We start from the raw sequence: 57,043 nt of genomic DNA on the forward strand, positions 1-57,043 counted from the left end.
TCTACCAGGCCATAAAGAAGATCGGCGTTTCGGGAGAAGTGCTTAAAAGATCTCGGGAGAGGTCGATCCGCCGTTTGAAGGAAGTTCAACATTGGAGGAAGTCCAAGAGTGCGGAGGAGGAATTGCTTTGATTATCAACAAGTTCGAGTCGTGTGCAAGAACGGCGTATCACATAAAGAGGGAGTCTTTAGTGTTTTATTAAGTCCTATTAATGTACACATAAATCTGAACTAGTTTTGCAAGTCCTCGTGGATGTAGGGTACGTTTGTATCCGAACCACATTAAATTGTTGTGTTCTTTATTCTGCTTTTCGTAGATTTATTACTGTGACAACACAACAATTCTGTTACGTCACCTAATGTCGTAACATGTAGTCTGTCTCAACAGATGAGTGGACTTTGATAGGCATTCAAATTCAACAATTGGTATCAGAGCGGGTCACTAGATATACTTAGTGTCTGATTTTGGGTTTTGATTTGTTTGCTTTGCTTATTGGATGACGTGTGTTCACAAGGAAGGTTGAGACGGAAGTCTGTCACGGCATTCACCCAATTCCGCTGCGTTGTAACGTGCCCCGTGATGGGACACTCTGATAGAAGACCAGACGGGTGAAGAAAAGTGGCATCTGTGTTGCAGGGGGAGTAAATCTCATCTGCAGGGGGAGTTCTTGTTAAACATGGATTCTAACCAATCTATGCCAAAGGGGGAGATTGTTGGCACGAGATTTCTATTTGTGAAGATTGAAGAAATCCGCCATACGTGGAAATTAAAGATTGGCAAAGATTTGTTTTCCATGTTTATTTTGGAATTAATTAGAGTCCTATTTTTGTAATATTGTTATTAGGACTTAGATTTATTTCCATGTATTATATTCTAGTTAGGTATCTTTTGTACTTATCTAGAATAGAAGTAGAAATCGACTAGGATTCTATTACCTAGTTAATCGATTTCTTAGGGCCCAAGTTAGGTTTAGGGTGGTGGATTTCGTGCCTATATAAGCCCCTCAACCTCATATGAGTCCCATGGAGCTTTAATAAGAAAAATCCCAGCATAAAGGCTTTGAAGGGTGCAGCCCGTGCTGCAGCCCTGTCTGCACGGCAGGTGTGGCAACATAACAGGTTTCTTCTACCAGGCCATAAAGAAGATCGGCGTTTCGGGAGAAGTGCTTAAAAGATCTCGGGAGAGGTCGATCCGCCGTTTGAAGGAAGTTCAACATTGGAGGAAGTCCAAGAGTGCGGAGGAGGAATTGCTTTGATTATCAACAAGTTCGAGTCGTGTGCAAGAACGGCGTATCACATAAAGAGGGAGTCTTTAGTGTTTTATTAAGTCCTATTAATGTACACATAAATCTGAACTAGTTTTGCAAGTCCTCGTGGATGTAGGGTACGTTTGTATCCGAACCACATTAAATTGTTGTGTTCTTTATTCTGCTTTTCGTAGATTTATTACTGTGACAACACAACAATTCTGTTACGTCGCCTAATGTCGTAACATGTAGTCTGTCTCAACAGATGAGTGGACTTTGATAGGCATTCAAATTCAACAAGCACTTTTAGAAAAAAAAAATCAATTTTCTTCTTCTTTCGACATATAAAACAAATTCAGATTTCGTTCAAAAGAGATTCGGGTAAATCGAAAATCAAAACAATTGTTATTTTTTTCAAAAAATATTTGGAATTTTTGAAATTATTTCCAAAAATTGGAATCGTATCAGAATTCAGAATTCATAATCAATATGTATTCCACTTCCGTTAAAAAAATTGAAATCCGAACTTAAAAAAATTCAGAACATTTCAGATCAGAATCAACAGAACTCGCAATCTTCTTTCCAATTTCCACCAATTAAACCAAATTTAAACGTAACCTCTAAAACTCAATAGTATCTTCGTAACGACTCTCGGATCATTGCAGATCAATGCTCGTTTATTAAGTAATACATTTTGAAATCAAAACTTCTAACATGATTTCTTCAAATCAACAAATTCAAGTAGTCTCTTTTTTAATTTTTATTTATTTATTTTATGAAATCTATAAGTATCTAAATTTTGTATAAATAAATAACTTTGTCCGAATGTGACATACACTACTTATCCCACTCAATACTCCATTCTAAGTGGACCTAAGTATTTTCATTATATTATTTGATTATTAATAAAAAAGTTATATTATTTTGAGAACTATATATATCCATAAGATCTTGTGTTAGCAAATCATGGTAGTCCCATTGATAAGCAATGTTAGGTATGGTAACAGTTGTTAATTTAAGATGTCGATGTTGACATACATATTACATACCCTTTCGATTATCGAAATTGCAAATTTGCGATTTTCGTATAATTTTCAATAAATAATTGTTACACACGAATTAATTAGCCTATTCGACTTTTTAATGTAACCAAATTTTGTTAAATATTTGCAATTAGGTTTTAAGCCCGTGATAAAAAAAACCATACCTCGAAATTCAATCAAACGTATGAAAGATAATATTTACTCCAAATTCAACCCTCAATCCTTTACAAATCAAAGGAAACTATTCGAGATTGGATATTAAGGCCTCGTTTGCTTACCTATATTAGATTAGATCGGATTAATTTCCTACTGGTTAATTAATTTATTTGTTAATAATATGTTTGGTTCTTTAGATTACATGTATTAAATTTGTTAAATTTTGTTATTTTATGTAAATTGTCTATAAACTCTTCTATTTAACAAAATTACATTATTATTTTAAGGGGTAAATTACAAACACCCCCTGAGGTATGGTCAAATTACAAAAACCCCCATCTTGTTTGGATAATTACATCTACCCCCCTCAACTATGATTTTTTCTTACACCTCCACCCTTATTGTGCCAAATTCAATATAATCATCTAGATTCCGTGAAATGTGCTCTAGTTTGTATTCGTTTTGTGTAAAAATACAGTTTTCGATGCACTACAAACTGATATACACAAGCTAAAAAACACATATTATGATCATCTTACTTCATAATGTAGAGTTTGAATGGTATAAAACGCGTACAAAAGTGATAATATTTCATATAATCTCGAAGATTTCACTAAATTTGAAGAGCTGAGGGGGTGGTTGTAATTATCCAAATAAGAGGGGTGTTTTTGTAATTTGACCATACCTCAGGGGGTGTTTGTAATTTACCCTTATTTTAAGGGTAAATTTGTAGTTTTCCGTTTTAGTCACCCCATACGAAATTAATCGCAGGGGGAGGGGTGTTACTAATTTCATGACATAGTAGCACTTAATTGTGGGCTTCAATTTTAGTAGCGGGCTTGAGTAATGTTGAATCCTACCAACCAAATATCTTACTTATAATTCCTTCTATTTAGTTAATCTAACCTAATAGTAGCAAGCAAACGAGGCCTAAAAGTATTGGAGCTCGATACGTTAAAATAACGATTCGAACGTAATGTATTTTTTATTCGGTCCGACACTAAGTATCCTTTTCTTTTAGTTGGAAAAATATTGAAATTACACATGGAGTGCTAAACTCTTTAAACCCCCTAATTAGGTTTTTAAAGCTCCAAATCATTAAGGATGAGGTTATTTTTTGAAAAAAGAGTGTGACAATAAATGAACCGATTATAGGGCATAATTAATTATTTGCCAACTGGATGTATGCATTCTTCATATGCTATATGGTTCAAATACTTGCAATAATTCCATGGTCCATATTGTCTATTTTTGACAATTGATGTTGAAGTATTAGGTTATTAGACTAATACAAAAGATTTGATTTGATTAAAGTTGGATTTTATTTAACAAACAAATGCTTTTTTTCAAAATTGATGTAGGATCGATTCACTTAGTTGCACGTACGACTAAACTTATTTAAGACATCTTATAAGTTTGTACATCTGATAAGATGTTATAGGAGCTGATAAACTCATAGATCTTATTGTAAATATTATGTTTTAAGGTAATATGGAGCTTATAAGTTAACTAACAGTAATATTATACTTTGATGTCTCATTTGGTTGCCAAGATAAGATTAGTCTGGATAAAATTAAATAATCTAATGAAACTCGATTATATTATTGGACATTCGATGATCCAATAAAAAAACATGCCTAGAAGGCAAGATAAACCATGATAATATAATATTTGCAGGTCGACCCGACAAGTTATTAGGGATACCAAACATCGAAAAAAGTCGTATTATTTAGTTAATCATGGCTAATCTCCCTAACCATTTTGGTAAATGAACAAATAAAATCTTATTTAAAAAAATGTGGAATGAAGGTGTTTTTTCAAAAATAGCTTAAAAGTACTACAACAACTCATTTATTAAAAAAAAATTAACATCTTTTGACAAAAAAATACCAAACATCTTTTATTAGCTTATAAGCTCTTTAACATCTTTCAGAATTCTCATTCTGATATTATAGATATGGCACGTAAAATGCAACATATAGAAAATTCAACAAACTTAATATTAAATTGTAGAATCTTTGTTGGGCTGATTGTGCTCAATAAACTTGAGAGTTACTATTTAAATTGTAGATCCGATTGGATTTGTTGGGCAAATAACCATTTAAATTATAAACTATGGTTTATGACATAAAATTGATATTTGTTACAAGCGTGCTGCATTATTTGTTATAAGTCTAATAGCCAATATTGATTTATTTTACGATGCAATATATATAGATATAAATTGAATAATTATGAATTAGTTGGTTACAGGCTAACGGCTAACGTATGGTTTTGACGCTGTCATAGTGAAGATTATTAATTTGCTGTCACCTGCCCAACATATCACACTCGCCAATTCATACCAACTTTCACGCGCACATTTCATTTTCGTCTTATTATCGATTTCGTAGATCCTACACTTAGTAAAATATATATCAGATGATTTTGTATTATTGACCTACGCATAATAACACGTACATTTATGTATATCTGCGCTTAGTGGATATATAGTTATTTGTACAGACCTATGGTCGAAATTACCCAGTGCTTTTCGCCGGGTGTAACTTCTCATAGAACCCTGTAGTAGTTTAGGGTTTGTCTATGAATGCAAATTAATCGAACTCTAATAAGTTGTATAAATAGATGAATGATGATAGGAAACGGTCTATGAGATGCTATACCTGGTGTAAACGTAGATTTATATAAATAAATAGGGCAAATTACGGCCATCCTTGAGGTATGACCAAATTATGAAAAAACTCCTCTTGTTTGGGTGATTACAACCACCACCTCCTTTTAAATATTTTTAGATAAAATTTATGTTATTCGGTTATTTAATGAACCAACTCGTATATTCAGTTCTTGTAAACAATATGAAATGTTGGCGCACCGAAATTTCGATTCAGTTTTACCAATTTAATATCCCTAAATTTACCTCTTAAAGGGCTTTTTGATAAGATAATACATAGTTGATTGGATAATTGTAATTATCCAAACATGAAAAGAATTTTAATAATTTGACCATAACTCAGGAGTGGCCCTAATTTATACAAATAATTATTCACTAATCACGTGTACATATATGTAAGTGTTATTATGCGAAGATTTTGGACCACAAAATTTATCAAAATAAAAGAATAATCTATATATAATATAAAAAGAGGATCTATGCCCTCAATGATTGACATGTGGCAAATGATGATGTCATTTGTCAAAATTGCTTAGTTGGAGTTCAATTGATTATGTGGATTCTTCAATTGATTAGGTGGCATTTTTATTTATGGATGTTTTTAAGTTTTTTCCTATTTTACATTTACACAATCATTTAATAATTACCACATGTATATATATTATTTCCAAAGTTAATACTTTATAAATTCGAAATAAAAAAATCTTATTTATATTTTCAGTATTTCAAAATATATTTATTCAAATAAATTCATGAAACTCAATTGTTTTACGAATATTCAAATCATTTTCATAAAAAAAATATTTTTTTAAATACTAAAATATTAAAATAAAGGAGTATGTTGTTGTTGTTGTTGTTTTTTTTTTTTTTAATTTTCAATATTTTAGAATATTCGAATATCCATTCTATTAAAAATAATAATAAAAAAAATGTTTTAGTTTTTAATTGAAGTATTTAATAAATATACACTATTTTTTTTATATAATTTTTATTATACCATATTTCAAATTAAAAATAATTATATTATTTAATAAATATGCAATGCACGGTGGATTAATTCTAAATGCAGTAGTTGGTTGTATATTTGGAAAACACTATTTAATATATAATATGGCCCGAACTATAAAATGGATTATGCATTATATTTATTAATTATTATTTCAAATAAAATATCAAATCACCAATATAAAGGAATCTTTAATATTCCAAGATTCCATCATATCATCTTTGATTGATTTAATTTATACTTTAATTCAAAATTGAATGGTAAAAAATAAAAATCGTATCTTCATATTTAATGTTTTTATATTGCAAGATTTTTTTCCACAAGTTATTATTTTTTTGGGTTGTTTCCTTTATTTGTTTGATTTGATTTCATTTACTAATATATAAATCTTTTGAATTTTTAAGTTTTCCATAGAATTAAGTTCATTTTCAATACTATATAAACCCCTCAATGTTCATTTCATTTTTTTCAACCACCATTCGATTACAAAGTGCACAATGTTCGTATTATACAGTTTCATATTACATTTTTTTTTATCATTTCTTATAAATTATTATAAGTATATATGCATAGTTTTATATTCATAATTAATTTTATATATACATATTAGTACTATTTGTATTTCTTTCTATTGGGTTTTAATTTTAATATACTTTTTTTTATTGTTTTCATGCAGTTTATTAAATAAAGTCGTGCGTACTTTATGAAGATCAAAAAAATTGTTTGCGCTCAGTCCAAACAATGTGTTCTTTGCAACGCGTATTTTGATCCTAATTTCGATCCATGTATGTCCGTCTCATGTAGGGAATCAATCAAAGTCGTTCCACGCTCTGGATCATGCATAATCTTTAACAAATTGGAATTCAATGTATTATGTTCTTCTTGATGTTCTGGTTTCATTGATATTCGTTGTTACACTTAATAAAAAAAATTAGTGTATACAATGTATCAACAAATTTTTGTTTTTAAATTCTTTGTTTAATTAATATTGTTTATTTTTTATTATCCTGTCTTTATGTTATTGTTAACATTCTTTTTTTTTTCTTTTTTTTTTTCGCATCATTATTTGTATTCTTTAATATCCGTTGTTTCGGTAAAATTCTTTTATTTTTCCTTACTTCTTTATTTTTACACTTCAAAATTATTCTTAATATTTCTGTATTTCAGACACGTTTGGTGTCCGACCTCAAAAACATATGTCGGATACTTTATGGGCCATTTTGCAGTTTTTAAAAAGTTAGAAACATGATTGAATAATAAATTTTTAAATATTATTGTTGCATCCTTATTACTTATAAATATACCCCTATATATTTTTTTAATATTTACACGTTCCCCCAAAATTTTTATATCCTCATATTAATATTATTTTAATATTGTATACTATAATTAGCCCACTTAATTCATTTTGAGCATTATATTAACTTATTTTGTCATGTATTTTACAAATAGCTTTGGGGGGAGGGGGAATCAGGGGCTCTACCCCTAAAACCCCGTAAAGTTTAGTCCAGTCTAATATTAAATCTTGGTTCCGCCACTGCCTGTGTCCGCTTTCACATGTCGCCGTTTACATGTCTGTGAAACATGAAACATAATATAAAGGTGTGATGCGTGCAAAATACCCCTAAAATTATTTATGGTGTAAAGTGTCAAAATACTAATTTTAATGGGGCAAATTGTAATTAAGCGGTAAAATAGTCGATTTTTTTCCACTTGAAATTAACAAAATATATAGTATAATAAGAGCAACTCCAACGGGGTTATTAAATGGGTTATCAAACCCCTTAACCTCCATTTGACTCCTCAATTTTAAAAACTCTCTCTTCCAATGGAGTTATTAAAATAGAGTTATATTTTGATAACTCATGGTTCGAAAAGTAAAAATACATCCCTAATAAATAGTTATCAAATATTCTCCTAAAAAATAGGAGCATGTGAAAAAAGAAAAACATCAACATAATTGAGTTTTCTTTTCTTTTTACGTAAAAATCTCAACATAATAAAATTAAATTCTCAACATAATTGAATTTTCTTTTCTTTATTCTGCGTATAAATCTCAACAGAATACAATTAAATTCTCTACGTCTCTACTGGAAAAAAATCTCAACATACTAAAATTAAATTCTCTACGTATTCAACAATTTTTTTTTTCTTTCCCTAGAGCTTCAACAAAGTTCCACGAAAAAAAATCTCTATTTCTATATAATATTTTTCTATTGAAAAGGTAAAAAAAAACTTGATTAATATTGATTTTGAAGATAGTTTACCAAAAAAATCGGTTTGTATGGTTATTTAAAATGAATTAAAAAATAAATAATGCGTATAAATAATCATAAATTTGTTTGATAATTGTTTTTTAATATTTATGTATATATAAAACTAATTATGAATATAAAACTATGCATATATACTTATAATAATTTATAAGAAATGATAAAAAAAAAATGTAATATGAAACTGTATAATACGAACATTGTGCACTTTGTAATCGAATGGTGGTAGAAAAAAATGAAATGAACATTGAGGGGTTTATATAGTATTGAAAATGAACTTAATTCTATGGAAAAATTAAAAATTCAAAAGATTTATATATTAGTAAATGAAATCAAATCAAACAAATAAAGGAAACAACCCAAAAGAAATAATAATAACTTGTGGAAAAAAATATTGCAATATAAAAACATTAAATATGAAGATACGATTTTTATTTTTACCATTCAATTTTGAATTAAAGTATAAATTAAATCAATCAAAGAAGATATGATGTAATCTTCGAATATTAAAGATTCCTTTATATTGGTGATTTGATATTTTATTTGAAATAATAATTAATAAATATAATTCATAATCCGTTTGATAGTTCGGACCATATTATATATTAAATAGTGTTTTCCAAATATACAACCAACTACTGCATTTAGAATTAATCCACCGTGCATTGCATATTTATTAAATAATATAATTATTTTTAATTTGAAATATGGTATAATAAAAATTATATAAAAAATTGTGTATATTTATTAAATACTTCAATTAAAAACTAAAACATTTTTTTATTATTACTTTTAATGGAATGGATATTCGAATATTCTAAAATATTGAAAATTAAAAAAAAAAAAACAACAACAACATATTCCTTTATTTTAATATTTTAGTATTTAAAAAAATATTTTTTTATGTAAACTATTTGAATATTCGTAAAACAATTGAGTTTCATGAATTTATTTGAATAAATATATTTTGAAATATTGAAAATATAAATAAGATTTTTTTATTTCGAATTTATAAAATATTAACTTTGGAAATAATATATATACATGTGGTAATTATTAAATGATTGTGTAAATGTAAAATAAGGAAAAACTTTAAAACATCCATAAATAAAAATGCCACCTAATCAATTGAAAATATTTTAATTTTCAATATTTTAGAATATTCGAATATCCATTCTATTAAAAATAATAATAAAAAAAATGTTTTAGTTTTTAATTGAAGTATTTAATAAATATACACTATTTTTTTTATATAATTTTTATTATACCATATTTCAAATTAAAAATAATTATATTATTTAATAAATATGCAATGCACGGTGGATTAATTCTAAATGCAGTAGTTGGTTGTATATTTGGAAAACACTATTTAATATATAATATGGCCCGAACTATAAAATGGATTATGCATTATATTTATTAATTATTATTTCAAATAAAATATCAAATCACCAATATAAAGGAATCTTTAATATTCCAAGATTCCATCATATCATCTTTGATTGATTTAATTTATACTTTAATTCAAAATTGAATGGTAAAAAATAAAAATCGTATCTTCATATTTAATGTTTTTATATTGCAAGATTTTTTTCCACAAGTTATTATTTTTTTGGGTTGTTTCCTTTATTTGTTTGATTTGATTTCATTTACTAATATATAAATCTTTTGAATTTTTAAGTTTTCCATAGAATTAAGTTCATTTTCAATACTATATAAACCCCTCAATGTTCATTTCATTTTTTTCAACCACCATTCGATTACAAAGTGCACAATGTTCGTATTATACAGTTTCATATTACATTTTTTTTTATCATTTCTTATAAATTATTATAAGTATATATGCATAGTTTTATATTCATAATTAATTTTATATATACATATTAGTACTATTTGTATTTCTTTCTATTGGGTTTTAATTTTAATATACTTTTTTTTATTGTTTTCATGCAGTTTATTAAATAAAGTCGTGCGTACTTTATGAAGATCAAAAAAATTGTTTGCGCTCAGTCCAAACAATGTGTTCTTTGCAACGCGTATTTTGATCCTAATTTCGATCCATGTATGTCCGTCTCATGTAGGGAATCAATCAAAGTCGTTCCACGCTCTGGATCATGCATAATCTTTAACAAATTGGAATTCAATGTATTATGTTCTTCTTGATGTTCTGGTTTCATTGATATTCGTTGTTACACTTAATAAAAAAAATTAGTGTATACAATGTATCAACAAATTTTTGTTTTTAAATTCTTTGTTTAATTAATATTGTTTATTTTTTATTATCCTGTCTTTATGTTATTGTTAACATTCTTTTTTTTTTCTTTTTTTTTTCGCATCATTATTTGTATTCTTTAATATCCGTTGTTTCGGTAAAATTCTTTTATTTTTCCTTACTTCTTTATTTTTTTTTATGTTTGGCAACTTCCATTAATTTTTCCTATCCTAATTTTCTTATATTTTCATTTTTATTCAAAGTTCTTTTTTTTTTGTCCCAATGTGATTCTTACCAATTTTTCTTTTGCTTTCATTTTTTCTTATATTTTTATTTTTCTTATAGTTTCATTTTTATTAACTATATTATTATTATTATATATTGTTATTTTATTTTTTCGTTGTTCATTGTTTCATTGGTTTTCTTTTTCCTTTTCTTATTTCCTTTTGCAGAATCTTACCAATTTGTGCAAATTATGTAACAATAATGGTTACGTACTGAAGAATATGGAGTATGATGTAATCAACAATATTTTTTTTGTATGAGTACTGTAACAGTCAAAAAGTTGAATATAAATTATTATGTCTTATATCAAGTTGTTATGACCAAAATATTAATTTTCGTTAGGTGCAATTTGTATTCATATTTGTGTTTTATAAACAAATTGTAAATATAAATTGCATATTTTTATAATAATATTCAAAATCTTTTAAAAATTTAAAGTCATATTGTTTTATAAATAATATTAATATATTTCATTAATGCATTATTATGTACTATATTCATCCGATTAGTAATAGGTCAATTAATCAAATGAAATATAATAAAACATATTTGAATACATTATATGAATAATATTAATTTGTACATGTCATGAAATTTATATTGGTCTTTAGTATATTGCAAATTAATTATCCGAATATAATTTTGAAAAACTTAATTTGAAATAAAATCAATTATCCGAAATTATATAGTAATTTGGATCGATCATTTTCATATATATTTTGAACCGTATCAATATGTAATGATTTTAAGACCAATACTAGCTAACTGATATTTTGATTTTTAGTTTGTTTCATTTGGATTAGAAGATTAGATTTTCCGTTTTTAACTTACCGTTTTTCGTTTCAATTACTCATTGTTATGTATGTGCTCATAACTTGCCATTTTTTGTTGTAATCAAATCACCGGAGATCATTTTCTAAAAGGAAAGTCAATGAAATTATTTAGTTGCTAATTAAACACATGTTTAACTAAATGTAATATATAACACATAATTTGATTTCTCCTAAATATAAGCAGTATATAACCGACTCATAACATAATATCCGATTTCTATGGTAATTTATTTTCTTTACTTTTTAATATGCTGACTAATCAATTATTGAGTTTATGAAATCAAATCAAACTAACCCTAAATTAATCAATTATTTTACTCCATTAATACATTTAATATTTATTTCATTAACAACATGTTATTTACTTTTTTTATTTAAAAAAAATAAGTATAAATACCCCTTTAAAACCTATTCCAACTCATTCATACTCTAACCACAGTTATTAGAATCACATCAAAAATTGGTTTGGCTCATATGCTATTTTTTTTTCCGTAGTTATATCGATTATATACTATTGTGTATGATATATAACTAATTAGTTTGTCCAATGCATTGTATTTATTGTAAATTGTTGGTGTTAGCGATTTTCAATATATTTGATACTAAATTATAATTTAATATATGTTTGTTATTTATTTTTTATTTTTTTAGATACATGGCTAATGTCATGTGTGTAATATGTGGCAACATCAATAAAAGAGAAGCAATATTATTTACGTTGAAGAAGAATTGGACGTGGTTAAGGTTGATGTTGATAACTCTAAGTTGGGATTTAAAAAAAAAATCTTAAATCTAATGATATATGTCAAATAGTAAAAACACATTATTTATTTATTGTTTGTATTATAGTCATTTCAAATATTATGCTTTTTTTATTTAACTTTTATTTATATCATATAAATAAAGAATTTGTCCATGCGGATGACTATTTTTTGTAAAAAAAAAAAAATAGAATTGGAGTGTATAGGTCGAAGTCCCTATAGTGTGGTTATTTGTTCAAGGAAAAATAGCTCGGGTTTGAAGATGGTGGTCAATGAAGGCTGGACAGATTTTTGCGAATTATATATAATATGTTCTGACAATACATATTCTTTTTGTTTTCACCCCTACAAAGTAGTATTATTCAAGTAATACAGGTAAAAGTAAAAAAGATGTAATTCATGTATTTGGTGTTTTATATAAAATATTTAGTTAATTGTTTTCGTATAGTTACATAAATTTTATACGTTTTGTCAATCTTCATTTGATTCATGTATTTCGCTTATTCGGTGTTATACATCAAAGATAGTGATTGTGATTTTGTGTCAATTTAGTTACATAAATTTTATACGTTTTTGTCAATCCACTATTGTTCGTTATTTTTAACTTTGAAATTAATTTCTAGAAATGTATCCACTATTTCTTCATGATTCATTTTGTATATGATTTCTAAAAAAGATATCTTTTAATTCATCAAATTTTCTTTCTTTAAATTATTAAGGAGTTTGTAATAATTTTAAGGTTCTTTTTCCCTTTTTGGTTTTGCACGATCATGTACACATGTACACATTGATAATTTCTTCTTAATATGATTTTAAATATATGTACGAAATTTTTAGATAAATACGTAAAAGTAACTTTTTTTTATTATTACTTTAATACACGAATCAATATTTTCAATATTTTTTTTCTTAATTTACTTAGGATATTTTAATTTGATTGTTTTTTTTAATAATTATTTCAATGTTTCAATATAATTGTTTGTCGGTCCCGACTCGGGGACAACGTGCTAAATTAATAATTTGCTAAATTTATAAGATAATACACATTCGAAAATTTTAAGAAGCCCATATAATATATAAATTAATAATGCACAAAAATAATTCTTAAATTACATGGTACAATGCATATTTTATAGATCTATGAAGCCTTAATAGAATATAAATTAATTCTCGCTTTGAATCTTGCAGAAGTTCACATTACCATCAATCTCATCCCTCATTTTTCTTAACATGGTTAGAACTTTCGGTATAGTTTTCTCATAACTCAACATAAATCGTTCTATACCATTAGTGTTTTAAGAGCTTCCATTCGTGAAACAGGCTCTATAGTGCATTGAACGAATGGTACAATGAATAATATACACGTAAAAAATAAAAATAAAAAGTATTTATTGAAAATAATAATAAAAGTAATTTCATAAATTAATAAGTTATTAATTAATGTATAAATTAATAATTATTAATTTATCGATAAGTTAATATTTCGCTAAATTAATGAAATTTTGATGGTCCCAACTGTATTAATTTATAGAGGTTTAACTGTATTACTATTAGAATTAGTATCATTATTACTATCAGTATTGGTATATGTATGCGTACGAGTACCAGTATCAGTATCAGTATCAGTATCGGTATCAGTATCAGTATCAGTATCAATATTAGTAATAGTGTTAGTACGAGTATTAGTATCACGGTTAGTATTAGTAGTACTATTAATATTAGTATTAGTATTAGTATTAATATTAGTATTAGTATTAGTATTAGTATTAGTATTAGTATTAGTATTAGTATTAGTATTAGTATTAGTATTAGTATTAGTATTAGTATTAGTATTAGTATTAGTATTAGTATTTGTATTAGTATTAGTATTAGTATTAGTATTAGTATTAGTATTAGTATTAGTATTAGTATTAGTATTAGTATTAGTATTATTATTAGCATTAGCATTAACATTAGCATTAGCATTAGTTTTAGTATTAGTATTAGTATTAGTATTAGAATTAGTATTAGTATTAGTATTAGTAATAGTATTAGTAATAGTATTAGTAATAGTATTAGTATTAATATTAGTATTAGTATTAGTATTAGTTTTAGTATTAGTATTAGTATCAATATCAGTAATAGTATTAGTATTAGTATTAGTATTAGTATTAGTATTAGTATTAGTATCAATATCAATATCGATAGTGATATCGGTGTCGGTATCAATATCAGTATCGATATCGGTTTTGGTATCGATATCAGTATTGGTATCAGTATCGGTATTGGTATCGGTATCGATATCGGTATAAGTATCAATATCAATATGAATATCAATATTAATATCAAGATCAGTATCGGTATCAGTATCAATTTCATTATTTGTAGCAATATCAGTATGTGTATCAATATCATCAATATTAGTATTGGTATTAGTATTACCATTTCCATTACTATTCCTGCTACATTTTTTTTCCGATCGCTTTAAATTTAAATCTTCAATAATTTTAATTAATTGGCTTTTCAAATTAATTCATTTTGATATTCGAATTGATTCCCGTGCATCGCACGGGTAAAGTATTAGGATTCATATTGGTATTAATATCAGTAGTCGTATTAGTGTGTCAGTATCAGTGTCAATATCAATAGCAATATCAATATTAGTATCGGTATCAGCATGAGCATTAACATTAGCATTAGTATTAATTATTAGTATTAGTATTAGTATTAGTATTAGTATTAGTATTAGTATTAGTATTAGTATTAGTATTAGTATTAGTAGTATCAGTATCAGTATCGGTATCAACATTAGTGTATATTAGTATTAGTAGTAGTAGTAGTTTTAGTATTAGTATCAATATATTTGTTTGTGTCCGTATTAATATTTGTATCAGTATCAGTATCGGTATCAACATTAGTGTATATTAGTATTAGTATTAGTAGTGGTTTCAGTATTAGTATCAGTATCAATATTAGTATTAGTATTAGTAGTGGTATCAGTATGACTATCAGTATCAGTATTAGTATTAGTATTAGTAGTGCTATCACTATGACTATCAGTATCGATATCATTATATGTATCAACATTAGCATTGACATTAGTAGTTGTGTATTTGTATAATGGTATTAGTATTAGTATTAGTATTAGTAATTTTGTATTAGTGTATTAGTATTAGTATTAGTAATTTTGTATTAGTGTATTAGTATTATTATTAGGATTATCATTAGCATTAGAAGTATTAGTTTTAGTATTAGTAATAGTATTTGCATTAATATTAGTATTGATATTAGTATTAGTATTAGTATTAGTATTAGTATTAGTATTAGTATTAGTATTAGTATTAGTATTAGTATTAGTATTAGTATTAGTATTAGTATTAGTTATTGGTATTAGTATTGGTATTAGTATTAGTTATTGGTATTAGTATTAGTATTAGTATTAGTATTAGTATTAGTATTAGTATTAGTATTAGTATTAGTATTAATATTAGTATTAGTATTAGTATTAGTATTAGTATTATATTAGTATTAGTATTAGAATTAACATTAGTATTAGTATTAGTATTAGTATTCGTATTCGTATTAGTATTAGTATTAGTAGTAGTATTAGTATTAGAATTAACATTAATATTAGTATTAGTATTAATATCCGTATTCGTATTAGTATTAGTAGTAGTATTAGTAGAAGTATTAGTAGTAGTATTAGTATTAGTATTAGAATTAGATTGAATATGAGTAGTATTAGTATTAGTATTAGTATTAGTATTAGTATTAGTATTAGTATTGGTATTAGTATTGGTATTAGTATTAGTATGGGTATTAGTATTAGTGTTAATATTTGTATTTATATTTATTTAGGTTTTGGTATTAATATTTGTATTAGTATCGGTACTTTTTATTTCATTGATTTTTTGGATTAATTCATCTTGATTTTGAATTGATCCCCGTGCATCGCACGGGTGAACTACTAGTAATAATAATAATAAAAAAGGGAATTATGGCTGCATTAACTTCATCTCCACCACCACCCCCTCCTATAAATAAATGGCCCCCTCTCTAATTGATTTCACAGCTCACTTCAAAGACACAACAAATTCTTCATTCGTGTACTCTCAAACAGAAAAAAAGAAACACCTGTATTTTTCGTATTGGCATTTCGTCGAACACATAATGGGGAGCAGATTCATGCTTGCTTTCTTCACACTGTCTTCATTGTTCTTCATCCTCCACGCACGGGCCCACAAATCGGAGCCCGGCCCGCTAAATTTGATCTCCCGGAGTCTGGTCCAAAGCATAGCGGATCCACCATCGGAAAAGGAGGCGCCTTTATCAGCAGGAACAGCCGGCGGCGGCGGCGAGGAGAGAGAAGCTGATCAGGCGGAAGCTCCGGCGGAGTTGGAGAGCAGAAAAATGGGGGGCCACCACTCGCCGGACAAATCAGTGGCGGGCGGCGGAGTTATTATTGGTGGGCTCGTCACCGCCATTTTCGCGGCTGTTTATTGCTACATTAGGGTAACAAGAAAGAGGTCACCGGAAAGTTTGACATGAAATAGTTTCTTGATTTTGCAGTGTGTGTGAATATAGATTAGGATCTTATACTACTTTATTTTATTGGAGTTAGATTCTTTATTTTTTCTACTTTTGAGATAGTTGTTATAAAAATTTATACAAAATTGGATTTTAATTTTTATTTTTATTTTTATTTTTATTTAATTTTTGGGTTAAATGATTCGATTTCACGTATTTCGATTTTCTATGCGATATGGCGTTGCCACTCGTTGTGACAACTTTTGTTACAACATAACACGATTATACAAGAAAAAGTTGTCGTTTTCGGTCGAAATTTACGCTAATCGCTAGAGCTAAAGTTTAAGGGAAGTTTTGAGTAACATTTTTCAAAATTTGAGATCTAATTGTAATTACACATAATTTGGGGGTAGTGCAATTAATCAAATGGCAACGGTTATTTCATCATTTACTCCAATTTATATTTGATCTAACTACCATTTATGAAAGGCTGCACCTATTTGCAATCTTAAAATTTCTAAGCGCAATACCTTACTTTATGCAATATCAAAATATGAATAAATTTACTAAGAGCAAGACTGGAAATTACAAATATAACCCCAATATTAATTTTAATATTATTAATTCAAAAAATGCCTAATTGCTATTGCAAGACCAAAAAAATAAAAATGAAAAATGACCATTCTTCTTCACCAACAAAACCCAACATCTTCTTCTTCACAAAAAAACTCTTTCATATTCTCCAAAAACCCTCATCAAACAAAACCCTCAAATTTTACTGAAACTTGAAAAGAACGACATTATGGACACACGAAACATTAATATGGATGATTCTAAGGTCGAAGAACACAATGAGATAAGAAATGTTGTACTTTATTTAGCTTTGTGATCGTTTTCTCATTTTTCGAAAATAATTTCGCGTACACAAAAATTTGACGTTTACAGGTCGATATTTAGCAATAAAAACGACATTACAACGTCGATTTTCTCAGTTTCTGAAAAATCGACGCCAACATGTCGTTTTAATTGCTAAAAATCGACACACTGATGTCGAATTTTGAACAAATATCGACATACAAATGTCGAAAAAAATGCAAATAATCGACAACAACTTATTGTCGAAATTTAGTGAAAATTTTGACACCACTGTGTCGAAATTTTACAAAAAAATCGACAAGTACAAGTCGATATTTTTAAAACCACAATTCCTTCAACAATGGTGGTGGAATCTAACCCTAAAATCATCCCATATGTTCTAAATGGACTTGTGGCGACTGTCGACTGCAACGGCGACGGCGGTGGTGGTCGACTTCATCGGCGATGGCACGACGGCGATCTACAAATGGTTCTCTGCTTCCATCCTTCCCGTTCTTCAATTGTGTTGGGTTTCTTTTTTTTTTTTTTTTTTTTTTTAATTTGGTCTTGCAAAAGTAATTAGTGTAATTATGTTTTATTTTGTTTATATTTTACTAAGGTCATTATAGTCTTTTTACACTTAATTTGGTATAAATTTTTATTTGGTCTTGCCCTAAATAAATTTTGGATTGCATATAGTCGCTGCCTTTATAAAATGCACCTCAACATTGTTTGCCAAGTTTTATAGTTCATTATTTCTTTCTCATTCCGTAATACTATACCAAAAATTCGGTACTTTAAAAATTTGTATCTTTTATCGAAATGAACCTAATTTATAGTTAATTAATTTTATTTTTCATTTGGGTACCAATAAAACCGAAAATATATTTTAATATTTTAAAAAATTAAAACAAATATATTGAAACTAATTAATTCTTGAATTTGACATTCAAATTTAAATAATCGACCTTAAACATAAAAAGGAGTGATTTTCAATAGAGGCTAAATAAGAGGAAAAAATATGAATCGAAAAGTATTTTATAATTTGTTATAACCTTAAATAATTTAAAATAAAATAAAAAAATAAAAAAATTCAGTATTTGGTACTGTACGACATTCCATGCATCAATACCGCATAACGTACCGAATACCGAAATTTAAAAAAAAAATCACGGAACACCTAACCAAATTTTCGATTCAATGCGGTCGGTTTACCGCCGAGTGAACACTCTTAGATCTTAGTGTTCAAAATAAATTACTATGGACTGAAACACAAGTAAACTATACTAAAGGTATTTAGTTGCAAAAACCCAAAATCCAAACCCTGAAAACTTATTTTCTCGATTAAAATAGGGCAATCTGTTATATGTCCCTCAATATTATAATTTATGTGTATGAATTCAAATCAAAATCTCCATATTTTAATAAATTAATAATATTTATTGTGTCAAAAATACCCTTAGTCAAATCAAATCAAATCCCCTCAAAACCTCTTTATCAAAACAAATTCTCAAACATCTTTCTTGCAAATATTAACATAAAAATTAAATAAATTTGTCAAAAAAAATATACTATTTATTGTACAAACTCATACTCTAAAAACGGAACCGCCGCCGCGCCACCGTCTATCGTGAACTGCAAATAGCAAACTGACGCATCTGATTCCGTGAACTGAAAATTAGAATTTGTATTATTGAGTTGCAAACAACAAAATAACAATGATTCCGCCAAATGCAAACAACAAACTGAAAAGAAAAAAAAATCCACAATTTGCAATATTGTATTGCAAACAAAAGACTACATATGATTTCGCCAAATACAAACAATAAATTGAGAAAAAAATCAAAACGAGAAAACAATATGTAACATGAAATTGCATAATACAAAATGAAAAAAACTAAAGAAAAAAAAAACGAGGTACTCACCCCAAATCCCTTGTAGCCAGCCCTAACTCCGTCACAAACTCTAGAACTGCGCCGCCGTAATGAACCCAATCAATTGAGTGCAACCAGTTATAGCCCTCGGCGAGGATGGTAGGGACCAAGGCGGAGATATTGTGGGGACGAAGCGAAAGGTGGATTATGAACGCCGGTGAAGAGGTGCATCAAAATCTGATGGATCGATTACTGTAGAACCACTAACTAAGACCGGGGCGAGAATCTCCAAAATTACCTTCCATCGTAACAATTGGAGAATTATAAATTAAATACAAACCGCAAATAAGGTCTCTAAAATAGCAAACGATTTTTTCAAACAAAGAACAAGAAACATGTCCCACAACAAAAAAATAAACGAAAAATATTTGGTTAGAGTTTGTTGAAGGATTTAGCTATGGCAGGATTCAAAATGAAAGAGAAAAAAATGGAATTGAGTAAGAAAAGAGAGAAAGAAATTGATCATAATTTTTTTTCGAATAGATGTTTATTGGAAAAAAAAACTGAAAGGAAGAGAGAGACACAATAGTTAAAAGAAGGAGAGAGAAATGAGATTCATTATAGATATAGAGGAGAGAGATATGAGATTTACTTTTTTTTTTAATTAAAAGTGTTTTTGTCTATGTACTAATTATTTTATTTTATTTATATTATTTTATTTTATAAAGGACTTAGACTTATATTCCTATAACAATTAGGATTTCCACTTATAAAAGGACTTAGAGTTATATTCGTATAACAATTAGCATTCCCACCTATATAAGTCCAGAATAAGGAGTATCTAATCGATTTGCGCTAAAATAAAATTAAAGAATTAGAAAAGGAATAATTTATCCTCTGAGTACCGACTCAAAACCCCCAAACCTAAACCTAATTTTTCTGATACAATTTTCATCCGTCGCCTCAAAGCACTCTTTCGCACATCCGCCGCTTAATTCCTCCGCCGTTCCTTCACACCCGCCGCTTCATTCTTATTAAATTTCAGTTTTTCTTCTTCCTTTTTCTCCTTTCACAAATGGCAACAAGTACGTATTTTTTTTAAAATTAAATTACTGTATTCAATTTAATTCAATTAATTAGGGTTTACAAAGCTGTAATTTTTGATTTAAATTTCTTCTCGCAGGATTGCAGTACGAGAACAATAGCGAGATTGGGGTTTTCTCCAAGCTTACGAATGCGTATTGCCTTGTTGCAATTGGTGGTTCTGAAAACTTTTACAGGTATTTAATTTTTCAGTGGCAGTTGTGTAATTAACGTGTATTTGTTTTGGTTTAATCTTAGTTTTTATTAAGAATTAATTTTTTGGTGGCAGCACGTTTGAGGCTGAGTTGGCCGATGTAATTCCGGTCGTTAAAACTTCCATTGCCGGCACTAGAATCATCGGACGCCTCTGCGCTGGTGAGAGTTCTGTTTTTATTTATTATTTATTTTTTATTATATATACAGTCTGTGATTTGCTACTGGCTTGAATATTCAATCATCTGAGAGAATGAATACTTTTTGGCAGGAAATAAAAATGGGTTGCTGTTGCCTCACAATACTACTGATCAAGGTGACCCCACTATTCATATAACTTGTTATATGCATGTATTGTATATGTCATATGTCTCAGTTTTGTGCTTCGTAAATGCTTATGAAATTCCGCCAACGTTTATTTATCAAGTGCAATTAATTTATTGTATGTAAGAAGTTTTTATTTCTCACTTTGAATTCCAACTTCTAGTGGAAGTATAGTTTGCTAATGGAGAAGACTTATTGGAACTTTTGCGATTACATACATAGCTAACGTTGCTTTAAAACATTGCACTGGATATAAGAGTGTAAGAGCCGAGAAGATTACCATGTTACCTTAAATTGATAGTTGATAAAATCGCTCTGATCAATCTTGTAGATAAATCAAAATAGTATTGTCAGTTTATTTCCAACATGTCCCGAAACTATGAGATCTTAAAAAAAAAAAAAAAAAAAAAAAAAATCGGTGATTATAAGCCACAGTGCTCGTTGCTATTGAGTTGCTTGTCTAACAAGAATAATACTTAGCATGGTGGTTCAAGTTTGCGAACTTGTCGGCATATATGATGTTGATACGACTCTTTGGAATTTCAATGCGTTTTTATGATGGCCACTTCACTTTGTTTACTACACTCTTGTCTTGTAAAATCTTTATATGTTGCACTCTAACTCGTTAACCCGAAACCCGAAAACCTGAAAAACTGAAACAGGAAACCCGAAACCCTTACTATGGCAGTTAATAGGCACTGATACATCTGATTATCCTCTGGCGGAGGCTGAGACCATTTATATATGAATACTGTATTTGTTTGTACGATATTTTGTTGATTTTCTGGTTTCGTAGACCTAATGTTGATATCTGTATTTTGCTATTTTAGAGCTTCAACACTTGAGGAACAGTCTACCAGATTCAGTGGTTGTTCAGCGCATTGATGAAAGATTATCTGCCCTAGGGAACTGCATTGCTTGCAATGACCATGTCGCTCTTACACATCCCGATCTTGACAGGGTAAATATCCAGATACATTTCAACTATCTATCGTAATTTACAGTTGACACTTTTGCTTTGGTAAAGTTGTTAATGTCGAGTGTTTGGTAAATAGTTGGGAAAATGTTGTATTTTATGTCTGGACAACTTTATTCAGTTTCATGTTTGTGCAGATGTCTGAATTTCTCAGAAAACGTACGATTAAAATTCATTCTTGAAATACATTTGGTTATTTGTGTGGGTTACTAATGCTCGGTATTTTGTTCAGGAAACTGAGGAAATGATTGCTGATGTTCTAGGCGTTGAAGTTTTCCGACAAACTGTTGCCGGCAATATACTTGTGGGGAGTTACTGTGCACTTTCAAATAGAGGTGGCTTGGTAAGATTTTATTGTAAACTTTCGAACAATTTATTATTTTTCTCTCGACAAAGTTTATAAATATAATAGAAAACTTGTCATTGAATAATTTAATTAAAGTTTGTTTTGTGGGGCAGGTCCATCCTCATACATCAATCGAGGATCTAGATGAACTCTCGACACTTCTTCAAGTCCCTTTGGTGGCTGGCACAGTGAACCGTGGTAGTGAAGTGATAGCTGCTGGTCTGACGGTCAATGATTGGACAGCATTCTGTGGTTCAGACACGACTGCGACTGAGTTGTCTGTCCTCGAGAGTGTTTTCAAGTTGAGAGAAGCTCAACCGAGTGCTATTGTTGATGAGATGAGAAAATCATTGATCGACACCTATGTTTGAATTACCCTTTTGAACTTTGGATAAACCTTTCTCCTTTTCAATGTGTAGATGAAGCTACTACGATTCCTTCCGGGCTTGAGCTTTATTTTGTGGAAAGACTTTTTTTTTTGTCCTTGTTAAATTTTGTTACTCCATTATGTAAGCTTCGTAACTGTTGGATTAAAAGTATCATCTTGTTTTCTGTTCGTTTCAGTCACTTTGCGGCGGTGTTTATTCGTTAATGAATTGCTCTACTTGGGTGACATGTATTATTCGCACAATATCTTGTTATCCGTGAAAAATCTGTTCTTGATCTGTTTATCCTTGAAAGTCTAATTAGTTCGAAGTATTAAGTTCAAATAACAATCACAATTTGTTTTTTTAATATTTATTTTTAAAACACATTAAAATATTTATTCGAATCACAAAGTAATAGCAACGTGGGTAGTTTTTGCACTTAAGATTTGATAATAAGAGAGGTTAGCCCTTTTACGATCATGTCGATTCATTCAAGGCAACGCGATAATCGCATTTCCTTTTTCTTTTTTTAATTTTCTTTTCCGACTGAACTAATACTCATATTTCAAAGTTTAAAAATATTACAAAAGCCTGTCAGCAAAGGTTAATAGTTCTTAAACGAATTCTTAGAAAAGCTAAGAGAGGAGCAGAGCAAACTCTCGCCCCCTTGGATTCCGACTCCACGTCAACTATTTAGGGTCTCCAAGTTGCCTGATTCATAAAAAAATATGATATAAATATCACGAACGACAAACTACAACAAGCATTTATCGTTAATAAAACAAACATAATTTATATTAATCAAATGGTTTCCAAGCCAATTACGTACACCTTTAATCCAAAAATAAACACTAACAGAACAACACAAAAACATGGTTCAACTACGTGCAGAGCATATCTAAAGGAGGAAATGAAACATACCATCTAACGCTGAATATTAAGCATGGCTTTTGCTTCAGTTTGCTCCTCCAACAAATTATCGCTCGCATACTTGCTCAACATTTCCTGCTTCTTCTTCTCCAATACCATCTTTTTAATCAACTCCTCATCAGGCAGTGGCACATGTGCAATAAATTCGTTTTCCATTTCCTCCTCTTTCTCTCTCTCGATTCTCCGTTCTTCCTCCACCACATCCTCTTCTCCCTCGAACAAAATCTTAGACACAGCACCTGCTTCTGCCACGTCACAGCTCATTACAGCCCTCTTGGCTTCCTTCTTTATCTTCTCCATCTCCATCCAATCTGCCAGCGCTGCAGCCCTCATTTCCTTCTCCGCTTTTCCTTCTAGTCCCTGTAATACACCATCCTCATCGTCCCTATAGCCATAATAACTTGAATCGATTCTTTTGTATATGTCATACCTACAAACAATAGACATAAACTACATCAGAACAAACCAGTACATAAAAGTAAACAAATTACCAAGGGATTCATTAGACCCTTCTAACCAACTAATCACCAATTGAAAAAGACAATATCTTTGACTAACAGTGAATGAAACTATCTCAAACTAAACATGAACTAATCACCAATTGAACAAGACAATATCTTGGACAAATAATGACAGAAACTATCTCAAACTAAACAAGAACTACAAAGCATACTTGAGTCATAAAACCTAAATACTAAATCTACCAACATTCAGACAAAGTATTCGAAATTAATAACTTCTATCGATTCTTCTGTATTATATCATACCTACAAACAATTGGCAAAAACTACACAAGGATAAGGCATTCATTAGCCCCTCTAACCAACTCATCAAGAAATCCACTTAAGAAACCAATAATTTCTGTTGATAATGGGTTTTTAGCGAAAACAAATTCTGTTCAGATTCCTGGTAATCAGTATCCAGAAGAATAATACCATGAATTTGAATTCTTCGCAAACTTCTATATGACATTTTTTATCGAAGTTGTTTTTAGGATTGAAGCTGAAGGTTTTTCGTAAATTGCTTTCCGATTTAATCCGTTGATGAAAGGATCATACCTTTCGAGTAACTATTCTCTTGAAGAATTATCTTTACACCACATTCTTTCCTACTAAATCATGTCTAAGATATACAATTCAAACAGTAACTAAATCACCAAATATCTTCGACTAACAACGACCTGAAGATATCTCAAACTAAACAATAACTACATTGCATACTTTAGTCATAACAAAACCTCAAATAATAAATCTACACCAACATTCAGTCAGACCAGTCAGATAAATTAAGAACGTAACCCCATACAAAAGCAAGCATCACTACAATACCTCCCAAATCGCATTCCATAATAAAATGTATAAGAAATAATAAACATAGCATTGCATCAACTACAATAAGACTAGTAAAAAAAAATACCTGGTGCGCCTCTTACGCAATTCCGGAGGTTTCTCGAACAACTCCCTAACACCGGGCAGCTTCTTCGCCGCCCCGAAGTACCTATACCCGGGGCCCCTTCCGCCGGGGTTGGGAACATCGATAATGTTACCATCCAAATCAGTCATCTTGGCTGAATGCCTTGTATAATTCGGCCCTCCTAGCTCGACGATTCGCCGCTCCCAATGGACCTTCTCTCGAATCAGCTTGTTGATCTCGTCGTTCAAGTCCCTCAGGCGGTGTTCTCCGAGGCCTTCGTTCTGGATTTCGGCGACTTTCCGGCCAATTTCGCGGAGTATTTGCTGCCGCCACCTGTCCGCCTCCGCCAAGTCGCGGCACTCGGAGGCGAGGTAGGGGCGCCGCTCCTTGGGCTTCTTCTTCTCCTCCTCTTTCATGGTGATGAAACGATTCAGCATCGACTGCGCTTTCTCCTCGTTACGAGCCATGGCGGAACAATTGCAGTGAGAATTAGGGTTTCTGTCAACTGAGGGTTTGTAGATTCCGAAGAAGAGAGGTGATGAAGGAACTAGGGCGCGGGGAAGGGGAATAAATTAGGGCTGATAAATGGAAGGAAATTAAAATTAAAATTAAAAATAAATAAATAATTCGAAGGAAAAACAATATTTAAGTGAAAAAAATACAATTACAATAGAACCTCGATAAATTAATAATCTCGATTAAATAATAGTTTATCTCGGTCCTGATTCGGTTAAAATATGTTAAATTATTAATTCGATAATTTAATAATTTGCTAACTTAATGGATATTCTCTAATTTCGACTGTATTAATTTATAAAGGTTCAACTGTATATAAGTAATAAATTTCTCACACAAACTATACATATAGTACCCCTATTATAAGAATACAATAGTAGAATTATTTTATAAATTGTTTTTGGGAGGAAAAAAATTGGAAACTTTGGAACTAATTAAATATGATTGGAAATTGCAATATCCGAGAATTATATATGCAATTCCGATTCCAATCCAAACAATTTTGAAAACAGTATGAATAAAGATTTCGGAAATCGAAATAAAGCATGTTCCAAATTTGGAAATTTTTCGAAACCAAAATCGGTAGAAACTGGAAATTATGTTCAGATTTTCACCTATGTTAGGTACATAATATCCAATTTACAGCAATGTCTTAATCAAGAAGTAATAATTAGAATGTTAGTTATGAATAAAAAGACGAAAAAATTGAGTATCGGTCGTTTTCGGAAAGTAGAATAAGGGTCTATGAGGATGCTACATTGGGTGATCTTGCACTACAGATCTATACAAATAATTATCTATTAAACACACGTACACGTGTGTATTATTACGTGTTGATTAATGTTGTAGGTGTAGGATCCCGATGCATTTTATCGGGTGTAGTATTTACGAAACCGTAAAATAACTAATTGGGAGTAGGAATAAGGGGGGGTAAAAAGAGAATATTTAAGTGGGGGACGAAAAAGAAAATAAAAAATATAGAACGGGTAAACTATATATATTTACTTGATTAAAACAAAATAAAGAACAATTAGAAAACATAATTCATTTTCCGGCGCCTTTCAGGAAACCATGGTAACCCTCTCTCTCTCTCTCTCTCTCTCTCTCTCACCCCTTCGTCTTCATTCCAATTGAAGTTCTTCAGTTCGCCATTCTCGAATTTGCTGTTCATACGAGCTGAATTACATTTGAATAACTGCTTTAATTGAATTTTAATTTGATTTCAGGCCCTCGAGGAAGAAGAATACTTCGCTTCTGTAAAGCAGTTGGAAGAATCAGTGAATTCAAACCCTACCGATCCGTCTCTTCGTTTTAATCTGGTATTTAACCGATTTATTGCTTTCTTCTCTTACTTCGTGTTTTTTTTTTTCTTCCTGCTGTTTGCGTGCGTGTTTCAGCTCTCAATTGTGTTAATTAACTGTGTGGAAATCGCAATTTCAATTTCAGGGCGTGTTGTTATGGGAAATGGGAGAGAAAGAGGCGGAGATGAGAGAGAAAGCGGTGGAGCATTTGATGGTAGCGGCGAAGCTCAACCCTCAGAATGGTGCTGCATTCAGATATTTGGGTCATTATTATGCCCTCGTTTCGCCTGAGCCGCAGCGTGCTCTCAAGTGCTACCAGAGAGCTGTTTCCCTCAACCCCGAAGATTCCGATGCTGGGGTATTGATTCTTTGATGATATATATAGATATGTTCGTTGAAATTTTTGAATATATGTGTTTAGCATTGATTAATTTTGTTGGATAATTTACTGATTTTGTTAGGGTAGAATTCTGATTTTTTTTTTCGGAGCTTGTTTAGATTTTTTGTTAGTAAAATAAAATAAACTGGAAATGCAGTACAAATTATTGTCAGAACTCAGAAGTTATGTACTATCAAGTTTAAATTACTGATTTATGTGGAAATAGTTCACTTCTCCCAAAATTAGGTGCAATGTATAAGTTTAGTGGCTTTTCAATAACTTGCTCAACCTGATAATTTTAATTTAATAGTGGCAATGTAGAATTTGAGAAAGAAAGTAATGTTTGTTTGTATTTGAGAAGAGATAATTTATACTCTAGCAGTCAAATCATGTTTAAAGGTTTTGGGAGAAAGATATTTTGTAAGAAGAATTTGAAAAATAAAGTGGTATTTGTTTGTATGCCAGTGCAACAATCAAATCATGTCTGTAGGGAAACTTTGAAAATAAATCCCAAAGGTTTATGAAGTCCAACTTGAAAATCGTAACAAACATTGATTTAATTTGGGAAAAGAGTAAAAACATTGCTGGCTCTGTTACTGTAACTAGAGAAGTGATTATTTGAAACATGAAGATTTGAAGTATTCAATCAAATCCGTGAATTGCAGGAAGCAATTTGTGATTTACTGGATGAGGAAGGGAAAGAGAGCTTGGTGCTTGCTGTCTGTCGTGGAGCTTCTGAGATGTCTGCGAGGGCTTTCTGGGCTTTTCGTCGACTGGGATACCTTCTGGTTTTACATTTCTCCATTCATTTTCTTATTGGTCCTTATTTTTTTTTTCCGATTCATTTTTTTATAAAGGTTGGCTAATTGAGTACTTTCTTGCAGGCTCATCAGAAGAAATGGTCCGAAGCCATACAGAGCCTCCAGTATGCCATTCGTGGTTTTCCTACATGTGCTGACTTATGGGAGGTGCTTACTCTTTTTTTTTTTTTTTTCCTCATAGATAAGATACCCTTTTCTTTAGAATTCTAATTCTTTTTTGTAGTCAGTCATTTTAGCCTTTTGTCTTTGATGTGCTAGTGCAGACATTGGGTCTTGCCTACCAACGTATGGGCATGTTGACTGCTGCACTTAAGGTAATTCTGCCTATCTATCTCTTCTCTGGCTTTCTTTATCTTTTTTTCTCGTCATATTATTGCTTTAAAGGAAAATCATCCTTTTACCTTTAGCAAAATCATTTTGTTCGGATTCTCCTTGTGTTGCTTCACCATTTGAGAAACCAATTACATAGTTTCATCACACGTTACGCAATGATTAAAACTCTGTACAAAATTCGTATGGCTTATCTGCATGAACCTGAACATAAGATGAGTACCAATTTTCATTGCCTTTTATACAAATTGTTCTAGTCGCAAATTGCTTGCTTTTAAAAACATAGTTAGCTCATCTATTGACTGAGAATAATGATATTGGTCTTTACAGTTTACATGGCACTATCATTAAAACTAAACTTGGTATAAGCATTATTGCAGTATTTAGTTGCTAATCGTCATTTGTATTCTCACAGTCGTACGCAAGAGCAGTTGAGTTGGATGATTCAAGGGTTTTTGCATTGATTGAAAGTGGAAATATTTCTTTGATGCTTAGTTCTTTTAGAAAGGTAAGACATTTTTTGTTTTACGTTTTTCTTTCCCTAAGAGTTGCTTTGCTCCGTTGCTGGTGTTCTTTAATTATCTATTCGTAAGCTTACCTTTCATATTTATTCACATTCTTCGACTCCAATTCCATTTCCCAACTTTTTGTGAGATTTAAGTTTTTTCTTAAATTTCTTTCTTTTTTTGGGCGATTAAATTAGGTCTTATGGTGATTATTATGCGGATCAAACTTAGATAATTTTCTTCAGTGTCTATTACCGTTCTATGTATTAGGCAATTAGCACAATCTTTGAAAATGAGAGTTGAAATATTTTTATGCATCTTTGTCGATTTCCCTAAGATATTGATTGAGAATCGACTGTATGTTGCACGCTGCAATAAGCGAGATTAATCTAGAAAGTGAACACTTTCTTTGAACACCCCAAACGGAAACACGGGATAGATTATATTTTATTTGCAAATTGGGCTGTGTAATGGCCAATTAGCAGGCCCGTTAGTCTCTTCTTTGGAGGGTGGCATGTCCCATGTTAGGCCCACACCTTATAGTCTTGTAATTGAGACTTCGGTAGAACGTACTCCATTTCGGTAGCAACTAATTCATATTGGTTTTCGCTTCGCGTAAATGATTTCCCCAAGTTGCTAAAGGAGTTATACCCACCAACTTATAAATAACTCCATCTCTCCTTCTACAATCAATGTTGATATAAAAAACATAATGCATTAACTAAAATGCATATTTTACACTCACCCATGGATTAACTAAAACATGCTTCTCGAAAAATGTTGGATCATTGATGGCAACAACATTTAATGTAACTACTTTTGAGTTGCTTTTTTGAAAATTGTTGTTACTATTCTCTTTACTTTTTTTTTCTTTCTTTTCTCTAAACAAAGGGAATCGAGCAATTTCAACAAGCTTTAAATATTTCACCTCACAATGTATCTGCACAATATGGGCTTGGTTCTGCACTTCTTGGTTTGGCAAAGGAATGTGTCAATATGGGTGCCGTTAAATGGGGATCTTCGCTCTTAGAGGTTAGTTTCTCAAAGTAGAATCTGTCTTCTTTCTACATTATTCAAGTGATGATTAAGCTTTGGCTGAAATAAATCTCAAGCTGAACATAGGAAGCATCGGAAGTGGCCATGCGTGGTACATCTTTAGCAGCAAACTTCTCATGTTTGTGGAAGCTACATGGAGACATTCAGGTATAATGTTATAACTGTTTTTCCTTTGAAGGCAATATATTCTTGAATCTTATCCAGGTCTTTTTGATGTATGATACATTTCATTTGCTTATGATTCTACTTATACTTCTGAGAACGACTTCTATTTCATTTTCTCTTAGCTTATATATGCCAGATGTTACACATGGACGCCTACACATGCTGATGAGATATCTTTCAGTACTTCTATCAGTACATGGAAAAGAAATTGCTTTATAGCTGCTAGAAATTCCCGTCGCTCCTATCAGCGTGCCTTGCACTTGGCCCCTTGGCTAGCTAATATATATGCTGATGTTGCTATTGCATCAGATCTTTGTTTGTCTCTTAAGGAGTCTCCTGAAGAGGAGCTGAATGTTTGGTAACTATTTCTTTCCGTATAATGAAGGGTGAAATGCAAATTCTTTTTTCTTGAGGTTTGATATAATTACAAGAAAAACTCGACTAACTTTCAGAATTTCAAAAACGAATAACCACTTGAATTTTGTTTTTATTTTCCATCTCCCCCTTTCGAAAGGTGTAATCTTCAAATAGAAACATATGTCAAGGGGGTATTTGGGTTTTTTTTGTTTTTTGAAAATAGACTAAATCTCAAGGATAAATTTTTGAAATTTACCCTAAATGAATTCGTCTGTGTATATAATTTTTATCTCACTCTACCACAATAACCAGGTCTGTGGCTGAAAAAATGTGCATCGGTGGTATACTACTCGAGGGCTACAATGAAGAATTTTGGGTGGCACTGGGATGTTTATCAGATCATATTCCTTTAAAACAACATGCTTTAATACGTGGGTTGCAATTGGATGTATCTCTAGCTGTTGCATGGGCGTACCTCGGGAAGGTAGTTACTTTTGAGCTGAATGAGTGATGGTTCTGTATTATAGCAGGATGGATAATCTTATGCTTTTACTTCTACCTTCACTTAAATTTAGTACTTTCTGATGTTGAGGAAGAAAATAGTAATGACTGAGGGGTTCAGCTCTTCAGAATCTTCAGTTATGTTTCCATGTCCAACACCCTACAGATATGATTCATGAAATGTCTTCAAGCCTCTGGCACACATCAACTATTATGTGAAACTGCAATAATGCAAATATTTAATAACATCGACAAAATAATTTTTATGAGTTTATAACAATAAGATTTAGTACCATGCCTTGCTTTTTTCCCTTTAAAAAAGAATATCTTTGCTATTAATTTTCTCCTTAACTATGAGTATCCTGACATGTTTGAAGTCCATATGGAATGTTCGGAAGCATCTTCAACTTGTTTTCCCAAGTATTTGACTCAAGACATGCGTTTTTACGCATTTAAATCTCCTACTGATTTGCTCTCTCAGAAGTAATCCTCCAAATTTCCCATCTTCTTGGAGAAAAAAACTTTTTTTTTGTCTACACTCTAGTAACTTGGCCAGTACATTGTATTCTGTATTTAGTTCGGTGTTTTTTCTACACTTGTGTTTGACAAACCTTCGAAATCCCCATAGAGGGTCTAAATATTGGATTTTTGTAGCTTTACAGGGAGGAGGACGAAAAGCAATTGGCTCAGCAAGCATTTGATTCTGCTAGAAGCATAGAACCTTCACTTGCATTACCATGGGCAGGCATGTCAGCTGATGCCAGTACTAGGTAAATTCAGGTACTCTTGTGGACTACATAGATAATTACCATTGGCATGTCCCATGCAAAATGTAATTTATATTTGCTTTATTCAGAAATATTGACCAGAATGAAGCATATGAGTGCTGTTTACGGGCAATACAAACATTTCCGGTACGATATGTTCCACCCATGCTTGTTTTTACGTTGTTTCCTGTAAATGAGGCATGCCATATAGAATTAAATTTTTAACCTTTTATAATAGGTACATTATAGTTATCTTCTAATTATATCAGTATGCAAATGGTATTTTGTTGGCAGCCTGTGCCTTCCCAGTCAGAAAATATATACTTGTTGAATATGTAAAGTGGACTCATAGTTGCTATATTGATCAGCTTGCAGAATTCCAAGTTGGTCTTGCAAAGCTTGCTTTGCATTCGAGTTATTTGTCATCTTCAGAGGTAATTAGTAGTAACATCTCTTCACAGGTCTTGTTCTTTAAAGCACATACTGGTTTAGATGCCATTCTTTAATTGAAAAGAGTTTGTAGAATGCATGAACAACTTCATTTGTGATGGCTGTTATAGGTTTTCGGAGCCATTCAACAGGCACTGCTTCGTGTTCCGGACTATCCCGAATCTCACAATTTGAATGGGCTAGTTTGTGAATCAAGGTCTGATTATCAAAGTGCTATTACCTCCTACAGGCTGGCACGATGTGTTCTGAAATCTTTTGAAGATGAATCATCAATATCCCATGTAACAGATGTATCCATCAATTTGGCCAGATCACTTTGCATGGTAATATTACTTGCCATAATACTTCTTATATATATATATATATATATTTATTTAGGCAAACATTCAGGTCCTTTGCTGATATAGTCCGTATTAATAATACGTCCTTTTTTGGTTTAGGCAGGAAACGCAGGCGATGCAGTTGAAGAGTGTGAGTATTTAAGGCAAAAAGGTAAAGTGCATCTGGAATAATTTGCTGATATAGTCCATATTTAATGCTTATTTATGTTTGTAGGTATATCCTATTCCTAGAAAAGATGGAAATTAAGTTACATTTTTTTAAATTGATTCTTGTTTAATATGATCTTTTTTTTACTGAAATAATATTGGACTGTATGCTGCAAAAGATGCTAAAAATTGGTAGTTAATATATGCTTCCACTGATATGGCACCTTAATTTTTTAGGACATTTGGATTCTAAGGGTCTGCAAATATATGCTCTATGCTTATGGCAACTTGGCAAGAACGATATGGCTCTGTCCATGACGAGATCACTTGCTTCAAGCATTTTATCAATGGAAGAAAATGATGCTGCTGCTTCCATTAGCTTCATCTGTAGGTTGCTTTATCACATTTCTGGGCAGGATTCGGCAATCGTAAGCATTTTGAAGATGCCCACGGAACTGTTTCACGGTTCAAAGATTAGTTTCATTGTTTCCGCTATTCATGTTCTGGACCAAAAAAACCAACTTGAGGCTATTGTTTCTAGAAGCCGTTCCTTTGTTACATCGCGTGAAGATATCATCGCAATGCACATTTTAATTACACTTGGTAAACTTGTAAGTGTTCCCATTTTAATATGGTTTCTATCTGATGCTCATTAATTCATTAATATCTAGAGTAATTCATTGTGGGTTTTTTCAGCTGAAGAACGGACACGAGGACTCCCTTGGAATTCAGAAGGGAGTAGATCACCTTAGGAAAGCACTTCACATGTACCCTAACAGTAGTGTGCTTAGGTAAATAAATGCCTTCACAATCTTCATTTTCTCGCTTTATATTGTAAGCATCATAAAGTACATATGTGCTTAGCTTTTGTAAGTATTGATCAGAATATAAATTCAATCTATGTTATCCTTATGCTCATCCAAACATTATTATTGGATGTTGTAAGTTGATTCCATGGATCTGCATTTGTCATATTATATAATTATGTTCCAGGTTCATCTGACTAAACTTATTACAAACAGAAATCTCCTTAGTTATCTCTTACTATCAAGCAAAGAATGGAGAGATCTCCGTCTTGCAACTAGATGCTCTTTCCTGGACTTGTCCGAGCATCCAAAGGATGGTGGCATGAAATCTGCATGTGAGATCCTCGGTGCTGTAACTGTTGCTTGTTATGAGACAGCAAGCAATAATGAAAAATTCTCGATTCCAATCTCTGGGCATCAACAGCCTTTCGTATCGGGATCTATCAAACTGTTGCAAAAGTATATTTCTTCCTTCCTTTGGATTATAGATACATTTTTTTCTCCTTTATTTGAAAGATTTTGCACTACAAATTTACAGGTTTTTGCATCAAGAGCCGTGGAATCGTAATGCAAGGTATTTGCTCACGTTGAACTGTTTACAGAAAGCACGTGAAGAAAGATTTCCTGTACATGTTTGCCGTGTTCTTGAACGCCTTACAGCTGTCTCTCTATCTAATCGTTGTCTCTCAACTGAAGACTCCTTATCCCAATACCAGAATTTCCAACTTCTACTCTGTGCGGCTGAGGTTAATCTACAACAAGGCAATAACAATGAATGCTCAAGACTTGCAAGAAGTGCTTTAGGTTCTTCCGTTCATAATAGCTATTTATTTTTCGCTCATTTGCTACTATGCCGTGCGTGTGCTGCTGAAGATGATACCGTTGGCCTGAGAAAAGAATACAGGCGATGCTTGGAACTTGGAACTGATTTTCATATTGGGTGGATTTGTCTCAAGTTTATTGAATCTAGATATGGCCTACAAGATGATTCTACTGTATTACTCTCGAGCTTCGAAGATTGCTCCAAAGATGATCAACATTCGCGGCATATGTGGATGGCTCTATTTAATATGGTGCAGGGTTTGGTTGCTATTTGGTTTGGCGATTTTGTTGCTGCAGAAGAGTTGTTTGCACAAGCTTGCTCTTTAGCTGATGGCGAGAGTTGTCTCCTTCTGTGTCATGGTAATATTATCTTATGAATTAGTGCAGTCTTCATTAAATTTTTCAAAGAGCCCGTATTGTAAAAGAAGTTCAGTTACTTTCCAAAGAAACCGAACACTATGCGGTCTGGATTAAGATATAGACGGTTTGAACAATTACTGGTTTTGTATATTAAAAAAAAAGCATCGTAAGCCTAAAAATTAGATTGTTTTGGGTCAATAAGATGTAATCAACTTGAACGGAATGGAAGTGTGTACTTATTTATACATACAGATAAATTATCCTTTTTTTGGATGCAGGTGCTATCTGTATGGAGCTTGCCAGACAGAAGTGCGAGTCGCACTATATATCACATGCTATAAGAAGTCTCAAGAAAGCAAAAAATACATCTCCAAAACGTTTGCCTATAGTTTCACTATTGCTGGCACAAGCGGAAGCAAGCCTTGGCTCCAAATCGAAGTGGGAGATCAACATTCACGATGAGTGGTTTTCTTGGCCTCCAGGTTTATTTTTTTAAATAATGTATCGAGTTTGTGTTTGCGCCATAAGTTTGAGTTTTCTCTCTCACTGCATTTTATATTTATTCACGTAATCATGGGCGTTTTACACTTGTAACTTACAGTCCGGTGTGTACTCAATTCTGCAGAAAGGAAACCGGCTGAGATCTTATTTCAAATGCATTTGCTTTCTACACAACGGAAAGATGTTTATACACCGTCTTCTAGCCTAGATTATGGCGACACCTCTATAAGATGGATTTTACGAGCGATCCACACAAATCCGTCATGTTCGAGATATTGGAGGTTTTTGCTAAAGGATATTTCATACTAGAGGAGAAACTTTAGGATTTAAGGAAGTAATAGATGTTTTTTTTTTTTTTTTTTTTTTTTTTTACGATGATGATTTTCGATTAATAGGAAGACGACTGGTTCTCTCTAATGTTTGTTGTAATTGGCTTGTTATGATTTTTCCAACTTTGCAGTTGCCTGCACATGGGTATTTTCTAATGCATTCTGAAAGAAAGAAATTGTAACATTATTTTTCTGGTGTTTCTCATTTATTATAGCAGCTTAATAGAGACTGATGATTTGACTTTATAGTTTAATTCTGTCGAAGAAAAAGGGAAATAATAATAATAATAAATATTTAATAATGTTGTAATTTGTTATGAGTAATGCCATCTCCAAAATGGCGTGGAGGGTCCGGTGGTGGTGGAAGTTGAGGTGGAGGCGGAGGCAGCAGTGGCGACGGCGGTCGTCGTCGGAAGGCGGCCATCGGTCGGACATCATGAATGACGGCGTGAATTAAAGAATTTTTGTGTTTGATGAACTTCCGCTCGTCTTTTCCTAATTTTCCTCACTTTTGAGAAAAAAATGCGTTTTCCTTATTTTAGGTTAAAAAAGTTTTCCCCTTTTCCTCCCAATTACATTACCCACTATTTTACATTTTAACCAAACAAGGAAAGTTGATTAATTTTAACTTTTCACAATTTTACATATCGTTTTCTACAAACCAAAAAGAGCCTAGAAATTCGGTACATAAGCAAGAAAGATCTATCAACATGCGTTAATCAATCTACATATTCTATCTAACCGAAAATAGTAAACGTTACTAGAACACGATTAATCAATCCACATGTTCTATCTAAACGAGTACAAGAAACACCTACTTATACACGATTTTTTTTCTGAGAAGAACTTATACACGATTAATCAATCTAAATATTCTACAGTGATTAGAGCCAGACTAGGACTAAACTAAACTTCGATTTCCAGATAACTAGCCTGCAATTTATACACGTGTAACAAGTTCAACTCGTTAGAACTTCTATCCTTCAACCCACATTCCATCATCGTCATCTTCAGAAACTTCAGCTTCAACTTCTACATTTACGTCTTCTACATTAAAACGGTCAACTCTGCCACCTGTCAAGTTTAAGCATCGTCGGAGCAATAGTTAGTTGCACATAAAAAAGTTTTTTTTCACTTTTTCTTAAAATATATGTATGTGCCTTTACCTGTAGGAGGGGGCGCCTCCCATGCCACGTCATCTCCTGCATAGTCACCACTACGTTTTGATTTCACGCCAACTTGGCGCTCAGTGGGCGTGTTATAAACTACAGCCACGTGCTTTTTTTCATCTGAAGACTCGATAGGTGTCGAAGTAGTACTGGTCGGTTTTATCTCTGCTTTGGTCTCTTCAAGTTGCTCTTTTGTGAGATTCCTTCCTTCCTTTGTAAACCATGGAATCGCAATTTTTGTTGGTGCCTTAGCATTCTCTGATTTAATATTATCTCCTTTTTTGTCAATAGCAGAGAAGACGACTTCAACCTGTCAAATCCAAGATTTAATTCTTATTTGATTCTACAACAAGCCAAGATAAGAGCTCATTGTGGGCCCGGCCCGGCCCGAATAGTTATTGCACTAACCTAACATTAAATAAGACATAATTATTTAACTAATCATGCTTTTGCAATCAAAGAATAACAGGTATAGGCTTCAGTTATTGTTAGTTCGGCAAATTAGTTAAGTATTAACATAAATATATAACAGCGATTCAGTAGGTTTTGTACTAAACTATTCATATATCCAGAACCATATATTAATCAAGATTTAAATTTTCCAAGGAAATTGACACAAGTGGCATTAACGTAAAAAACAAAAAAAAGGGGTCGGTCCCAACTGAAAGAAAACAACAAGTACTTACCTTAATATCTCCAAAACCAAGGCCTTGAGAAGATCTAGAAGGATCATTGGCATTACAATCTCCATTATCAGATCTGGCAACGGCATTTGCTTTAAGTTCCCAAGCTTGAAAACTTCCAAATTCAGGCACCGGTAAATCCTTTACTCTTGCGAGTTGATCAGTTAGTGGTTTCAGCTGTTCCTGTAATAAAAAGTTAATACAAGTATATATATATATATATATATATATATATATATATATATATAAATTAATGTTTTTCAGGAGTCTTCACAAAATCTGTTAAATGCGTGCAAATTACCATGTGTAGAACCCAAAACCGGCACCATATTAAAACATTTGATGAAAGAAGCAAAATATTATATGTACACAGTTTGCGACTAAATCTAGATGTATTGGCCCGTCTGTTTAAAATATGCATATCACTCGTTTTCTCAACACAATTGATTTCGTCTATTACACGGCTTAAATACAAAACCATGGCGTTTAAAAAGATAATAGACTTCAAAAGGTATAAACTTAAAATATATATATATTTTTTTATCATAAACCAAGAACAAACCTCCATCTTTGTCAGCATTTCTTTCGAGTTTTCATGGCGATGCGGTTTCGATTTATCAACTCCATTTCCTAATTCCTGAGCAGCTAACGTTTCAATTTCAGCCACAAGCACCCCATTGCAGCTTTCACAGTGAAAGTCCTCGTCGTATGGGGAGATCAATCCGAGGGAATCAAGGGCATTATATCTGGATTTTTATATTTTAAAATTACTTCTGAAACCCTTATAAAATACAGCCAAACACAAAAAGAAGTTGATTAAAAAAAAGAAATACCTCCTTCTGCAATTGGGGCAAATGTACACCTGAACCGCATTCTTGCTCTTCATTTCATCCTTCAGCTTTTTCTTCATCCGGTGTATTCTGTACCTTACCACGTCATATAGCTGCAAACAAATTAAACATCCGATCAGTATAATAAACTTCCACCAAGTGCAAAAAGGAAAAAACTTCCTAAATACGAAACTTTCCCAAAATAATCGATATTTGTAATCTGTTCAGTGTTAAGTTGTTCAATCTTGAATAGCTAGATTATCATGGAAATTAAATATCTAGGCAGGATTTTTTATTTTTTTTCTAAGGCGTGTAAAGTTCGTCTAGGGCAATTACGTTAATCAATTACCGTAACAATAAACATAAATCCCATTTACATTGAAATGCGAATGTTCTAGAACATCAACTATTCTTTGAGGTGATTCAGTGAGCCAAAAAACCTGTGCGTAGTCTAGACAACAATACGAGTGCGTATGCATCTTGATTTTTTCTTCGCCTTCTCTTCCAGTTCGAAGACTATCTATCTTTGCACCTTTTGCAACCTACAAGCGATCGGAAAAATAAATACAAATTAGGAAATAGTGAAACAAAATAGTAAATTGAACTACCAATACAAGGCTAGCACTAACGGCTGTAAAAATCAGGTTTTATTGACGAATCAAAAAAAGAATAAAAAAATAAAAAATAAAAATAAAATTAAAATTAAAACTAACCTCCTTCCGGTCATAACGAATGACTAATTTTTCTTCTTCGAAGAATCTAAGAGTCCGACGAAGTTGCTTCGTGTGAATTTTCAAGTCCTTGGCCAAATCTTCTTCTCTTACCCACTGACGCCTGTACACGATTCAAATACCACATTTCAATAAATTAAGTTTCAACCCAATCGTTGCGTCTGTCGAAAGCAAGACAAAATCAATATCCGAAAGTTTCAATTCATTATACCAACTATGAAATATGTTTTAAGATTAACATTGTACGAATTGTATAACTAAACTACACCACTTACTATCCACTTCAACATCATCAAAAAAAAAAAAACGAAAAAGACGAGTTAATCGAAAAAATAAACACGAAAAAAAATCAAGTTAATCGAAAAATTTACCTAGTAAGCGCATCGAGAATGACAACGGCGATCCCTCTGTTATCGCTTCTTCCATTCTTGCCCTGGTTCTCACTGTTCGTCGATACGTCGTCGTAAAAAGCCCTCGCCGCAAGTTTCACCAAACTGTCCGTTCCAAAAAAAAAAAAAAAAAAAAAAAAAAACATTTTCAACAAACGCTTCAAAATTATCATGAAAAGTTAACGAAACGAAAACCTTGATTTTACAGTAATTACTGTGTAATACCGGTTGAATGGTTCGATGCTACCCATTCTTCCTCGCGCCTTCAGCAAAATTCAGAAAATTAAAAAAGAAGGAAAAATTCTAGGCGATTTCTCTGAAATATTTACTGGAATTTTGATTTTTAATTTTTAATTTTTAATTTTTAATTTTGAAGAGAGATTGGAAGAAGGATGAAAGAAAATGAAGGGGATTTCTAGGGCTGTTCTTGTACTTGAGGGGAAAGGGTTCACGCAGAATGTATGCTGCGAATTCAAATCAGTTCGTACATATAGCTTTACAATTAAGGCTTTATTCCCTTTCTGACCCCTATACTATTGTTTATTATTTGTTTGCCCTTTATACTTTTGTGTTCCATTGTTTAGTCCCTTCTATTAATATTCTAATTATGTTGTGATTTTTATTCACTTTCTAATTTTATTAATAGCTATTTTTTAAATTTAAATAATATTAGTGATCGTATTGTAAAATATTTTTAAAATAATATTTGTACTTTATATCGTAAACCCGAAATACATGCATACTATTTTTAAGTATTATTTTGTTTTACTGACGTGGCTCACTCAATGCACATCGATTAAATCTTAAGAATAATTCTAAAGAAATCTCTATTTTACGATTTGATTCATATGATTACGATTTTTTTGATTTAAGAAAATTTACTATAGTTTGAAGAGAAAATGAATAAAATAATTTATTTGAGTAATTGAAGTATGAATATGTAATAGGGGTGAAAGTCGGATGGAACGGATCGAAATTAACTTTTTCGGAAATTTCAAATTTTGTTGGAAATACAAAGTTAATTCCAACTCAAATTCTAAAATTTCTTTAGAAATTCATTATGATTCCATTGGTTTAGGAAATTTTAGGGAAACAAAAAAACATAAAGTTCAAAATTTCAAAAAGTTTCAAAAAATTTCGCATACTTTTATAAATGTTGAAAAATAAGACGAAATTTGATACTTATCTTGAGAACCAAACGATATATTTTATAACAATTTAATATGTAAAAATACTCTAATACTCTAATCAAATTTCTACCACTCCTCCAGGCTCCAATGCATATAGTAAAAATATAATTGAATATTTAGTTTCTGAACTAGGTAACATAATTAACATGTAATACATATTGATATTATATGTTCATCCCGAAAAAAAATGGAATTTCTGAAGCTAATTACGGTAATTAAATTATTTCGTAAATTGAAACTTCCAAATTCAATCCAAGAGAAATAAATAAAATTCGAAAATCGGAATTTCAGAAGTCGAAATGAAAAAAATTGTTGGAAATTTGGAACTTTTCGGATACGTTCCAACTTTGACCCCTATGTGTAAAAATGATGTAGTAGCATGAAATAAACCTAGCTAATGCACAAATTAATTGTTTTAACTTTTTAATTTTTCAAGACACTATTTATAATAAGGTCATGTTTTTTAATACCTCAAAAGTTGAAGGACTAAAGTGACAATTTAAGAATTATTCCTTTAAAACAACATCGTCTTCAAAAAAAATCCCACTGATCTCGGTTCATAGTTTAGAATTATTCAAAACTCCCCCAAGAAAAAATCCTAACTCCACGCACAGCTCCACACTCCCAAATCTCACACCACTCTCTCTTTCTCTCTCTACATCTCTCTCTCTCTCATCACCCTCAAACAACAACCAGAAGAAGAAGAAACACACACACACAAACACACACCAAAAAGTAAAAAAAAAATATGGAAACCAGATCCGCCAAGAGAAAAAAGCTTTCGATCAACGCGCCGATAACAAACGAAGAAGAAGAAGAAGAAGATAGAATCAGCGATTTACCAGATGACGTCATCCACCACATTTTCTCGTACCTTCCGATCAAATCCGTCGCGCAGACGAGCCTCCTGTCGAAGCGGTGGAGCAGCATCTGGCGCAGCTTCCCGGATCTCGACTTCACCACCGTCGCCGCCCTGACAACCACCACCAACCCCGCCGCCACCGCCGCCCTGACCAGCATCACCACCACCCCCGCCGCGCTCATCTCGAGCCTCCGCCGGAGAGTCCAGCACCACGTCTCGAAAGGCGCGAAGTACGCCGATCAAATCTCCGCCCTAATCGAGAGGCGCGACTCCGACATCCGCGCCGTGAAATTCCGAGCCTTCGTCACCTTCTCGACGCTGAACCGGCTGATCCGGAACTCCGTCAAGCGCAACGTGCAGGAACTCGACGTCGAGGTTTTCACATGCGACTACTTCAATTTCCCTCGGATCGTGATGAACAGCGCCGCATTGAAAACCCTAAGATTGAAATCGTGGCACCCGGGTTTCAGATTGCCCCCTTTACAGATAATGAAGGAAGGGTTAAAATCCCTATCAGTTCTATCCCTATCCCGCCCGATTTTGCACGATAGCCCCTCACTTATCGACTTATTTACAAATTCGTCCTTCCCCTCTCTCAAGAAGTTGCATTTGGAAGCATGTTTCGGGATGACACATCTTAAAATCGAGTGTCCGGCGTTGGAGGATTTAAGCCTCGAGCACAATTTCCAGTTGCACGATCTCGAAATCTCGTCCCCAAAACTTGAGAAGTTACGAGTTTTTAGCTGCTTCGACGCGAGTAGTAATAGCAACATTAGCCGCGTGAAAATCGAAGCCCCTCTCCTGAAAAACATCGTCTGGTCGTATAACGCCGTCACTCAAGAATGCGTGTTGAGCAAGTTAACCTCATTGCACGAGGCCGTTGTGGGGTTTTTCGTACCCAACGAGGATTTGAACGCGGCCAAATTCCGCAGCGTGTCGAATTTTTTAACCGGGATTTCGTGCTGCAAGTCTTTGACACTCGAAAGCCAGTGTATTGAGGTGCTTTTCTTGTCTTAATTACATCTGCTTTTTTTTTAAGGTACTAATTAACTGACGAGTTTTCGTTCGGGTGTTTGTAGATTATGTCGAAAAACGATCGAGTTTCGATGTGTTCTTTCGGGAAACTGAAGTGTCTGGAGTTGAGCACTGGATTTGAAAAACACAACAACTCTGCACTGGCTGGTGTTTTTAGAAGTGCTCCTACAGTTAATACTATCACAATCAAGATTCTTGGTGATGACAAAGCTGAAAGACGAGTGAGTTAATCACTAATTATTTTAATTGTTAAAAAAAATCCCTTTATTTAGCATAAATTGTCAACGGGGATTGGTGTTGTTTTTTATGAAGGGGTATTTTTGTCATTTTCAGTTGTCTAATTAGCATTATGATGTAAGTGCAACAACCTAAAAAATGTAACATAGGGAATTTAATCATTTATGCTAAAATGACATCTATCATCGTCAACTTTTTTTTCTTCTTAACTTGCATGGAGTTTTATGTTTATGAACTTATTTGTAGTACCTATTATACCCCTAGCACTAAGTTAAAATATGGAGTCCTGCCGCACTTAAATAAGTAAAAATGTGATTGATTTGATGTCATGATTAATGAAGAGTAGATGACAGTCTCTGATGTAAGATGATATTACGAAAAAGTCCTTATTTGGATAACTGCAACTGCTTTCCTCAATTATGTAGTTTCTTGTAAAAAAATTGACATCGTAGGGATGAAAATATAAGAAAATACATAATTGACGGGTGGTTGTAATTACCCAAACATGAGGGGTATTTTTGTAATTTGATCTTCCTTAGGGGTTGGCCGTAATTTGCCCATTAATAAATTCAATATATTGTATTCCATCTTCTTGTGGTCATTTTAATTACCACAATCTTTGTGTAATTCTTCCCATGAAAGACATGTCCATCTCTTGTCTTTTTCTTTCCCAAAAACTATTTTTCAATGTCTAAAATATTTTGTATTGTTTAAATTTTCCATAAGTTTATATTTACAATATAATTACAGATATATTTTTTCGCAGCAGTGGAACAAGGATCTATGGCAATCTCCTAGCTCGGGGGAAGAACGGTATTGGGAATCGCAAACGCAATATTTGAGTTCATTTCTTCGTCACTTGAAAGTGGTAAGGATTTTCGGATTTACGGAATGTGCTAACGATGTTAGTTTGGTGAAGTTCTTGCTCAAGCATGGCAAAGTATTGCAACAAGTGTTTCTCTTCACAAGTCTCTCCAAGCCAAGAGATTCTCTCTTAAGAGAGAAGATCAAATCGCAGATTATGGGCTTTTCTCGGGCTTCTTCGAACGCTAACATTGTTTTTCAGTAGCTTTAATTTTCAGGAAATGCAATGAATTAATGGGAATTTCAATAATACCTTGTTTCGAAAAACTAATTGGGCGGGTGTTTGTGTGATCTAACTTATAAGTAGTTATTATAAAGAGGTCTGTTGATTTTTTTTCCGTTATTGATCGATATTTCGATGTTTTCGCGAATTGTTTCGTGTTTTCTAAAATCTGTTACATATAAATTGGAGTGTAAAACACTAAGATTATGATATATTAATGAATTAGGCCAAATTTCACTAATAATCCCTCATCTTCTTACTTAGTCCCACTTTAGTCCCTTATGTCTCTATTATCTTATTTTCATCCATTAGCCCAACAATTCCGTCTCATTTTAGTCCTTCGGTGTATAATTTGATTAAGAGCCCGTTTGGCAAGCTTATAAGATGTTTTAGAGCTTATAAACTCTTCCAAAATGTTTGGTAAATTAAAAAAAAAAGATCTAAATTTTTTTAAAAATAAGTTGTTGGAGAGCAAATAAGACCTCTTAAAAAAATACACCTACCCCACATTTTTATTTAAGATCTTATAATGAGTAAAAATAGCAAATAAGTTCATTATCCAAACACTCAAAAATTAATCCTAAAAATAAGATGTAACAACTTACCAACTTTAAAAACATCGTAAGAGCTTATGATCAGCTTTTTAAAATAAGCTTAGCCAAACGCCCTCTAAGTTTAACAAAACCGCTTATTTATTGGATGGAATATTCCATTCTTATAATTATTTGTAATAAACTATAAAAAGATAGTAGTAACAATAGAAAAACATATAAAATCAAATTAGTTCTTTAAATACTACCATAAAATCATAAAAAAAATCGAATAAAGAATATATGTTGATGATATATGATGATTATTAGGTATGTTCCTAAATTCAAGTCCTATCAACAAAATAAATCTAATAGTTACTTGTATATATTAATAGAAATTGAAATTTTGTATAACTTTTTAAAGTTATATTTTGCTTAATTGCAAATATTATTTTCAAAATTTTAAATCTATATTATATATAAAACTAAGATACACAATAAAATTTATCCACTTGAGGAGATTGAGTCCACATTTTGTTATTAATTTCATAATAACCCCACTTTCCATAATCACCATATTATTATGTAATTGATTTCACATAATTAATTTTCAAATTTTATATCTCCTACATGTCAAAATAGTGTCTTTTTATTGGTTATTTAGTTTCCTTTTTTAATCCATTTTTCAAAATAAATACGTTAATTCTTTTTTTGGGTTAATTAAATTTTATACACAATATTATATTAATTGCAAAAAAACCCCAATTATCATAATCATCTATATATATTATTAATTAATTAATTTCACATTATTGATTTTCAAAATTTATCTCTCCTACATGTCAAAATAATGTCTTTTTATTGATTCATGAGTTTATTTTTTTTTATAAACAATATTTTGATTTAAAAAACGTAGGACTTAATTGCAATTTTTATAATTTCACAATTGAGTAAATTTTATGCAAACAATATTATATTAATTGCAAAAAAACCCACTTACAAGAATCACCCATATTACTAATGAAATAATTCCACATTGTTGGTTTTCAAATTTTATCTCTCCTACATGTCAAAATAGTGTATTTTTATTGGTTAATGAGTTTCTTTTTTTATAAACAATAAATATATAGATTAAAAAAACTTAGGACTTAAATGCAATTTTAATAATTTCACATTTAATTTGATTGGTTATTGATGTGAAAAAAATGTATGAGCTTTATTATATTTCCTTATTTTCACATATTATTATTTTTAAATTAATTTAGATAAAATAGGTAATTATATCAATTTACATTAATTATTTTATTTTGTTACCTTTAATACATTATATTCCCTAACTCTCCTATAAATTACCATTCAACACATTAACTTTCTTCAACTTTTCCACATACATTTTTTTTGTTTCGGGGATATGGAGAAAATTCTTGAAAAAGAATTGCATTGGTATCACCTACGTGCAATGATATATTCATTATAGTCCCTTTTGTAGTATAACAATGAATTATTGCTTTATTTGTATTTGATTTCTTCATTCAATTGTATATGCAACCTTTGAGGAATGTTTTTGTTGAAGCTTCTTGGTTGACAGGATTGTCTACTATCAATCTTCGCTACGAGGACGGAAATCATTTTCAAGTTGGTGTGTCTTCGCGACAAAAACATGGAAAAATGTATTTGCTGTTGACGAAGAGTTGGACAGAGTTTTGTAAGCTTTATTATTAATAATATGAGTTGCATCGACTTTTAAATAATTTCGATTTCCTTTATTATGTTTACCTATCATTTATAATTTATACAAATATATAGATTCACTTAAATCGAATTTATAAACTAGCCATGTTATGGCTGAAAGAGCATTGTATTCCAGTAATATAATTGTATGCATCCACACGGAAACGACTACCCATAAGATAAACTAAATAAAGATATAGAACGATAAAGCAATTATAATATATTACAAAAAGAGCCACAAAATTAGGCCAAAAAAGGAAATTTAACAATATTGATTTTGTAATTTATACAGCTAATGTTATATGCATCAAAGACCATATTAGGTTAATATTTATCGTTGAAAAATATTGTATATGCTATCATTTTTATTTTAATACAAAACCCATAATATATCCAACAGTTGAATGTAAAAGTGTAAAATTATATATAAAACTATATTTAATTGGATATATGTTAAGGACGTATTAGAGGAATATATTTTAGGTATGGGACTTAGAACAAATTTTAAAGTGAATATATTTTTATTGATATATGTTAATAAAGGAATTAATAGATTACCATGATAACAAAACAATGAATAATCATGTACATAAAAAAAAATTCAATTTGAGCAACATATATATATTTTTGTTACACGTTTTTTTTTTATAGTTTATTACACAAATAATAATCGATATATATATATATATATATATATATATATATATATATATATATATATATATATATATATATATATATATATATATATATATATATATATATATATATATATATATATATATATTCCCAATATGCATATGAATATTTTATTTTTATATCGATATTATTCAACAATATAGATTTCATTTCTTTTATACTAATTAATATTGATTCAATCTTTTATATTTATATAGCTGGTCTATGATTTATAGGAAATTGCTTACTTTTAGTTCATTATATGGAATATGATAATTTATTAATAATTTAGGAACTATTAAATACAATTATATTCCATTTACTATAAAATAGGAACTATAATTTTATTACTATTATTGTATTCCATATGTTATGATTTAGGAATTATTAAATCTCATTATATTATATATACACGGTTCATTTCATTGTTACTCTAAACGGCAGGATAATATTGTTCTCTCGATACTTCATCAGCCGAATTATATATATATATATATATTCCAATACTGCATGTCCATGTTTATATATATATTTTGATATATATGTTTTTCCTTTACTATAATATCCACATTTACTATAATTTAGGTATTAGTTGGAAAACAATTATATATGTAAAAGGGACATTATTCACATTTACTCTAATTTAGGCATTAATATATGAGTCCGATTTTTTTTTGGTAACATTTACTATAATTTAGGGATTATACTATAATTTAGTAACCATTAACTATTATAACCAATATATACTCAATTTTAAATCGGATATTAAATATATTTTAATTTAAAATTGCTATTAATTATTAAAAATTAGGTAATTATGTTTCATTAAATGGAATCTGAGTATTTATTGGAAGGAAATATTTAGTATATTAAGTACTTTTCTAACATGCTTACAGAATATCCAAATCAACCATTAAATTAGCAACCAGTTACCATAATTTTTGAACAATTAATTCTCACCATCTTATATATATACACGATTTATTTCAGTGGTAGTCTAAAGTGCAGAAAAATAATATTCTCCCATCTAATCATCATTTAGCCATCGTTCTCATTTTCTGAATATTGAGTATAATAGTATTCTTACAATCCGAGCCACGCAATACGGAACGTGACATATAAAATGGATATTTTGTATTTAACTTTGCTTTTTTTTTTTTCATTTATTTTATAGTATTTGAGTATAATATCACTGAACGAGTACATGTAATTATTAGTTATTTTCTCATGTATTAATTTTAAATCCCATATATAGATCATGTTTTGTAATCATCTCTTCATCTTTCATTAGGCTCTCTAAATCACATATCTACTTTTAATTTTCTTCATATATTAATGCTATTACACGGTAGTCCAATTTATGTATATTGTGGAACGTTTATATAATTTTATTCGTATTTGTTTCAATGTATGTTTATGTTACGTATACAATTTTATTATATTTATTTACATATAAAAAGTTGAAGTTTGAAGGCGAGTATATCTTATTCATATAAGATCTATGTATTTATATACATACCTCTTATAAATGATTTAACAATTTTTATGAAACATTTTTTTACATGAAAGTCACACAATTTTCTATGCATATGATTACAATCATATTCTTCTTTTTTCCCCTTCTAAGACACAATATACATTTTTTTGGTGATGCAAATATTGATTATTTTTAATTATATTTATTATAAAGAGTTATACACACTTCTAATTGTGCAATTTAGTTTCTGCATGTTTATGTGCATAGTATTTACATATGGACAATAACGAAAGACGCATTCTTCCCCTGAAAAATCTATATTATACGATGTACCTATTGGTAAGCTACATATTCGTGTTGTAAATGTAAATATTTTTGTTTGTATTATCGGTTTATTTTTTTATCTATAGCTTCAGATCTATCAGTAGAAACAATTATTAAAAGGGATGCAAGGCCATGGCCACATGATTACGTTCACAACACTAGGTCTCCTGCTAATACGAACCAACGTAAGTTATCAAAAAACGTTATATATATATATATATATATATATATATATATATATATATATATATATATATATATATATATATATATATATTAGAATTACAATTAGCATATCCAGATTAACATTAGCATTAAACTTAGTATTAGCATTAACATTAACAATATTAACAATATTAATATATATATATATTTGAATAATATTAGAATTACAATTATAATTAGCATTAGCATAATAATTAGCATATCCAGATTAACATTAGCATTAAACTTAGTATTACCATTAACATTAACAATATTAACATATAGTATTAGTAATAGTATTAGTATTAATATTAGTATTACTATTAGTAATAGTAATAGTAATAGTAATAATATTTGTATTAATATTAGTATTAGTATTGGTATTAGTATTAATATTAGTATTAGTATTAGTATTAGTATTAGTATTGGTATTGATATTAGTATTTGTATTAGTATTAGTATTAGTATTAGTATTAGTATTAGTATTAGTATTAGTATTAGTATTAGTATTGGTATTAGTATTAGTATTAGTATTGGTATTAGTATTAGTATATTATATGGTACGCAAGTATGAAATCTTATTGAATGATCTAATGAATATTTACATTTCAGATGAAAAATATTTTCGAACTACAAGTATAAATATCTAATTATAATTAAATTTATATAATGAATTTAATATGTATATATATATATATATATATATATATATATATATATATATATATATATATATATATATATATATATATATATATATATATATATATATATATATATATATATATATATATATATATTTCCACATATAATTAATATCCACGTTTTTTATGTGTATTCCACAGTATATAGAGAAGTCAGCACTAATATTTGGAACATGTTGCAAAAGAAAAGGCTAAATGTATTATTCCTAAACACACAAAATTTCTAGTGATGCTTCAAATCGAGTGAACATGGATCAAACATAATCGAGTTATGTTACAATCAATCGTTCAATTGGTTAGTAATTAAATTTAACTTTAAATACTAATATCACAAACAACTCAATCATATAGCTTTTTTTTAATTTGCTGTCATTATTTCGTATAGGTCATAACTAACTAAAGAATATTCTCCCAATGTCCTTGCACAGATGCTGTCAATAGTGTACGAAAAAAATCATTTCCAGCATATACAGAAAAATTGACGAAGAGGAAAGGTATTATATCAAGTGGGTTTTTTTTAATTTTTTATTTTTTTTACAATTAAAACGAGCGGGATTAATTAAATGGGGACTAATTGTGGTGTCGATTCTATATTAGACGTTAATACTGTTATTTTTGTACAATTATCGCTGCATAATTATAAATGAATTTTATGATAAAAAAGGCTATTTTGTTATTACGACAGATGACGTTGAGTACTATCACAATGGTGCATCTTCATCATGTGAAGATCCATTCCAAGTTACAAAATCCTATTATGAATAAAATAAAAGGTGCGATCTTATTTTTTTGTGAGTAATTTTATGCCCTGAGTTTAACTGATTCAATGTGCAATACATGTAGACAATATATCAGTTTTTCCTTTAATTTCGATAGAAGCTGAATGTTTACTATTTTGTTAGTTGTACCGTGCAGAATGTAAAGAAGATGTCAAGGAGTCATAAAACAATAGACTTTGTAACACGTGTGTTGGATATGAAATCAGTACCCGCTATGTTGGTAGATGAGGATTTACAGATGGTAAGAGACATTTCTTCCGACAACGGAGGTAATTATCTTTGTCATTATCTCATAACGTATCTCATTGTTATGCATTATTGTCAGTATATTTTTCTACTATAATGATATTTTTTTGTCTTTAAATGTAGATTCTGAATATATATCCAACGATGAGAATAGTGACGATGGAGTTGACGATATTGGTAAATATTATTTTAATCTAACAACTTTTAATCTTTACATTATTAATTATATAAATTCATTGCATTAATTTTTTTTAATAACTAATCTTATTTAATTAATTTTGGATAGATTATGAAGATCTTGGAGACCAGACGTATGAATGTCCATTTTGAAGTGCAATGATGTGGTACGGTGAAAGAATTCAAGTACGGAGGTTGAAATAGGATTCAGATTGTTATTAGGATTAATATAACATTATAATTAATAGGATTATGATTAATTTTAGTATTAGAATTATAATTAAGATTATTATTATGCTTAGTACGATAATTAGTGAAATGTATTAGTATTAGGATTATGGTTAACATTAGGGTTGTGATTAAAATTATAATTAAGATTAGAATTAGAATTAATATTTGCATTAGCATTTGCATTATTAGTATTAACATTATAAAGCTTATGATTAGTGTTAGGAATAGGATTATATTATGATTAGGATTAGAATTATGATTAGTATTATGAATAGGATTATAAATAGGATAAGGATTTGAATAATATTAGAATTACAATTATAATTAGCATTAGCATAATAATTAGCATATCCAGATTAACATTAGCATTAAACTTAGTATTAGCATTAACATTAACAATATTAACATATAGTATTAGTAATAGTATTAGTATTAATATTAGTATTACTATTAGTAATAGTAATAGTAATAGTAATAATATTTATATTAATATTAGTATTAGTATTGGTATTAGTATTAATATTAGTATTAGTATTAGTATTAGTATTGGTATTGGTATTAGTATTAGTATTAGTATTAGTATTAGTATTAGTATTAGTATTAGTATTAGTATTAGTATTAGTATTAGTATTAGTATTATTATAAGTATTAGTATCAGTATTAGTATCAGAGTATTAGTATTAGTATGAGAGTATAAGTTTTAGTATGAGTATTGATACCAGTATTGGTATCATTTTTGGTCGTGACGTATACATCGTATCTCTTTTGCAATATTTATAAGTTGTGTTGTTGTTTGAGTAATGTGCATCACTAACTGAATGTTGTTAGTGATAAACTTGCAGGTTATTTGAATATCTATTGTGTTACATCTGTACTACTGTGTTTGTTGTTAAGTTAGTTATTTTGCAGAAGATTCGCATGTTGCACGGAGTCTGTGAACGATCACTTAATGTCTCTCCTTCCAGGAGAGGAGAAGGTGTACATGAGCTCAGATAGTATGTGCAAGGACGAGAAAACAACGGAGGATAATGCAGAAATTTATTGGACTGAATTCCTCAACACACTAAGATGCTCCAGAGTTCCTTCTCATGCGTTGAAGATCAAGGTTGGTGCACCCGTTATGCTAATAAGAAACATCGATCAAGCTAGAGGATTGTGCAACGATACCAGACTTCAAATTATTAGAACTGGCATTCACGTTTTGAGTTGAGAAATTCTATTCGGAAAAAATATCGGTGACATGGTATTCATTCCTCGGATGACTTTAATACCATCTAACTCCGGACTGCCGATAAAATTTCATAGAAGACAATTTTCGTTGATTGTTTCTTTTGCAATGACGGTAAATAAAAGCCAAGGCCATCGCATGTTGGTTTGTATCTTCCTAGGCCTGTCTTCAGCCATGGTCAACTATATGTTGCACTGTCCAGAGTTAAGAGCAGAGGTGGCATTAAGATATTCATCAAGTCGGATTCGGGTGAACTCACCAATGTTACTAGAAATGTCGTGTACAAGGAAGTATTTCATCGAATTTGAAGGTAGAAAATATTTTCATATTTATCAGTTATTCTTATTCTTTTACAGGTGTTTCTTCTCTATATATTTTCCCCGGTGCGATGTTATTTTCAGTCATGTCCCTAGGGTGCTCGGTGCAATTCTTATTATGTTTAAGATTTATTTTTGACGATATAATAATATTTAATAATATTCTTATATTATAACAATGAAGAACATGACACTTATAACATATTTTTATTACTGTTGGTCGACTACGTTATGTACTTAAATTCAGTGGCCGTAATAATTAATATCTGCGTAAATTTATTTTTGAGACATGTATTTTCAGTTAAAAATATGTCGCCCCGTGCATCGCATGGGTGAATACTAGTTATTTATTATTTTCAAAAAAAAATCAAAAATAATTAGCAATGGAATATTTCATCAAATTTTAAAGAGATTCCATTGAAGTTAACAAATTTATACAAAAAAACGTTATAATAAAATGAATTATGAAGATGAAGCATGCAAATCAGACAATTGAGGTATGGACTAAAATCGAACCAAATATCAAAATCAGGGAGTGAATTTTAAAAACCTTTTGTTTATTTTATAAATGGTAATTTTCACTTTTCCCCTTGTACTTTGGTCGATATCACTTTACTTCTTTCTACTTTCAATTGCATCGGTTAGCCCTCGTGTACTTTGGTTCAATATCACTTCATCTCCTTCTATTCTCAATTGCATAGATTGGCCCGCTTGTACTTTGGCTCGATATCACTTTACTCCCTTTTACTCTCAATTGCATCGGTTTGCCCCCTGTACTTGAAAAATTGACTCAATGTAGCCATCGCCGTTAGTTTTAAGACATTTGACCTTAACAACGTTTGATCTAAGTCTGAAAATTACTAAAAAGTCACCCCTCCCAGTTTAAATAATTATTAAAAAAATGAAAAAAATAAAAAAATTTAAACAAATAATAAAATAATAAAAAAATTAAGACAACGAGAAAACATAGTCCACGACGCCAACCACAATTTATTTTTAGTTTTTTTTTTATTTTTTAATAATTATTTGAATTGGGAGGGGTGGATTTTTTTTGTAATTTTCAAACTTAGATCAAACAGTGTTAAGGTCAAATGCGTGAAAACTAACGACGAGGGCTGCATTTAGACAATTTTTCAAGTATAGGAAGACAAATCGATGCAATTGAGAGTAGAAGGGGGTAAAGTGATATCGAGCCAAAGTACAAGGGGGCAAATCGATGCAATTGAAAGTATAAGGGGATGATGTGATATCGAGCCAAAGTACAAGAGGACAAATCGATGCAATTGAGAGCAGAAGGGGGTAAAGTGATATCGAGCCAAAGTACAAGGAGACAAATCGATACAATTGAAAGTAGAAGGGAGTAAAGTGATATCGAGCCAAAGTACAAGGGGGAAAGTGAAATTTACACTTTTATAAATATAAACTCCCTTTACCTTCTATTTTGTTTAGTTTAATGTCCTTGGATCCATTATTTTCGTTGACCAATTGAAAATTGACTAAACTACCCCAAATAAAAAACAACACCCTCACAATCCCTTTACATGGTAGGGGTGAGCAAAAAAACCGAAAAACCGAAAACCGAAAAAACCGAGCCGATATGTACCGTCCCGACTTAAAACCGCATACACGGTAAATTTTTTTTGAAAAACCGAAAATATCGGTTTGTGTATGGAGAATTTAAAAATTACCGAACCGATTTCCCGAACCGAACCGATTTATACAAAATGATGTATTTTTGATATATATTATAAATACTTACCCTAGCGTGCCTCTATCTTTCGAGCGCCTCCATGTGACATCGTTTTCTATTAATTAATTTTGGTTGTGACGTGTTTTTTATTAGTTAATTTTCGGTTGTTATTTGTTAATTTTCTCAAATAAATATAATGAAAGTCCAAATATATGGGTTTTATGCCGAACCGCTTCGAACAAATAGACGAAATCGAAACCGAAAATAAACCGAATTGATACCGAAACCGTTAACCGAAAACCGAAAAACCGATTCACACCGAACCGAAAAAAACCGACATATTCGGTTTTTAAAATATGAGAAACCGATATTATCGGTACGTGTTTGGTTTATTGGAAAAACCGAGCCGTACCGACCCGTGCACACCCCTATTACATGGTACTCATTCTACCTCATTCACTAAACCATTATCAAGAAAAACTTTCAAACCCTCCAACTAAATTACACGATGAGTTTCAACAAGCCTGAAAATTGTAACAAAATTTTTAATTTTCTCTAATTTCAAGCTAAAATATTTCGATTTTGGAACAATATTTTTCATTTCATAATTATGAAAATCCAGTTTTCAATTTTTGCAAACTTTCTTAGATCGAAATGAAAATATATTTAAGATTTCAATTTCCAATCCAATCACGATTTCCAAAAATAATTCCATAAAATTCCATCTTTTTTTCGAAAACAACACTCGCAATATCAAAACTATTCATTTTTATACTCTAGTAAGTAACTAGAATTTTCGAAATTACATCGATTCCGATTTGAAAAATTTTCAATTTTAGAGTGAGTTTTTTATTCCAATTTCTAAACTTGGATATAATGCCTAGTAACCGATAATATCAAGATGCAACACACATTACCGAATGCAATAAACTCATAAATAATACTCCATCTGTCCCATATTATATATCTTTTTATAGAGTTTTTCTTGTTCCAAATTATTTGTCATTTTAGATGTTCAATGTAACATTAATTACATTAATTTTACCCTTTTATCACTCCTAATTAATTAGTTAAGAAACAATTAATGTCAAAAATATATTAGTGAATTTATATATTTTTTACTATAATCTACGCACATTTACTGATTTTCTTAATATCTATGCAACAACCCAAAACCACCTTAAAAAATTAGGACAGAGGCAGTACGATTTTCTTTTAAAAAAATATTCGACTAGAACCAAAAAAAAAAAAAAAAAACTAAATTTATTGGCATTTGGCAAAATAATAACAAAACAATTTGATTGGATCATCAAAAACTACCATGAAAGAAAAATAAAAAGATCACATTTTTTTTGTTGTTTTTTTATGTCAAAAGAAAGCATCACCAAACTCATGGTGAAGAGCTTGTTGAAGCAAATCTTGGGATTGTAGCATCAAATCAGGGCTTAATCTAAACATAAGCACACAAAACTCCATCTGATCAAGAACTCCATCGCCATCCAAATCACCTTCTCTCACCATACTCTGCAACAACTCATCGTCTCCCATATCTTCAATCCCCAACACCGCCGCCGAGTTCTTCTTCAAGCTCTCAAATGTAATCACCCCTTTCTCTCTGTCCATCAAAAGATTGAACCCTTTACACATCTCTTCAATCAGACCTTCTCCCCCCAACTTATCCGCCATTAATGGCAGCATGTCTTGAAACTCACCCCCACCCATCTTCTTATTACCAGCCGCCATTGTTTTCTTGAAATCTTGTCTGAAAATTTTGATGTAATTAGAGATGGGTTTTCTTTCTTTTTTGTTTTGTTTTGTTTTTATTTATAGGGACAATTGGATCATGCCAACCAATGTACAGACAGTAATTGATGTGTGTCGGGTTAGGGAAGAAACATCAACTGGCATTCATCTCTTTCGGGGAAGAAGGTTATGTCTATGGGTGAGGGTATTTTGGTCATTTTGTGTGATTCTGTGTTCCCTTTTTGACTTGCTCCATGAGGGCAGGAGAAATTTCTTTGTAGATGTTGGTTGATTTGTTTATTGTTTGTCAAACATAAATCGGGAACATGTTTTGTAGAATCTACACCTATATTGAAATACGTTATGCAGTTTTAAGCAATTGATCTACACATAGTAACACACATATCCATGTGTACATGTGTTTACTGGGTATTTATTTACGTGGATGTACGATTTAAAACTCGCATAGTGTATTTCACCAGGTGTAGGATTTCATATGCACTGGGAAACGGGTTTTCAGAATTGTATATTATAATTTTATTGGTGGAGGGTGAATTACTTTAATATGTGGGTTGATTTGTTTATTGTTTGTTAAAAGGAAGTTGATTTTGATACAACATGTAGTTTATACCATTGATTTACGCATAATATAATACACACCCATGTGCATGTATGTTTAGTGTGTAATTATCTATGTAGATCTATGATTTGAATCTACATGGTGTATTTCACCAAGTGTAGAATTTCATAAACTCCGGGAAACAGGTTTTCGGAATTGTATATTATAATTTTGTTGGTGGAGGGTGAATTATTTAAATAATTGTATTCACATGATTTGGATGAGTTATTGTTGGGTTGAAAGGAGACTTTTAAAAACAAAGATGAATTAAAAATTGATTCATGTGAAGGTTGCAGGAAATGAACAAAGTTCACATCTTGAAA

At 30.8% G+C, this 57,043-nt stretch overlaps 6 protein-coding genes across 8 annotated transcripts; 3 read left to right on the forward strand and 3 right to left on the reverse strand.

Annotated features, from left to right (window-relative positions):
* Nucleotides 1–20,473: 20,473 nt before the first annotated feature.
* On the forward strand, nt 20,474–23,226 carry LOC105972071 (eukaryotic translation initiation factor 6-2). Its single transcript, XM_012997003.2, has 7 exons — nt 20,474–20,806; nt 20,905–21,001; nt 21,094–21,179; nt 21,289–21,333; nt 22,172–22,302; nt 22,550–22,660; nt 22,777–23,226. The coding sequence occupies exons 1-7, from the start codon at nt 20,797–20,799 to the stop codon at nt 23,032–23,034; spliced, it is 738 nt and encodes a 245-aa protein (XP_012852457.1). The 5' UTR covers nt 20,474–20,796; the 3' UTR covers nt 23,035–23,226.
* Nucleotides 23,227–23,517: 291 nt separating this feature from the next.
* On the reverse strand, nt 23,518–25,979 carry LOC105972070 (pre-mRNA-splicing factor ISY1-like protein). The gene is made up of 3 exons (XM_012997002.2): nt 25,378–25,979; nt 23,953–24,391; nt 23,518–23,742 (listed from the first exon to the last, which is right to left on the reverse strand). Exons 1-2 carry the CDS (start codon nt 25,839–25,841, stop codon nt 23,956–23,958), a joined length of 900 nt encoding a protein of 299 aa, XP_012852456.2. The 5' UTR covers nt 25,842–25,979; the 3' UTR covers nt 23,518–23,742; nt 23,953–23,955.
* Nucleotides 25,980–26,833: 854 nt separating this feature from the next.
* On the forward strand, nt 26,834–36,054 carry LOC105972066 (Tetratricopeptide repeat (TPR)-like superfamily protein). 2 transcript variants are annotated; one of them, XM_012996999.2, is made up of 22 exons: nt 26,834–26,964; nt 27,117–27,209; nt 27,337–27,549; nt 28,236–28,358; nt 28,455–28,538; nt 28,655–28,705; nt 29,137–29,229; nt 30,119–30,259; nt 30,350–30,430; nt 30,571–30,806; nt 31,118–31,289; nt 31,961–32,076; nt 32,163–32,220; nt 32,442–32,507; nt 32,634–32,846; nt 32,964–33,015; nt 33,249–33,622; nt 33,708–33,802; nt 34,034–34,276; nt 34,356–34,999; nt 35,278–35,481; nt 35,625–36,054. In XM_012996999.2, exons 1-22 carry the CDS (start codon nt 26,962–26,964, stop codon nt 35,807–35,809), a joined length of 3,540 nt encoding a protein of 1,179 aa, XP_012852453.1. In that variant the 5' UTR covers nt 26,834–26,961; the 3' UTR covers nt 35,810–36,054. The 2 variants fall into 2 exon arrangements, with proteins under 2 accessions (XP_012852453.1, XP_088683622.1); XM_088827496.1 differs by having other exon boundaries at nt 26,930–26,964; nt 28,650–28,705.
* Nucleotides 36,055–36,544: 490 nt separating this feature from the next.
* On the reverse strand, nt 36,545–40,062 carry LOC105972109 (transcription initiation factor IIE subunit alpha). The gene is made up of 9 exons (XM_012997049.2): nt 39,857–40,062; nt 39,614–39,736; nt 39,225–39,345; nt 38,952–39,053; nt 38,515–38,624; nt 38,244–38,427; nt 37,685–37,864; nt 36,996–37,308; nt 36,545–36,903 (listed from the first exon to the last, which is right to left on the reverse strand). The coding sequence occupies exons 1-9, from the start codon at nt 39,880–39,882 to the stop codon at nt 36,806–36,808; spliced, it is 1,257 nt and encodes a 418-aa protein (XP_012852503.2). The 5' UTR covers nt 39,883–40,062; the 3' UTR covers nt 36,545–36,805.
* Nucleotides 40,063–41,446: 1,384 nt separating this feature from the next.
* LOC105971970 (Protein with RNI-like/FBD-like domain) lies at nt 41,447–44,156 on the forward strand. 2 transcript variants are annotated; one of them, XM_088812116.1, is made up of 3 exons: nt 41,447–42,682; nt 42,763–42,939; nt 43,722–44,156. In XM_088812116.1, exons 1-3 carry the CDS (start codon nt 41,570–41,572, stop codon nt 44,022–44,024), a joined length of 1,593 nt encoding a protein of 530 aa, XP_088668242.1. In that variant the 5' UTR covers nt 41,447–41,569; the 3' UTR covers nt 44,025–44,156. The 2 variants fall into 2 exon arrangements, with proteins under 2 accessions (XP_088668242.1, XP_088668243.1); XM_088812117.1 differs by having other exon boundaries at nt 43,725–44,156.
* Nucleotides 44,157–55,607: 11,451 nt separating this feature from the next.
* Nucleotides 55,608–56,446, reverse strand: LOC105972043 (calcium-binding protein KRP1). Its single transcript, XM_012996977.2, has one exon. The coding sequence runs from the start codon at nt 56,099–56,101 to the stop codon at nt 55,727–55,729; it is 375 nt and encodes a 124-aa protein (XP_012852431.2). The 5' UTR covers nt 56,102–56,446; the 3' UTR covers nt 55,608–55,726.
* Between the last annotated feature and the right edge of the window lie 597 nt (nt 56,447–57,043).

The sequence above is a fragment of the Erythranthe guttata genome, chromosome 13 (assembly GCF_056151865.1).
Source record: "Erythranthe guttata isolate IM_541 chromosome 13, IM_541, whole genome shotgun sequence".
Taxonomy (NCBI): Eukaryota; Viridiplantae; Streptophyta; class Magnoliopsida; order Lamiales; family Phrymaceae; genus Erythranthe; species Erythranthe guttata.

Coding starts and splice junctions, on each gene's coding strand:
- LOC105972071 (XM_012997003.2), top strand. Junction 21,002..21,093: donor GGTTCTGAAAACTTTTACAG/GTATTTAATTTT, acceptor TTTTGGTGGCAG/CACGTTTGAGGCTGAGTTGG. Junction 22,303..22,549: donor CACATCCCGATCTTGACAGG/GTAAATATCCAG, acceptor TATTTTGTTCAG/GAAACTGAGGAAATGATTGC.
- LOC105972070 (XM_012997002.2), bottom strand. CDS start 25,841: ATGGCTCGTAACGAGGAGAAAGCGCAGTCGATGCTGAATCGTTTCATC. Junction 24,392..25,377: donor TTGCGTAAGAGGCGCACCAG/GTATTTTTTTTT, acceptor TATTGTTTGTAG/GTATGACATATACAAAAGAA.
- LOC105972066 (XM_012996999.2), top strand. Junction 29,230..30,118: donor TGCTTAGTTCTTTTAGAAAG/GTAAGACATTTT, acceptor CTCTAAACAAAG/GGAATCGAGCAATTTCAACA. Junction 35,000..35,277: donor TTGTCTCCTTCTGTGTCATG/GTAATATTATCT, acceptor TTTTGGATGCAG/GTGCTATCTGTATGGAGCTT.
- LOC105972109 (XM_012997049.2), bottom strand. CDS start 39,882: ATGGGTAGCATCGAACCATTCAACCG. Junction 39,737..39,856: donor AGCATCGAACCATTCAACCG/GTATTACACAGT, acceptor TGGAACGGACAG/TTTGGTGAAACTTGCGGCGA. Junction 36,904..36,995: donor GGAGGCGCCCCCTCCTACAG/GTAAAGGCACAT, acceptor TAAACTTGACAG/GTGGCAGAGTTGACCGTTTT.
- LOC105971970 (XM_088812116.1), top strand. CDS start 41,570: ATGGAAACCAGATCCGCCAAGAGAAAAAAGCTTTCGATCAACGCGCCG. Junction 42,683..42,762: donor TCGAAAGCCAGTGTATTGAG/GTGCTTTTCTTG, acceptor GGGTGTTTGTAG/ATTATGTCGAAAAACGATCG. Junction 42,940..43,721: donor ATGACAAAGCTGAAAGACGA/GTGAGTTAATCA, acceptor ATTTTTTCGCAG/CAGTGGAACAAGGATCTATG.
- LOC105972043 (XM_012996977.2), bottom strand. CDS start 56,101: ATGGCGGCTGGTAATAAGAAGATGGGTGGGGGTGAGTTTCAAGACATG.